Source organism: Adiantum capillus-veneris, chromosome 14 (genome assembly GCF_014529385.1).
Source record: "Adiantum capillus-veneris isolate H3 chromosome 14, ASM1452938v2, whole genome shotgun sequence".
NCBI classification, from domain to species: Eukaryota; Viridiplantae; Streptophyta; class Polypodiopsida; order Polypodiales; family Pteridaceae; genus Adiantum; species Adiantum capillus-veneris.
In genome coordinates this window covers 82,472,847-82,544,935 of record NC_140944.1, presented here as the reverse complement: position 1 = coordinate 82,544,935, position 72,089 = coordinate 82,472,847, and the positions used below count along the sequence as shown (strand labels likewise).

Here is a 72,089-nt window from a genome sequence, read left to right as displayed (position 1 = left end):
CTATGTTTGTTTTTGTCTATGTTCTACTTTCCATTTTGGGAAAGGATCCATAAGAAGCCACTGTATAAAGCAAAGTGCTATGTGAAGTATGGCTTCTCTTATGTGCCAAGGTATTATTTATTGATTTTAGATCAATGATAATGGCATACATCTTTGGCACTATGTGGATATAAGCGCATAGTACGCAATAATGCACTGTGATGTATCCATGCCAGTGTACTCGTGCAAGGCACGTTCATGCAGCTAAAGTTGGTCCAAGCTAGGAAGTGGTCTACGCCAGGCAAGGGCAGCAGTTGAGTGCAGTGCAGAAGGCTAGGGCATGTACCAAGGCCCTAGGCAGCCCAAGGATAGGGGAGGCGTATGTTCAAAGTGGTTTTTTCAGGCCAAAGGTGTGCTGCAAAGAGCCAAGCAGGTTGATGGCCTACTGTGACCGAGATGTGGGTTTTATGTACTAGAATGTAGTGATCAGTGTGCCCTAGAAGCCAGTCCAAACAGCTTGTCAAACGGAGCCCCGATGTTCAAGATATTGCGGTTTAAAGTTGAAGTGTGTAGTAGATCCCCGACGGACAGGGAAGCTGGGGACAAATGGCCCGGGCTGATGTCAGTGTATATGTGTGTAGTGCTCGAGTTGTGGAGCATGCATGTCTTCTCCGATTGCGAATCGGAGCTTTGGATAGTAAGATATGGTCAGTTGAAGATTTTTTGCGGGCCAGGTCTGTGCTCATTTGACTGCACGGGGAAATGTGCCATCTGGCATCTTTTGAGCCTCGCCAAAGTTTTTGGTGGAAGGGTGAGTCAGGTGGAGTTAGCATGAATTGACTGCACGTCAATCGGATATTCGATCGATCAGATACTGGGAGATGAAGTTGGGAGCACTTGGACATTGAACAATTGCAGATGATTTTTTAAGTTTTTCATGGCCTTGGATAGCGGACTCTGGGGAGCCAGAATACAGTGGTGTTGGCACAGCCAGTGATCGGCAAAGTGGGGACTCGGCACCAATTTACAACTCAGTGATTGGATCACCAGGTGCCAATCGGCAGACAAGACAAGGAGGGGAGGAAAGTTGGTATTTTCAGTGCCACTGTGGAGTTTTTTTAGAGCCTTGGAGGCTACCCAAGGGGGGGTCACCCACGGGCTGCCATGTGGCGCCGGGAGAAGTCCCATATGCGCGGAACAGAGTCAGGAGAGCACCATATATGGGCTGGGGCATAAGCCCTCATAAGCATACAAGGAGGCGCAGGGTGAGCTCTTTGAGCGTCGCTATGGCAAATGCGCCGTGGGCGCTGTTGTGGAGTTGGTGGCGCTGCACGAGGCATCGCTTGGGCGGATCCATGGCAATTTTGGCCAGACAGCGGCAGCATAATAGCGCGCCCGCGTGGCGAGTTGGAGGTGATGATGTGGTAGGGGCAATTCCCGCGGCCGTTGGGCCCCGGAGCTTTTGAAGTAGAGAGGGAGGGCAATAGCGACATCGCTATTGCCTCCCCCCCTCAGGTAAGAGGTGAGTCCCGCAGCAGAGAGAGAGGGCGAGAAACTCGGAGGTCATCAAGGGAGCAAGGTAAAGCAAGGGCCAAGTTGGCCGTAGGGTTAGAAGCAAAGAAGGTTCCAAGGCCGGGTAAGGGCAAAGGGCATGGCCATCCGGGCAAATCAAAGGGTGCAAAGCCAAGCCAAGTGCAAGGCCAAAAGAGGACAAAGAGAAGCCGGATAAGGAGTGAAGGTCAAAGTCAAAAATTGAGCAGTATAAGGCTAAACCAAAAGAGGGTAAAAGGTGAAAAATAAAAAATAAAAAATGAAGAGCCTAGGGGGCAATAGCGACATCGCTAATGCCCCCCCTCCCAAGTGCAAAGAGTGAAGAAGAGAGAGATAGAGCAAAGCGGTGCCCTCTTTCCCAAAAGATACCAATTCAAGATGCCAGGTGGACCAATTGAAATGCAAATTCCCAAATTAAAGGCCCCCCCTATAAAAGTCAAAAAAGGATCAAATTAGGGGCTTTTTTCTTAGCCTTTTGAGGTGCTGTTTGAAGCCTGCAAAGTGGAGTTTTCTAGCAAGCTAGTTCCTTTGTAAATTTTGCTTGAAAATGGCCATGGTGATGGCAATGCAAGCCTGTGTATATGTTTTTTGAAGTGCAATCAAGCCACAGTTACCTCCCAAGCTGTTGTTTCCCCTTCCCCTCTTCTCTTTCTCTTGCTTTCATGATTCTCCACGGTGTCGGCTGTGTTGAAGTGTGTGCCCCCCCGGACCGACGGTGTTTTGAGTGAGAGAGTGAGATTGAGTGTCTATGTGCGTGTGTAAGGGTGGATACAGGCAGTGGTAGTAGGTGTAACTTGTGTGGTGGTTTTGTGGAGTGTGTGAGCAGTGACAATTGAGTAGGCGGTGGTCTGCTAGTGTGAGTTGTGTGTTTGAAGGTGTTTTCCGAGAGGATAGGGGTGCTGTGAATACCCTGAGCTATAGAGAGGCCCTTGTGTTTGTGCCGGGTGTGTTCCCCCATTCCCCCTCTCCATATTCTGGTGCCCCCACGGAGGAGCACACTGATGCTCCTGTTTGAAGACAAAGCGATGATTTTGTTGATGCCAAAGGTGCGGCCTTTGAAGAGCAGGTGCTGCTAGAGAAGTGATGGCTTGGGCAAGATTTCCCATTTTCACTGGGGTTGAAGATGCGGAAACTTGGCTCCAAGACTATGGATTGTTCGTGTTGGAAAGCGGTTTATCGAGAGAAGATGGTGCGGTACATGTGTTCCCGCTCCTGGTTCGTGGTAAAGCAAATCTATGGTTTGATAGCCTTGGTGATGAAGAAAAAGCAGATTGTGAAGCCCTGGAGGCGGCTTTTCGAAGGAGATTTATAGCGGATATGTAGCTATGGTTCAGGTGGGAGTTCGAAGCCCTTTGGGGAAAATTGATCAAGGTAACTGCTGCAGAAAATGCCAGTTTTTTGAAGTTGTGTAAATTCATGGATTTCCTGCATGAGGAAGTGCGACATAAGGTGGAGTTAGATGGTCCAATGTCGTATGAGGAGGTGGTAGCTCTAGCGAGAGGGCGAACCAAGAAGATTTTGAAGAAGCGTGAGGCTAGGCAAGGTTTGCCAAATGGAGTAAAGCCAAAGAAGTGGGATGCGGCGGTAGCAGAGCTACAGGTGGTGCAAAGAGGAGTGCAGGTGCGAGAAGAGTCAGGGGTTCTTTGGCTGTAGAGAGACAGAATGGTTCCTATGCCGAAGATGCTGGCTAGAGCAGTTCCAGTTGTGGAGGAAGTGCAGGTGGTTCCAGAATGGGCAAAGGAAGTGCTGCCAAGTTCCAGTGAGGCTATAGAATCTCCATTAAAGTGCGGTAAAGAGCAAGGAGTGCGGTTTGCAGACGAGGTTAAAGCGGTGAAGCTAGAGGAGGTTCCTGAGGTTGAAACCAAAGAGGAGGGTGAATCGAATGACAGTAGCTCTATGGACGCAGATACTAGTTGGGAGACCGAGTCATCATAATCCAGGTATGATGAGTTCGACCTCTTACATTTGAGTGGAGAGGCAGTGAATATGTGCGAGAAGCAGCATGAAGTGCAAGCCGAAGTGCTTAGTGAAGACCAGGTGGAGCATTCTATCCCTAGATGTGGTGAAGAGCAGGTAAAACTAGTGTGCAGTGCCATGCTGATGGCCATGTTGGTGAAGGTAGCAATAGAGTATGCCATGGTGGTGCAGCACGTGCAAAGTTTTGCCAAGAGGGATAGAGCAGTTGTACCTATGGAGAAGGACAAAGAGGATGCCGTAGAGAGCGAGTTTCTCTCTTCCTTGGCAGCTTGAGGATGCAGCGGTAGAAGAGCAGGTAATTGCAGTCGACAAGCAGGTGGTGCTTATTGACCTTGAAGGACCAACTGATGAGGAGGAGCTCGATGATGCTGGAATTGAGTTCCTGGTAGGTGAGAAAGGCAAAGCGGAGTCCAGGTTAAAGGTGCTTCCTATGCAGTTGGTTCCCTCTATGACAGATGATGCGAATTCGAAGGTGGTGTCCAAGCTTTGTAAAGAGGTATGTGAGTGGTGGTTGAAAGGAATTGTGGTAAAAGCAGTTGTGCAGTATGTTGTTGAGCAGGTACAGGATCTGCTAGACGAGGATCTAGCTTTACATGGATGGGAGGGTGGGTCAGATGTATTAGTTCTGTTTGATGTGAGTGATGGTACAAGTAGGTCTTTGGGTGGTGAGCACGAGGGTGCCTTATTTAGTGTTCTTGGAGATGCTTTGTTGCGAGTGGGCAGGTTGCCAAGGAGGGCTTGGAGTGGTAGAAGCATGATGTTGGCAGTTTGGCTATGCAGTTGGATATGTGCCTTGTTGTGGCACTATGCAAAGCTGTTGCAGGTGGATGGAAGAGACCAATGCAAAGTGTTCGACCCAGGAGGGTGATTACAAGTAAAGCAGGGGGTTGGGCAACCCGCATGAGCAAAGACAGCGGGTAGCAGGTGCGAGGTTTGTACATATGTTAGGTGGTTTTGCAGTGTACAGAGAGTTTGTTTTTAGTGTGCAATTTTTTAGTGCAATAAGGCCATGTGTGGTTGAACATAAATGTTCAACGAGGGGGTGGGAAATGATGGTGCAGCTAAAGTTGGTCCAAGCTAAGTGGTGGTCTATGCTAGGCAGAGGCAGCATGTGAGTGCAGTGCAGAATTCTAGGGCAAGTACCAAAGCCCTAGGCAGCCCAAGGATAACGGAGGTGTATGTTCGAAGTAGTTTTCTAGGCCAAAGGCGTACTGCAAAGATCCAAGCAGGTTGGTGGCCTACTATGCCCAAGATGTGGGTTTTATATCCTAGAATGTAGTGATCAGTGTGCTCTAGAAGCCAGTCCAAACAGCTTGTCAAACAGAGCCCCGGTGCTCAAGATATTGCAGTTTAAATGTAAAGTGTGTAGCAGATCCCCGACGGACAAGGCAGCTGGGGACAGATGGCCCAGGTTGATGACAGTGTATATGTGTGTAGTGCTCGAGTTGTGGAGCATGTCTATCTTCTCGGATTTCGAATCAGAGCTTTGGATAGCAAGATATGTTCAGTTAAAGATTTTTCGGGGGCCGGCTCTGAGCTCATTTGACCGCATTGGAGGATGTTCCATTTGACAGTTTTGCGGCCTCGCCAAGGTTCTCGGTAGAAGTGTGCGTTATGTGGAGTCAGCACAAATTGACTGCACGTCAATCGGGTATTCAGTTGGCCAAATACAAGGAGATGAAGTTGGGAGCCGGTGGCAGTAGAAGATGCGCAGATGTTTTTTTCAAAGTTTTTGGTGGCCTTGGATAGCGAACTCCGGGGAGTCGGAATACAGTGGTGTTGGCATGGCCAGGGATCGATAAAGTGGGGACTGGACACCGCTTTGCGTTTCGGTGATTGGATCACCAGGTGGTGTACTGCAGACAAGGAAAGTTGAAGGGGAAAAAATGAGATGGGGGAGATTTTTTTAGGAAAAAAAGCTTGAAGTTTCAAGCCCTTGAGGGCGTTTTGATTATAAGCTGCCACGTGGCGAGCCAGGTAATCCCACATGCTGTGTCGGAGAAGAACTTAACGCGGTTTAAGAGCACGGCCGTGAGGCCCATTTGGTGTGTAGCAAGGGCGTGGAGAGCTCTTGGAGCTCCGGCTATGGCGGATGCCCGTGGGCATTGCTGCGGTGGCGGTGGCAGTAGCGGTGGCGGTGGCGCTACGCGAGGCGCCTCTTGGGCGAATCCGCGGCAGTTTTAGCCCGGCAGCGGCGGTGTAATAGCGCGCCTGTGTGGCAAGTTGGAGGTGATGATGTGGCAGGGGCAGTTCACACGGCCATTGGGGCCCCGATATTTTAAAGGAGAGAGAGGGGGCAATAGCGATATCGCTATTGCCTCCCCCCCTCAGCTAAGAGGCAAGTCCCGCGGAGGTCAAGCATAGAGAGAAGGAGAGAGAATCCGAGAGCAGCCATGAAGGCCAAGTGAACTGGGCAAAGACCAAAGGGCCAGTTGAGGCCCGGCAAACCAAGGCAGAGGGCAAAGGCATGGACCAAAGAGGGGACCAATTGGAAAGAAGGCTGGAGGAGTCAGATAGAGAGGATAAGTCAAAGTCAAGCATGTGGAGCAGTGTAAGGTTGAGGCCATAAGGGTAAAAAATGAAGAAGATAAAAAAATAAAGAATGACTAGGGGGAAATAGCGACGTCGCTAATGCCCCCCCCCCCCCCCCCCCCCCCCCAAGTGCAAAGAGAGAAAGAGAGCAGATGGAATAAGGCGGTGCCCCCCCTCCCAAGAGATACCAAAAAAGGGTGCCATATGGACCAATTAGATAGCAATTTCCCAAATTGAACCCTCACCCTATAAATGTCAAAAATTGATCAAATTAGGGGCTTCTTCTTAGCCTTTGGAGCCCGTTGGAAGCGTGCAAAGTGGAGATTTTGGACATAGGAGTGTGCCTATCAAAGCCCTTTGTATCTCTCTTGTGTTAATGGCCATGGTGATGGTAGTGTGAGTTTGTAAAGGTGTTTTGTGGAGTGCAATCGAGTCGTTGTTGCCTCGCCTTGCTGTGGTTTCCCCTTCCCCCCTTCTCTTTCTCCTGCTTTCATGATTCTCTCCGGTGTCGGTTGTGTGGAAGTGTGTGCCCCCCCGGACCGATGGTGTTGTGTGAGGTAGTGAGATTGAGTCGTTGTGAGTGTGTGTAAGGGTGGAGATAGGCCGTGGCAATAGGTGTATTTGGTGTGGTGCATTTGGTGAGTGTGTGAATAGTGGCAATCGACCAAGCAGTGGTCTGCCAGTGTGAGTTGTGTGTTTGAAGGTTTTTTCCTAGAGGATAGGGGTGTTGTGAATACCCCGAGCTATAGAGAGGCCCTTGTGTTTGTGTCGGGTGTGTTCCCCATTCCCCCTCTCCAACGTATACAAAAGGCTTACATGGTTGAGACTATCATTGAATCCAGGGCTTATTATTCTTTTCTTTTTTTTTGCTTGGTATGCATGGCATACTAGTACAATGGCCGTACAACACCCATCATTACATACGCTTCCACTATAGCACTAGCTACTCTTATCAAGGACGAGCTCAGTTATTGATGTTTTAAAACATTTTGTTTTTATGTTTATTCATAGTAGGCAGAGTGCCATGCATATGCCCCTTGTTGAAATCACAATCACATACACGATAAGTGCGTCAAGATGTGATCTATGGTATCTATCTGTCTCCGAGAGTGTGCTACTAGTTCATTTTTGTACGCTTCTATGATAAGCTAAGCCACAGACATGGTCTGCACTAGACCAAGCGATACAACACATTCAAATAAGGAATTTTTATCAGCCCAACATTCTCTCTCTCTCTCTCTCTCTCTCTCTCTCTCTCTCTCTCTCTCTCTCTCTCTCTCTCTCTCCGGCGCAAGGTGAAACTAGGCATGATTTTTTTTAAATATTTCTATGTTGAGATGGTAACAGGAAGTACTAAGAGCCATTTGTTTTTTAAGGGCTAAGAGCCATCTATTTTGGAATGGCTACGAGCCATCTGTTTGTAATCCATCAGTGATTTCTTTCAAGATCGCACAAATCTATTCAGTTGAGTACCCATTGGCTTTAATGGACAAGCAAGTGTCTTGCCATTAGTAAATTTTTGGGTGTTATTTTAGCACTACACACTTTGAGTGTGAAGATCAAGTTAAGTTTTTAAAAGTCTCAAACACGAAAATGCGTCTCTCTACCAAGGTGTATAGATGAAGCATGCAATTCAGACAGCACGGCTGTTCACAAAACTCCTAGATTATGGAATTTTTTTAGTGTGCAAAAGATCTAGTTTTGAATACAAATCCAACTTCAGTGGCGCTCCTATTAGCACTAAGAGTGCCTATATGAGTACAAATTTGGGGTAAGACCCATTGTATGATTACTAAATCACTTAGTAAGGGTTGATAGTCAATTCTTGGAACCTTCACTCTTGCATTTCAAGGAAAGAAGTCCACAAACTACCAAGGGGTAGTAGAAACATTTCAACTTCAATAGTAATGTCAAGCCACTGGCAAACCCAGGGGGGTCACGGACATAAGCCAAGGGCCGGCTGCTAGTTGAGCAGTTTTCCTACACAATTTAACCAAGGGGTTTGGCAATGTGGATTTTAACCATGGGGTCTCGATTGCAACGGCAACACCCAAGGTTACATGTGAAATACTACTTGCATTTCACTACTATTCAATTAGTGTTCCTAGGCCTTTTCATGTGGGAACTTTGAGCAGGTGCCTTTCACTACGAAAAAGTGAACACAATGTTCAACCTCTAGGTACGCATCTTCTTTGGATGCATAACCTTTTATCCTTTCATCCATTTTTTCTCTTAAGAGAGATGACAAGGTCATATAAGAGTCAAGAAATTTAGGTTGTAGTATCAAAAATAAGTTTCTGCATTATGTAGTTATAGACCCACTTGTAGGGTTTCTTTGGCACATGTTGTCACATGGGATACAACATGGTCTAGGAACTCAAGGAGTTTGGTTTAGCCAATGCGGAGCAAGGCTAATGAGGGTCCCTCTCACTCCCGTCGTAGAGTCTTTGCAGTTACCTCCACGTACAAGTACCTCTTGTACTTAGAGGATGTTCTTTTTTCAGACATATATACATGAGACATATTCCACATGTGGAGAATATGAGTCTCTGGGACAGACACTGGCACCCACTATTTCAAGTATGTGTCACGACAAAGTCCCTAGGTGTTGGTCAAATCCATTTTATTGAGCATTTTCAGCCCGACGTGTCAGGAACAATTTTAGTGGCCAAAAATTGTCGGATACTCAGAATAAATTGTTAAGGTACAAGTGCTGCTAAACTACATTAACGAATGGTTGTTTTTTCATATAGCAAGGCTACGAGTTGTTAATGAAAAAGTTTCATTGTTTGTACCTAGAAGTGTTTAATGTTTCACCTTCTATTATGGTTCAAACATTTTTGGAAGGCTTGCAAATGATTGCAGTAGAAAGTATTTAGAAAACTATTTACAGCCCTCTTTAATGTGTGCTAGGAGCATCATAAGTATTGGCAAGGATGATCATTGATATACAGGTTTGGATCTGTTTTTTTCTCAATGCATGCACACTAGGTGTTATGGGTCCTAGTGTTTAGCAAAGGCTGATTTGGAGTGGCATGCATATTCATCACATTGGTTGCTTATGAAGCATTTTGCACTCTATGTGCAGTATCTCTATACGATTCCTTTTGGGGTCTACCAATCACCAATAGAGGTCATGGCTCGGTTTGGGTGCTTGTGGATCTTTCAAGTTACCAAGATGGTTATTCAAGACATTGTTGATTCCTCAATAATGTTGTATGATATTATGATCCACGTTTACCAGTCATATGGGAAGACTTTTTGTCAGTTATTCAAGGGGACAGGCAGATTACAAAGTGTGATCTTGTGCTAAAGGATATGCAAAGTGCGTACATTAGCACCAAGAAAATCCAATTAGTAAGCATTTATTGCTCTACTTGGATTTTTCTTACCATCAATTAAAGCATGTTTGCGACTAGGTTTAGTCTCTTCATGTATAAGTCAGGTTCTCAACCTTGAACACTAGTTGTGGTGGGCTTGTTTACTGATGAAATTTGACAAGTCAAGGACTTAAACTTGGCTGATGAGTTATGTCAGCAAGTTACTCTCATGGAAAGTGAAAAGAGATACTCTTCCAGGTACATCTTTGTCGTGATAACTCGTTTAGCATGCTCATGTGCATTCTAAATGGAGTCTACACACTATGATTGGATAGGAGCCGGTAACACAAGATGGTTGCAAATAGACAACAATGTGAAAAATTAAGGTGTTATTCTTGATTTTATTGAACCTCCTACTGAATCGTCTTTCAGTAAAACAAATTGCTGGATCCATGAATCATGCCACTGTGGAAACCATTAGTGTTCTTATGCAAATACTATCACTTTTTGTTTTCGAGGACAAAAACGCTTTCCAAGGGGGGAGTAATGTCATGCCAAGGGTAGGATTGGGAGAGCACAGCCCTAGCCAAGGGCCTATGGATACACATGCACTACAGGGGCTATATATAGCTAAGAGCCAGAGGGCCAAGGGCCTATATATAGGCAGGTTGGGTAGTTATGAGCAAGTCGATCTTCCCAGTCTCTTATAGATGCTAAATACAATCATGATACATCAACTTGCCCATAAGTTTTCCTTTTCATTGTGCCAACATAATGGGCTTCTCTGATCAAGCCAACAGTTTGATCCTTCTCTGATTGGAAACATAGACTCATAGAGTCCTCTCTTTGAAGAAGCATTATCTTCTTCAACATCTCCTCTTCCTCCTATAGAAGCATCATAAAAACACACAATAAACTTCAAAAATATATGCATGATTCTCTTTAAAAGAGTTTTACTTACAAAGTTCCATGCATGACAAATAACTTCTCTATTGTCTTCTTTGAGACTGGCAAGCAAAGATGCTACTTCCAAAACTAGTAGACATTATCAAAAAAGTGATACCATAGATGGGTATAGCTCAGAGAGAGCCATTGTGAAGCATAGTATCTACGAAGATCTTTATGGGAGAGAGAGAAGAGTGAGCCTTTTGAGAGGGAGAATCCCTGCTCTGCACACGGTGATTATCCTCTTATGTAGAAATAATTTGCAAATTTTACCCTCTTTCACTTTTCTATTCAAAAGGTGTTGATCTTGTCATTTTTGATTCATATGGTGGGCCATTTTGGTTCATATGGTGAGCCCTTTTAGAGATTTTCTTGATTGTGAGGTATTTTGAAAATAGCCTCATAGGTCTTCTTTTGGCAATTCAGCCACTTTTGGACCTTTTCTTTAGTTCTCTACCCACTACTTTCCTCTTGAGGAGTATTCACCACTCCTCCTTAAGCGATGTGTGTGCATGGATAGTTAAGGGTCCTCAAGAAATGTTCAAGCTAGGCCACATCTCCCTTTTAACTAGGCATTCCCCCATACTTTCCTCTTGAAGACTATTCATGAAACCCATACCAAGAGGGTGTGTGGGTAGAGTTGTTAAGGGCCTAGAGTCCAAGTATGGTGATGACACAAGATGGCTTCACAAATGAGACTACAATCCTATTTATAGTACTCTTAATTCCCTTCTTATCATCCTTTCAACTAAGGGTGTGCTCACACACAAGGTTGGTTCACACTAACCAAACATAGCTCAAGCACCCATCTTGATGTCTAGGGATGTAACATGTATGCCAGATGAACAAGATTCCAATGAAGCCAGAACTAAAACTTCCATCCTTGGATGGAAACAAGGAAAACAAAAAACATCCACTTGTTCTAAGAGGAATGAAATCCCCCTCTATCATCCATAAACCACAACCTAGTACAAAATGTAACTGAATCATTATGCTACCCATCGAGTAGATAGCTTAGTCAACAATTCCAAGAAATATGTGCAATTGTAAAAGGCACATAAAATCTTCCAATCCATCTCCTCATAGAAAACACAACCACAGAAACATACTCCACAAGTATTGAAGAAGATCCAACTCTTGTCCAAACACTTCTACCTGAAGAAGAAGGCTGGAAATAAGTGGTTCCCCCTCTATATCAAAAAGCCATTTGCATGCTCCCCTTGCAAAATGGCACAGCAAGAAATTTCCATCAAGAAAAACTGGAACAATCCACACATCCCATAAACTCCATAGATTTCTCCTCATGGGAAGAGAGCTGGTGTCAAGTGCAACAAAATTGAAAAGGTGAAGATCTAGGTTTTACATTTCCACAAATCATTTTCTTTCTTTCCTTGTTTTAGTGATTCCTTTTAGCTCAAGTGGTGGTTCCTTTTAAAAACTTTTCCCTAAAGAGAGGGAATGAGAGAGTGCCATAGAGATGTGTAGAGGGAGAGAGAAAGAGAGGGAAGAGGAGAATGACACCTGATGAGGTCCCAACCAACCCCCTCAAGGGGCACCCACACCGTTGTTGATGCGGTATTTTCTTTTGATTGCATAAATGAAAGGTACACAAATGCAATACCTCAAGTGGAGACTCTATTGACTCGACTAATGGTTGTCACTGTGGTAACTCCTCAAGAGCAAGACACTTCCGGGGCTGATTTGATGCACCTTTGGATCTGTCTCGATCTAGGATTGTGGACGGTCACAAAGGGGTAGATTTGGGGCTGATTTGTGCGCTCGATGTGAGGGGAATGAAGGACTAAAAATGCAAGTCTCGACGATGCCGATGATAGACAACAATGGATCACACAATGTCGGCAAGGGAGTGGCCAAGGGGAGACTCAATGGGCTACCAAAGGACCATACTGCATTTGTGAAGGCTAGCGCTTGCAGATCTTGTGCACTCCCAATGATGGAAGGGCTGAAAACTAAAAAGTCTAGGGCTGATTAGCACAACTTGATATCGCTAGACCTTATCTTCTGATACAAATCCAAAATGCTAGGACTGAATGCTACTACAAGGAATCGTCAGGTTGCCTTGGACAAAAATGCTAGCAGTTGTGTTGAATCTAGAAAATGGTGAAGAGATTGTTCTCATTTTGCTAGCGCTAGGAACTCTATGATGAAAGGCTAGGTTGAGGGCTTCTTTATAGGGCTCAAACATGACTAGTAATTCCTTTAGGCTTAGTTAGGAAAAACTGTTCACCAGACCCAACAAAATAAATCATAAAAATAGTTCATTAATAAATTGGACCAAGGGGTCAATTTTTGGGTGAAATTATCGCACATTTTTACACCTGAGAATCCGATCAACATGGGGAAGGTGCATTGGATTGTCCAATGATCCAACCTTAAACTATATGCACATCATGCCAGATGCCCTCCATAGTGTAATAACATCTATCAAAACACGTGTACAAACCATTTATGCAAGAGTGTTCCAAAACTAGAAAACCTAATCTAATGGACTCACCAAGACATGGACATCCTAATCTAATGGGCTTGCGAAGACATGGACATTCCTACAAAAAGGCTCACAAATTTCTTTTTACTAATTCTCCTAGGATTCTAGACACTCCTATCTAGGAAGAAGGGGAAGATTGCTTGTGGAATTCGATGAAGCATGTCCACGTGGCACATAGAGCCATGTGCACATGACATCCCTTCCTGCTTAAGGTGAGTATCAATCTACATGGCCTCCTTGTATGAGGCTAGCAAATCTAGATAGTCAGTGAAAAAATCCTAGTCAACCCAAGCCGCTTCATGTGTCCCTCAATCCTTGACTTTGAGAAAATATTTCTTTGCTTCCTTCTTCTTTGCAAACTAAAATCAAAGTGTTTGAAAACGCTTTGACTTGGTGACAATGATCTCCAATGGTTCTTCATTTGGATCAGTGGTTCTTCTTTGGATTGCTCCTTGGAAGTCCACCCTTGTGGCCGAAACTCAATTGGAAACTTTTTGTGCCTCTTATAACGCCTCAAAGGAACAACCATGTGAGGTCTTGGCTTCTAGAATTTGAACATCCTTGTCTTGAGTGCCCTAAAATCCGCACAAAATTGAAATGAGTTTGGTTTTTTACGAACAAAGAGATATAGTAACCAAAAAGACCATACCTTGGGAGTGTGAAGCCTCCTAAACAAGAATTCACCTTGTTTGGGCACTTTCTTGTCCGGTTGAAATCTTTACCTACGTGTTTCGCATCATGAAATTGCTCGAAGACAATGTCCATAGGTCAATGGGGATGGTGTGTAGAGGAATGATGATCCTGGGAAAGAACGCAATTGACCTTGAGAATTCCTTCACTATACCTATCAGGAGTACTTAAGTTCCTTGATGTGGGGTTGACATAAATGACCACCGCTTGGGCTCCTCGACGTAGCTCTCTATTTTTCTCATCATTCAGATTCCCACCAAAGTATAATAAAATCTGTCGAAATGCTTCTAAAATCCAAGGTTGTTTCAAAACATACGTACATATTTGTTTCATACCGTACGATTGTATTGTACGATCCATACGGTCCTGATTGGTCCGCCATGACAGTACGTTTGGAACCACCTTGGTACAATCCATTTATGCAAGAGGTTTCCAAAACCAAAAGACCTAATCTAATGAACTCGTCCAAACATGGAGATCCTACGAACAGGCTCACAAAATTGCCGGTACTAATCCTCCTAGGATTCTAGAAACTCCTATCTAGGGATATGCAAAAAATTGACTTTGGAAGTCAATGAAGCGTGTTCACATGTCACACAGGTCTATGTGCATGTGGCATTCCCTCTTGCTTAAGGTGAGTTACGGTTATCGAGTTGCATGGCCTCCTTATATAGTCAATGAAAAATTTCTCATACACCCAAGCAGCTTCATGTGTCCCTTAATCCTTGAACTTCAAGAAGTATTGCCTTGTTTGCTTCTTTGTTCTGTGATTTAATAGATGCAAAAGGATTTCTTCCGAGTCCATAAATTTGACTTCGTCAATTATCTCCGATTGCTCCACGCCTAGAATGCTTATTGGAGAGTCACCGTGAACAATTTAAGCCAAGAAACATGGAAAACATTATGCATTGTCCAAGAAGGTGGTAAACGTAATCGTACAAAAAATTCATTTACCTCTTTGACGAGAGGAAATAAAACATACATACGAAATGAGATTTTAGGACACACTTCTTACCAACTTGCTTGAGATGTTGCTTCATGATCCTTAAAAACACCCAGTTATATTCCTTAAATGAAACATCCCATCGATGCTTATTAGCATACCTAGAATAAGACTCTTAAGCCTTGCTAAGCCAAAGCTTAACACTCTTGAGTACCTCCTTATAGGTCTGACTAACAAAATTAGTATCATTAAATTTGAAAATAGATTGATCGGTCAAAAACTCTCATATGGAGTACAATCGATTGCACCAGAGAACCAATCATTTCGGATAGCTTGAACTAATGGCAATTATTGTTCTCACTGAGATTGTTATAATAAATATATGCTTTGAGAACATCAAATGCCAACTAGTTGTATATTTTAGTTTGTCCATCAAATTGTGGTTGAAATACAGGAAAAAAATTAATTGAGTGCCAAAATTTTCAAACAAATCACGCCAAAATAAGATGAGAACTTTGAATCACAATCTAACACAATTGATTTGGGTAGATCACAAAATGGATACCAATGCTTATACATAATCGTGCAAAATCTTATATAGTAGCATTGGCCTTGCAAGGGATTCACATGCAAAATTTGCTAAATCTTTCAACAACAGTTAAACATTGTGTATTCTGTGCAGATGAGGAAGGAGATAAATTAGTTACAAAATCTATATTTATGTCCTCAAATAGTCCATCGTGATAGGCAACGGCATGAGTAGTTCTTGTTGCTTACCATGAGAGACTTTAACTTTTTGGAATACAACACACTTAGTAACATAGTTGTACGTCATATCCTTACGCATCTTTTGCCAATAGAAAAATCGTTCAATCTTTTCCAATGTAGCATTTATACCTTTATGACCACCCATTAATGCATCATGTGCATCATGCATAATTGGTGCACTATGAGAAGATAACAAACACAAACAGTTTCTAAAGAAAAACAAAGCACCACAAATGATATAATTGCACGGACTTAGTGTATTAAGTAATTGTAACCAATGCTTTTCAAATTCTAAACACATGTGATTGATTTTCAGATGATCAAAACCAACACCTTAAATAGAGAGAAAAGAATGACTTTCTGACGAAAGAACTTGATCTTTCCCACTCAATGCATTAACAAAAATGTTACTTTCCTAGGTACATATTCAATCATACCACCAAATTGCTCAAAAAATTAAGACCATCGTGCTTGTCTGTAACTCCAATGTGCATTAGGCATAGATTGAATCTTCCTAAGTGTTAAGCGATCTATGTGGATAATAAAGTCACGTCCATAAATGCTTCCAATGCTTAATGCATGAATGACAGAGAGAAGTTCATTATCGTAGACATAATAATTTTTCTCATCACTATTTAGTTTATGAGAGAAATGCCATTGGATGATTATTTTGTTGTAGCACTACACCTATGGCAATGTATCTAGCATCAATCCAAATATCAAAAAGCTCCTCCCAAGATACGAATACACGACATGGTCCCTCTATGACTACTATTTTGAGCCCCTCAAAAGCACTCTTAGTGGCATCGATCATGACTACACGCTAATGGAAAGTCTTGACACCTTTTAACAAATCATACAATGGTGCGGCAATATATGCAAAGTGCCTATTATAAGAATTGTATTGTTCAACACAAACCCAAACATGAGCGAGCGTCATACACTGCTTCAAGCATAGGCCACTCTCTTACCTCTCTTATCTTGGCAGGATCCAATCGAATACCGTCAGGAAAGATGATGTAGCCCAAATAGCACACAATAGTCTGAAAAAATTCCGATTGCTTTGCTGCAATATAAAGACAAATAGCATCCAATCGAGCTAAAACTTCCTCTATATATATAGCATATTGCTCTCAGAAAGTGGAGAAAATGAGAATATCATCGAGAAAATAAATGCGCAATTACCGACCAAAACAATAAATATATATATATATCATCATACGATTAAACGTACCATGCACACCCGTCATACCAATCAACATAACAATAAACATGTAATGTCAGCGCTCGATCCTAAAGGCGGTTGGTTTTCGATTATTACATGGTGGTAGATACTCTTTAAGTTGATCTTTGAAAACACGATAGCCCCCTTGAGACGCTCCAACATATACTCAATGTGAAGCATAGGAAACTTGTTCCTAACCGTCATCTTTTTTAGGGCCCTTTAATCTACACATAACTGAAGGAGTACGAGCGGAAGTGCGACGCGAGAGAGTGCGAGAAGAAGAGCACGACGATATGGTGAACTCTCTCTATGTAATGTGTAGAGCATAGTGAGTTCTTATTAGGTTTTTACAAAAGAATATGTGTACATGCTTGGCGGCCCGCCCACTTAACTGGGCGACCACATTGGGCTTTATACCCCAACAACCTCCCACTTAAAGTCCAATGTGGTACTTTAAGTGTGAGAGAAGCTACTATACAAGCTAATATACAAGAGATGTAGAGAAGTGATGTACTACCCTACACCTAACTGCTTGCGAAAATGCGCAAAGCTCTCTGAGGGAAGTCCTTTTGTAAGTAGATCAGCAGGATTTTCTGTGATGTGAACTTTGACAAGCTGAAGTTGCTTATCCTCGATCATTTCCCTGATGAAATGATACTTCACATCCACATGCTTTGTTTTTGAGTGATAAACTGGATTGCGAGCCAATTGTATAGCACTTTGACTATCACAATATAACACAGGAATCTCTTCTTTGATTCCCAAATCTGTTACTGCTCGATTAAGCCAAATTGATTCTTTGCATGTCTCTGATGCTGCAACATATTCAGCCTCTGTAGTAGACTGAGTAACACAATCTTGTAATCTAGAACGCCATGATACTGCTCCACCAGCCAATGTAAAGACATACCCTGACGTAGACCTTCGGTTGTCTAAGTCACCTGCATAATCTGAGTCTATAAAACCCTTTACACTTAGCTCCTGACTCCCATAGCATATACGCGTACTCTTTGTAGCTTTCAGGTATCTCAATATTCCTTTCACTGCCTCCCAATGTTTCTTGCCTAGGTTTGACATGTATCGACTTACTACTCCCACTGCAAATGCAATGTCTGGGCGAGTAGCAATCATTGCATACACCAAACTACCCACTGCAGACGCATATGGAATCTTATCCATTTCAGCTTGTTCTTCCTCAAACACAGGACAATCTTGTTTGCTAAGTTTCACATATGGTGGCAATGGAACACTCAATGCCTTTCCCTTCTCCATATTGAAACTTTGCAAAACCTTGTCAATATACTCTATTTGAGATAACCAAATCAACTTCTTTGATCTGTCTCTCTCAATGCGCATACCAAGTATATGACTTGCCTCACCCATGTCTTTCATGTCAAACGATTTTGCCATCTTTGACTTCAAAGCTGAAATTTCTTCCAAGTGCTTGCCAGCGATCAACATGTCATCCACATACAAAATAAGGATCAACCAACTACCATCCTTAGCCTTGTTTGTATATAGACAGTGATCGAACTCACTACGTTTGTAGCCTTGAGAAAGCATAAACTTGTGGAATTTATGGTACCATGCCCTCGGTGATTGTTTTGAGCCATAAAGACTCTTTAACAACTGGCATACCCAATCTTCCTTGCCTTTCTCAACAAACCCTTCTGGCTGCTGCATGTAAATTTCCACATCTAAATCACCATGCAAGAACGTTGTCTTGACATCCATTTGGTGCAACACCAAATCTAACATGGCAACCAATGCAAGAAAGCATCTCAATGTAGTCATTTTGACCACCGGAGAGAAGACTTCATCAAAGTCAATGCCTTGTTCTTGCTTAAAGCCCTTGGCAACAAGCCTTGCTTTGTACTTTGGCTGATTATCATGAGCGGTGATCTTATACCTGTAAACCCATTTACAGGGTAGAGCCTTTTTTCCCCATGGTAATTTAACTAGCTTCCATGTCTGGTTTTTATGCACAGCTGTCATCTCTGACTGCATGGCCAATTGCCAATTCCCGGAGTCCTTCATTTGCACTGCTTCCTTGTAACATGAAGGCTCATTGCAATCAACCAACATGACATAGTTCATATATGGAACAAACCTATCAGGAGGTCGCGTGACACGTCCAGATCTACGCACAATAGGTGGCTCAGGCTCAGCCACAACCTATGGTTCCAATCTATCTTGTCCTTGCTCCTCTTGAAACCTGACATTTTGTCTTGCACGTGCAGGTCCATCTTCTTGGAAGACAACTCTTCTAATCTCCTCAACTTTCTCTGGTTTAGAACGATATTTGGCTTCATTAAAGTGAACATCATTGCTGCGGATAACCTTTCTGGATTCGGGATCCCAAAGTCTGTACCCCATCTCACCAGAATTACCATAGCCTAGAAAGATGCACTTTCTACTCTTTGGCTCAATTTTGTTCCTAAATTCCTTTGCAACGTGAGTATATGCCTCATAGCCAAAGACTCTGAGATGCTTGTATGAGGGCACCTTGCCTGACCATACCATCTCTGGCACTGAATCCTTCTGCAAAACCTTGCTAGGAGATCTATTTACAAGATGAACAGATGTTGATACAGCTTCAGCCCAAAACCCATTTGGCAGTTGTGCATTAGACAACATACTTCTGACCTTCTCTTGTATGGTCCTATTCATCCTCTCAGCGACACCATTTTGAGGAGGATTGTAAGGAGCAGTAAGTTCACGTCTTATACCTTTTGACTCACAAAAGTCCTGAAAGGCCTTTGAAACATACTCTTCACCATTGTCAGTGCGTAAGCATTTAAGCTTCTTGCCACTCTGATTCTCCACGTGTCACAAACGTTTTGAAAACACTAAACGCTTCATCCTTGTGCTTGAGAAAGTAAACCCATACTTTCCTCGAGTAATCATCTATAAATGTCATAAAGTAAGAAGCTCCCCCTAGAAATAGGTTAGGCATAGGTCCACACAAGTCACTATGAACAAGTGCCAACTGTGTATCTCTTCTACTGCTTCTATGCTTATGTGGCTGCTGTGTTTGCTTACCATACAGACAATGTTCACAGAATTCAAAATCATTAAATGAAAAGCCAGACAAATAACCAGAACGAGACAAGATTTCCATTCCCTTCTTGGACATATGTCCTAACCGGCTATGCCACAAAGAAACGTTCGGCTGCTCGGTTACATTGATTACATTTTTAGAGACATTTGATACATAAATCATGTAAAGTCCTCCAGACTTTACTCCATGTGCTACTGTCATAGAACCCTTAGATATCTTCCACATGTTTAGTCCAAAAGTGGTGACGTAGCCAGCATCATCAAGTAAACCTGTGCTGATCAAGCTCTTTGTAATTGCGGGAACATGTCTCACATTCTTCAGCGTGAAAGAAGAGCCATTCTGAAACTTCAATTGAACATCTGCAACACCTAAGATCTCACATGTCTGCCCATTGCCTAGCCGAACATGATCTTTAGTGGTCACATAAGAGGTAAACCACTCCTTGTTTGGAGACACATGAAGTGATGCCCTTGAGTCTATAATCCAGTCACTCAGTGCATTTCCATCAGATGCTGTAAGAAGAGCTGAGTCCATTGTATTCTTCAAGAAGTAGATGTCTCCTGACACTAGACTGTCATCCTCTGCAACAGTGTTTGTCACATTTATTTCTTGAATCTTCACTGAGGACTTGTTCTTCTCACCATGGTCTTCAGCTTTCTCTTTGCCTTTTTCTGCTTTCCATTCTCTGCAGACTCTTTTCATGTGACCCTTCTTGCCACAATGGTAGCATTCTATGTCACTCTTGCCTTTAGCACTGCGGGACTTGCTACGAAACTGATTCCTCTTTCCACCTTTGTACTCTTCTTTGGTCCTTCCCCTGACAACTAAGGCTGTTCCTTTGCGTTTGTCCATTGTCTTTCTATTGGTTTCTTCAGTAAGCAGACTTCCTTCTACACCTGCTATGTTCAAACCATCTGGAGGTGCAGAATTACTCAAAGCTGTGCGAAAAGTGTCCCAACTTTCCGGCAATGTGATCAACAGGAACATAGCTCTAACAGGTTCATCAAACTTGACACCTTGAGCTGACAACTGACTATAGATTGTGTTGAATTCATTCAGATGATTGGACATAGGTGTCCCTTCTTTCATCTTCAAGTCAACAAGCTTCTTAAGCCAGTATACCTGTGAAGTTGCACTCTACTTCTCATAAAGATCACTCAGCTTTAACCATGCTTGATAAGCCGACATCTCGTCTGCTACATTGAAGTAAACGCTTTCTGCCAAATTCAGCATAATGGTAGAAAGTGCCAATTCATCCATTTCGCTCCATTCATCTTCGTCCATATCTTCTGGTTTTATCCCTTTGAGCTTTATAGGTTTTATCTGCTTCTTTTGTACCAACACGTGCCAAATCTGCTTCTTCCACAATGGGAAATTGGTTCCATCCAACTTCTTGATATTGTAAAGAGCAGTGTCCTGTGATCCAGCCATAGCTACACTTCACAGTAGTTTACTTTCCTGGGGAAAATTCGACAGAGTTTCCCCTGTAAACTGACCTCTGAACCAATATCAACCTGTCAAATGAACCAAGAAAGCTTCACATTCTGTAGAAATTTTGGCAAAATCTCCTTTGTAAAATGGCTCTGGTGTACTAAAAACAGACCAAAAAACAGCTCAAAAAACCACTCTCTCTCTAACACTGTAAGCTGCGGGTAAACCTGTCCTGCACCTGTACTGTTTCTCACTGTCCTGTCACTGTCCTGTAAGCATAGACTGTGACAATGCCTCAACGGCAGTAAAGCAAAGATGCAATCCCAACTGTCTAACTCACAGTCAATACATCCTAGCTGCCTATCTAAGGGTGCTCGAGGGATCGCTCCAAGACCTGTATCATCGAAAGGATCTCAACATTCGAGAATCCCCCAGCTCAATAAAACCTCACTCGACCCTCAACAAAGGCTGCAGTAAATCTGACAGTACATAGACTTCCCACAAAGTCATACATCCACAAATTTCCCACTATATGTTGTAACCGCTGCGGCGGTTGTTTGCTGCGTGACTCACAGCCAACAAACTCTCAACAAACATACATCATCTCTGACAATACATCCCATGTGGAAGTACCTGCAATGTCAGGATGAAATCTGGAATATCAAGCAGCAAACACAAGCTACCCGATGAACTAGTGGATGTCGCCTACAGTCTGTGTGTAGATGCGCCCGTGTCGTATGTGACACACCTCCAAGAACTGCGAGCCGTCCTTCGATGTGTAGACAGCCACAAATCAACACTCTGGGAGTGTCGATATCCTCATCACCTGCAGTCGTAGGCCGAAAAACCCCAAATTTGTAGAGTCGGATCTACACCCGCCGAGACCACGTAGTCGAAAATGGCATGCGCAGACCTTTGTCGAAGCTGAACAGTGGTTGAGATGACCTCAGAATGAAATTCTGAGAACACCAAGCCCTTCGGACGATCCCAAAGGATTTGGGGCCGTGTCTTCGCCTGTCGAATTTCACTCCAATCTGAGCTGGTGACTCTAGTCTCCTGCAGTGCTACCCCGAGCCTCGATCTGAGCTCTGATACCACTTGAAGGAGTACGAGCGAAAGTGCGACGCGAGAGAGAGTGCGAGAAGAAGAGCACAATGATATGGTGAACTCGCTCTACTGTAATGTGTAGAGCATAGTGAGTTCTTATTAGGTTTTTACAAAAGAATATGTGTGCATACCTGGCGGCCCGCCCACTTACCTGGGCGACCACATTGGGCTTTATACCCCAACAATAACTGTAATGAGCTATCCTTCTACAAACAAAAAGAATTGGAGCATCAAATGGACTTACATTGGAACTTATAAGACTTAAAAAATGTCAAAGTCAACCATGCAAAAATGTAGAGCAATGGGAAGAATGAGGGGAGAGAGAGAGAGAGAGAGAGAGAGAGAGAGAGTTGAACCAACCAGCTGTGCAATGAGTTGATGATTTACAATGGCGGCAAGGTGATGCTTATATAGTCAACTTAGTAAATTTCCTACCCAGACTTTGACAAATAAGTAAAATAAATACATAAAGCCAGAATAGATATTGGGATCACACTGGGCTATTCACTTGAGATGCTATAACTTTAGCACCCTCTCTTCATCTCATAGTGGACATATACAGGAAGACCAATTCAATGAAGAATCTACCATGGATACCCCAACAATTGATCAATCTAATGGATATACCTCGGTTCTTCTACTACCAACTTTTTACATTAGAAAAATGCCATCTTAAGAATTGCTTGCCTTATAGAAAATTGAACTATAGACCACACTATGTTTAATAATCCCCATTTGTGAAATGTGAACACATTCACGTTCAAACATTCCTAGCCAATGAAATTTGAAACACGTCATGTCTATAATCCGGCCAATAACGATGGATTGGTGCGCACATCCATAGTATTTGTATGTGTTGCATTGGTTCCTTGCAAGATGCATATGCCTTAAACTCCAACCCTTGGGTTCATACATTGATAACTTGAACTACAACACATGGGTCCAAATCATTTGTAGGGAGTATCTTTTGTCCCTCTCTGCCGCTCACAAGCCTCTTCCTCGCTAAAGCTAGTTCCGACAACTGCCATTTGACTAGAAATTTGGCATTGTAGCCACTATGGTCATTACCACGTGTGCCATGCCAATCTTCTTTGTCAAATCTTCATCACTGTTATCTCTGTCTAGCTTCCCTTTGCCTTTGCCCTTTTATGAGTTCCGTTTTTTGTTGTTGGCTTCACATTCCCGAGATAAACAAAGCGTCTTCTTGCATTTATAACAATGGATCTCAGACCTTGTGGGTACCGAGGTAACTAAGCGAGCATAGGTATTGTCGTCCTTGTCAGGCTTGCCTTTTCCTGTGTCCTCTAGCAAACTCGTACATTTGCTTTTTGCTTCACAATCCCGAGCCAAACAAATCGACGACTTCCTCGAGAACTTCTATCAAGTATAGGCTGCTAACTGAGTGTTGGCCAATACACTATCCATAGCCTTGGGTTGGTGTTGGTCATTGTTGTCAATGGTGCTCGACAACTTCCTCGAGAACTTCTATCAAGCATAGGCTGCTAACTGCTTGTTAGCCAATACACTATCCATAGCCTTGGGTTGGTGTTGGTCATTGTTGTCGATGGTCCTCGTACAAGGGAGAGACATCTTGCGAGTACAAGGTCTTGAAAAGATGTGTCTTTCTTCTTGCACTCCAAAGGTCCCCAACCCACATCAAGAAACAAGTCCTCCATTGCCCTTCCATGGGAGAAAAAACAAGGGATTTAGAAATCCTCACCTCCCAAGCCTCTGTAGCTATAGTCTTTGAAAACGTTGACTTGGGAGCAAGGGGGGGATGGAGCTAGCAAAAGGGCATTCCAAAAGACATCACAGAGGGCTGTCAAAACATTCTCCTCTTCTGCACAACATCTCAAATAGAAATCCCAAAGTTGGCTATCATCTAGCATCACATGCAGCATCTCAAAACACTTGCTGCGAGGGTAACTTTCGCCTAGCGTTGGAGTTGGCATTTCAAAACGCTCTGTCGGTAGTGCGAAAATGTATAGTGATCCGCACGTCTCAAAGAGCTCTCACTAGCGTTCTGAAACGCTTCTGGTAGCTCGGACCTCGATGAGGTTGTAACAATTTAGAACATTGCTTCACTCTCCTTCTCACGACTTCCTATTCTCTATGCGTGCTAATCCTCCCCATGATCAATGACGGTTAGCTCTGATACCATGCTAAAGTCGACGATGCGAAAGCGTAGAGCAATGGGGAGAATAGACGGACACGAGAGAGAGAGAGAGAGAGAGAGAGAGAGAGAGAGAGAGAGAGAGAGAGGGTTGAACCAACCAACAATGCAATGAATTGATGATTTACAATGAAGGCAAGGTGGTGCTTATCAAACGAAAACACCTACGTTTCTGTGCATACAATGCCTCTTCTTCTTTACTTAATTGAGCACCTATGATTCCTTGAGCAACTTTCTCATCAAGTGTGAGTTGATGTTTATCAAATTTTCAGCCAAGCATATCGCCTCCTGCAATGTCTTTGGATCACCGGCCTCCATATCAAACTTGATCGAGTGGTCCAATCCAAAGAGAAAGGCCTCCAACCTTTACTCATCCAATTTTCTCAATTGTCCACCTAACTAGAACACATGGTTAGTATACGACAACACACATTTACCTTTTTGAGACATCCCAAAAATCCTTCTTCAATCGCCTCAGATATTGTGAAGGCAATAAGCGAGTCTTTAGATTCGGGTTTCAAAACGAAAAAACCTAATCTAATGGGCTCGTCCGAACATGCAAGTCCTATGAACAGACTCACAAAATTGCCGGTACTAATCCTCCTAGGGATTCTAAACACTTCTATCTTAGGGACAGGTACAAAAATTGGCTTTGGAAATCGATGAAGCATGTTCACGTGGCACACAAAGCCATGTGCACGTGACATGCTAGATCGCTTTTTAATAGATGCAAAGTGAGGCCTCTCTTCATTTGCCATCACCTCTTCCGGCATTTTGAAGACATGTGGCATTATGCAAGAGTTGACGTGGGCAAACAATTTCATGGTTAGATTGTTAGTCAAGGGTTGTTGAAAGAAGACTTGCTATGTAAAATTTTGGTCAGCTTCCTATTGGCATGCGGTCTCTTGGATTGCAGTGATTGCAAATACTATTTTTGGTCGGATGTGAAGCAAAAGTTATCCTAATGTAGTCTTGTCAACAGAACTTATAGGAGTGTGCGCCCCAGCAAGGTTTGCCCAAGGAAGCTCAATGAATACAACAAGAAGGAATCTCCCCAGATGCAATCACTTTGTTAATGTGCTCAATGTATGTAGTAGAAACGCTCATAATTCTGTGGGGGATACTAAGCGCCCACAATGCACAATCTCTGCAAAGTTACAAAAACTTGAACTTAAATTGTCCCAACAAGGAAGTTTGTATTGGGTCTCATATAACTTTTTTGCTAATTGCAAAAAGGTTGGTTGTTGGTGCAGTGACCAATACACCAGACGGGCAATCATGGGCATCACGAACAACACGTAAGCACATGGGATTGCCATGTTGCTACCTTGCTAATGGCGAAAATAACAAAGCATAAAATAAAGGGTATCTCCGCAGATGTAATCACTTTTGTTAATGCATGTAGTCAATCAGGACGCAGGTCTGTTGGACGAGGGCCGAATGTATTATTATAACATGAGGGAAAACTATGGCATTGCACCTACAAAGAACAATACACTTCCATGGTTGATCTTTTTTGGATGCTCGACGCTTTTTGACAACATTGTGAGAGGTCATGACAATGCCATTGTCTGAACACCTTCCAGTTTGGTTTCTTCTTCTGGCTGCTTGTCAAAAATGGGAAAATCTGAAGCTTGGAAGGTTTTTCCTTGAAAGTGTTCAGTACAAGTAGATGGATATAATGCTGTGGCGTATCCGTTCCTTGGCGATATTTATGCATCTTTTGGCATGCAGGAGGATGCACAAACATTGACCTCATGAGAATGATAAACACTTCTTGGAAGCAGCTGGGAATGCAGCTGTTGCATTGATGTGAGTGGAAATGTTCATGAATCTGTTAAGGATACCAAGCAGACAAATCTATGCAGAATGACAAGATCTTCAACAAATTGTCTCAACAAGGATATACCCATAAAATTTGTATTGGGTCTCATAAAACCTTTCTGATAATTCCCAAAAGAAGCTGGTCCTTGCTTGTGCAATCATCAATACACCATATGAAAACAATGTAGACATACTGAACGACAAATGAACGACATGCAGATTTATGGGCTAGCTTGCTAATGGGCGGTTTTGTTGACTTGCCCCCAATCACCGATGCTGACATAAACATTGTCACATTTAGCAGACAAGTGACACAAACTATTGCGGCTTAGCACGCTGTCGTGAAAATATTGTTGCTCATGAACGGGGAATAAAGTCCATAGAAAACCAGAGATAATGGCAGAATTGTCATTTTGGAGAAGATGCTCTTTGCCTATGTCCTTTGGTATGGTGTGGAAGTTGGAGTTAGATGGGACTAGACCATTGTTTCGGCCCATCCAAACTCAGTCTAGAAGATTTCCTCCATTTTAAAATTTCTAAAAAATGTGGATGGCACCCTCATCTCTGCACAAAGCAAGCGGCACAACGATGCCATAGTGCATGAACGTGAGGTGCGTCACCTGGAAGAACTGCTTTTTTCTCGTTCTTGCAATTGCCTTCTTGAATTTTCTTGGCTTCATAAGCAGCGTCTGGAAAAATCTCGTCAAGCACTTCAAGCAAGCTAATGGAGCTACGTTTGCATCAGTTGCTTGGACCAAGCTGATGGAACCAAAGGTCCCATACCTAAGAATTGTGGTTTTGAGAAATCTGACCTCATCCCTCTCAAGCAAGGAGAAAAGGTATCCCACGGCCAGTGGCTTTTGCCCATTGTTTTTTGGCTACTTCTGTGCCGACATTGGCTTGGACAGGTGCCTTTATGGCTGGATGTTTTCTAGGCCTATTCTTGAAAGCTTTATATAGATCCAAAGGTGAGTCTAAAACCTTTTTAAGAACCTCTGGGTCCTCTCGCACTTGTGTGATCATTTGTCTTAGGGGCAGGTGAAGCCCCTACGTGCCTCGGAGCAGGTCTTTCCGTGTTGCTCTGAGCTCTTTCCAAGCATTGGCCATCAAGGAATTGATAAGATTGTTGAGGTTCTTGTGAGAGAGGTTGAGCTCCGCTCTCAACTCGTCATCCATCTTCGAAAAGGTTCATGGTAGATTTGACAATGCCATGATGCTCGTCCTTGGTCCAAGTAGCCTTTGAACCGACTTCAGCAGCAATGCAAGTGCTCGAAAAAAACCTGGGTTTAGTGTAATCCCACCTACAAATTTACAGATTTACCTCTAAATTTTAAACTTGAAGGTGAGAAAACCTACAAAATTTAGAGAAATTTAGTGTAATTTGGTGTAAAACCCTTCAAATTTAGTCAATTTACGTCAAAATTTTTTCTTGAAGAGGATTTCGCAATATGTAGGTTTGCCAAGTTTTCGGGGGGAAAAAAAACCGAGCACTATCCAAAAAAAAGAAAAGAAGATATCAAAACTAATGGTAGAGGAATTTTATTAGTTTTGATAGAGGAAATTTAATTCTATTACATCAAGAAAATGATCACCATAATGAAGAACAATAGTCAAACTATTAGCACAATACACATATAGACAATATTATGCGCCAAGTGTCCATCATGGAATCCAGAAATTCTTTCATGCGCTTTGAGAGGTACAATAACACATCAAAATAGGTTTAGCATGATTTTGCGAAGGTAGAGATTTGCAACGTCGTAGCATCAACAACGATGTATCTCTTCCCTTAATGCAAATCAAGGAGTTCTTTTCACGGCTCAAAGAATATCTTCCCACGACAAGGCACGTGCACATACCACACTAAATCACTGTGATGTGTCCACCACAAGTCCAAGAGACATTCTAAGGACATTCACAAAAGGAAAGAGGGCAAAGACAGAGATATATGCACCCTGTATGTCCGTAAGTAGTGTGCAATGCACATCTCTAATCTCCAAGCATATCTTTTGTTGAAATAAGTGGCAACTCTCACAGTGATCAAAACTTCAAAGTAGATGAGTGCACCCTTATTAGCATTCACATATATGACAATGTGCCCACCTCTAACCAAACGTACGGACCTGGATCATTCCATAGTGTGCCTCACCATTGACAATGTCACAAATACACATTTTGAGACACTAAATCTAGCAAACAAGAATTGACACGTGCTACCTCAATGTTTAACATATACACGTGTTGTCATGGGCACCTCAACAGCTCTAGTATAGTGTCTTCATGTATTCACCACAACACATGCAATCACTGTATGCAATGCAAATTTTGTGTGCAAAGTTTGCAAATAGGTTTTACATTTTTAATCTTCTTTATTAATTCCTCAAATTGTTTCTACCTGCAGCATCAACTGAGAAAAATCTCTCTCTCTCTCTCTCTCTCTGGCGGGTCTGTGAGGCAGAGTAAGACCAGTGTGAGGAGCTGTCGGCTGTGCAGGCCTGCACAGGAAAGCCTTGCGAACGGGAGGAGGAAAGGTAGGTGAGCGCGAAAGCTGAGGGAAGAGAAACGCGATGGGGGGGCAGGCCAGATGGTGATGGCGCAAGGGTACAGGGCAGCAGGGCAGCAGGAGCACGATCACGAGCCATCTCTCTCTCTCTCTCTCTCTCTCTCTCTCTCTCTATCGCGCTGTGTCTATCGCGCTGTTTCTCTCTCTCTCTCTATCGCTCTCTCTTTTTTAAGCCTTTAACTTTTTAAGCTCTTAATTTTTGAACGTACTAACTTTTTAACTCTTATCGTTTTTTAATTTTAACTCTATCGTGCTGCCCCTCTCTCTCTCTCTCTCTCTCTCTCTCTCTCTCTCTCTCCGGCGCGCTGTCCTCCCCCCCCCCCCCCCCCCCCCCCCCCCCCTATTTAACTCTGTCGTGCTGCCTCTCTCTCTCTCTCTCTCTCAAGGCCGCGCGAGGGCCGTATGCACACACGCTCTCTCTGCAAGCTCTTCTATGAGTAGAAGGACTTCCTCACCGTAATACCCTACCCCACATTTGTGGCTCGGGTTCGATGGATCCGCCTACCGAAGGGGAAGGGCCATGTGTAGATAGCTACACCACCCCCAAAAAAACAACAGCTACATTTAAATGGAGAAACAGCGATACTGTACTATCACCAGGATCCTTACGAGTGGGGAAAACCTCCAAGATACATGATGAGCTAATGATGGAGAAGGTCCAGGTGATGCTCAAATCAGAGCTAAACTGTATGAGGGATGACATTAGGAAGGAAATGCACGCGAACGCTGAGAGCTACAGGAACTCCATGTACGGAGACATGATGAGAGAACTAAGGAGAGAGATCCGGGGGATACAGAACGAGGAGATTCAGAGCTTGAAAACGGAATTACGAAACCTAATCAAGGCCGAAGTAAATGTAACAGAATGCGTTATGCAAAAGAAAATCGATGAGGCAGTAGCAAGTTTTGAAGCATGGAGAACAAATATGGAAAAGCAAATGGGGGAAAAAGATGCAATAATCGAGGAGCTAAAAGGAGAACTTGCGGCTTGCAAATTTGTAACTAAGGAGAAGGGAGACGACCAACCTTCGGTGTTGAAGGAGCTCGAGGACATGAAGGATCGGATGAAAGCTCTACGGGAAGGAGATGAACAGAAATCGAAAACGGCATCTTCATGGGCGGAACGTCTTTGTAAGACACAAGAAAAGGGTGATGAAGCAGAGAGAAATGGATTGAGGATGCGAAGAAAGGGAAGGCCCAGATGCCCGATACCACACCTACCTCCACTATTATTAATATGACCATTGAGGAAGAGCAGAAAAGGAAGAATCGGGCTCTACATGTGCGGGTCACAAGGGTCAAAGACAAAGAGAATGTAGATGAAGAAGTGAAGGAACTGCTACAACGCATGGGCATCACAGAGCCCACTCACACAAGTGCATGGAGAGTGGGCAAGAAAGGAATCGATGTGAAGGGACACGTAAAGGATAGGGCACTTATTCTCCGCTTCCCGAATATAGAAATAAGGAAAGAATTTCTAAAGAAGAGGCCAACTCTTAAGAAAACCGGTATTTTCCTAGGAGATGACCTTACATTGGCACAAGTGGCACACATGCAAGAGTTGATGCCAGAGATCAGAGCAGCAAGAGAAAAGGGGAAAATCGCCTTTTATAGAGGAGGGAAAGTAGTGGTTCTAGAAAAGCGCTCAGCATGACGGTGCGAGACCTATGGGGCGACGCTCCGGATAGCGGCGTGGAATTGTAATGGATCATATAGGCTAGATGTAGGTGCCTTTGAAGACAGCTTTAGGGACAGAGACATAGTTTTCTACTCAGAGACACACCAGATACCGGGACAGCGTATGCCACATGTGAAGGGTTATTTATGGGAAACAGTTGGTCGACCAAACAAAAGATCTCTACGGGGTAGCCGGGGTTCAGGAGGAGTAGCAGTCTTATTTAAAGAAGAGCTGAAACCACTACTACAGATCATCAGGAAAGATGAACAAGCAAGGTATACGTGGGTGAGAATGAGAGCCGAGACAGGTAGATTTCTATATATCGCTATATGCTACTTCCCTCCAAGTACATCAGTCTACTCCTCACCTAAAGGACAGTCCCCTTTCTCCATATTGAGTAATGACATATGAGAGTTTTCTAGAGATGGAGACATCGTTCTCTTAGGAGACTTTAATGCTAGAACGGCCAACTCTCAAGCAGTATTCTATGATACCTCTGAGGAAATGCTCAGAGAAGTGGATTTATCACAGAGGGGGCTTACTAGAAACTCACAGGATAAAGAACACACTGAATATGGTAGACATCTCATGGAGATGGCAACTACACATGGTTTAGCCATACTTAATGGTCTAGAGAATTTCCCTTTATCTGGGGGATTCACATGCTTCCCGCACAGGCATGGGGCCAGCACAGTGGAGTATGTCATGACTTCACCAAGCTTTCTTTCTAGTATCGAGGACTTTAAGGTGGGACCCAGACCAGTTGGAATTGCAGTAGATCATGCTCTCTTGACCTTATCAATCTCCTTCCAATACAATGCCTCTCAAGTACCAAGGAAGAAGACACACACAAGATATACTTTCACACCAGAGACTGATTCAGTCTATGTGGCAAAGATCTATAATAGGATGTGGGCAGCCGAGCCAGTATATACTGTAGAGGAGATTACTTCTCAGTTAACAGAGATACTACATGGAGCAGCACAAGAGGCATACCCACATACTCAACCTGATCCGAAGAGAGGATTTGGGAACATGCCTCAGAACAGTTGGTATGACGAGGAATGCAGAGAGACGAGAACCCAGGTACAGAAAGAGCTTACACTTGGGATCATCACATATAAGCAGTCTCGGATTGCTCTTCGGCGTATAATACGTCGCAAGAAAAGGGCATTTTTAGCCAAACTGGAGAAGGATTTATATCAGCTTTTCTTGAGTCAGGACTCACATGAGGCCTGGCGCTTATTTCACGAGCACTCACCGCCTCCGACGATTACTTCTCCTGAGATTTGGGGTCAATATGTAACATCATTATATATGGTATCTGGACAGCCTCCACTACCACATCCGCTAGAGCCATGCCCTGCTACTAGTACTTTCTTTTTTTTTTTTCCGAGAAAAAGATACTTCTATTAGTTAATGAAAACTGCCCATAGGGCTACATCCACCTCTGCAAGAGAGGGCTACAACAAGCATGATGGGGAGACTCTCCCAATGAAAAAACAACATATATACAATGGGGCTAAATCAAGAGATGGGAGGAGGGAAGAGCCACACAGGTGGACAGTAGTGCCATCTGAGCACCCCCTGGACCATGGTGTAGAAAGGCCCAGGGCACGAGAGTCGAAGGAAAGCCTCGCGGCGCTCCCGCATGCGGTCGGAGCTGCCCTGTAGTCCATCAAGCTGTCCTCTGAGAGTATGGATCAGCTCTAGCCAAAAGTCACGAACAGTCTCTGCTGGTGGCACAGGGCGAGCCTCAAAGATGCGGAAACAACGGGCCCGCCAGATGAACCAGAGAGCTAGGCCGCTGATGAGCTCCCAACACTCCTCTCTCTCACTGCACCACTCCTGCGGAGTAAGGTCTGTAGCAGGCTGGAGTGTAGGTCGCCCCCCCTGTATCACTATCATCCTGCTGGTGGAAGATAGCTCAAACTGAAGTGCTGGGCCAGTGAGGGTGGACCAAGCCGCTGCCCCCCAAGTGTACTGTCGAGCCGTGGAGAGGGCAGGCATCAACCGAAGAACTCGTAGCCACACCTGCTGGGCTGAGGGACAGTCCCAAAGACAGTGTCGCTGACTCTCCACCAACTGGTCACAGGCTGTACATGCGGCTGAGAGACCACTATGCACAAGCCAGCTCCCTACTGCTGTGGCTCTGTGTGCAACCAACCACTGGAACAAAGTGACGCGCCTCGCCTGTCTGGAGTCCCATAGCCTCTGCCAAAAAGCTCCCAAGAACTCAACTGTGAGGCCCTCCTCCTGCCAATGACGTGCTGCAGTGGGGCGGGCCTCTCTCTGTGCTGCAAGTATATGACGTCCAAGCCGAACAGTGTACTGAAAGAAAGGGACTCCTGGGCGGTCTGTAGAAGAGAAGGGGTCCCTCCATAGCCACTCACCAGGATCCCACTGTACTCGTGCCAGTGGACAACACTCCCAAGCCCATAGCCTCCAGTGTCATGTCTCAAGAGCTGCTGGGTCAGGGTCTATGACGCAAGTCCTCCAACAAATGCCCACAACTCGGATCCTCTGGAAACAGCACTCTGCTACCTGCGGGGCCTCTACTGCAACTCGCTGTAATCGCCCCCCACCCTGAAGCTCGAAGAACAGGGCTGGGATAGTCTCTGAGCAAGCCCTGACTGAAATGAGAACCTCCAGTCGTGTGAAGGCTCCCATCCACCGGGGTGCTACTGGCTCGAGAGGCGTGAGCCACTCAGCTGGAACTGACTCTGAGATGTCCTGACACATGCTCTAAACCCCTCTCAGGCCCTGTAGCTGGACAGCCTGCACCTCCTCTGACAAACCTGTGAACTCTAGCCAATCACCTAGAGAGTGCGCTGGACTTGCTGCCATGGGACCCCAAGAAACATGAGGCCTACTCCCAACCAAGTGGCCTCTCTGAGTGCTAACCATGGGGTTCCAGACGAGGGGCTGCCGTAGGCGCTCCTCCGTGCACGTCGGCTGTCTCTGCTCTAGGCCACGCCGTAATAGCTCCCAAGAACACAGCAAACTCACAGCGAATCGGTCCTCCAGTCTCCTGCTCAAACCAACTCGGCGCAACTCTGTAAAGATCCATCTGGTCGAAGGTTGCCAAGGGCCTCCTGACTGAGGCACCAAGGCACGAAGCCTCTGCAGCAAGAACTCCTTCCAGGGCTCCTCGCTTGGAAGAAGTCCTCTGACGACGAACTTCCCAAGAAGGGCTCTGCTCTGCTGTGCTGGATCAATGATCCCAAGCCCTCCCTGAGAACAAGGAAGTGTGATGACCGACCAAGCCACCTTGGCTCGGGCAATCTGAGTGTCGCGACCTGACCAAAGGAAGTTCCTGATCAGCCTCTCTACCTGGCTGATGCAAGAACTCGAGAAGATCCAGCAAGAAGTGATGTACCACATAGTCGCCAACAACACCTGGTTGGCAACTACTACTCTACCAGCCAGCGAAAGTCGTGCTGAGCTCCAATGTAACAGCTTTCTCCTGATGGACAGGAGAAGAGGAGCAATCTGCTGCTCGGGGGACAAGTCCAAACCAACCTGACAACCCAAGTACCGAACTACAGTCCCTGGAGGAATCTACCTGAAACCCTCTCCTAGCATCCAATCTGGCACAGGAGCACTACCAACCAAGAAAGCCACTGTCTTTCTCCAGTTGATCAGTGCGCCCGATGCACAGCAGAAGGTCTCCAAAGCCTGCCCACATCTGTGTAAATTGGCCTCCTGGCCCTCTAAGTACAAGGCTGAGTCGTCTGCAAACTCAGCGTCCAGAAGCTCATCTCCCCGTATAGGGAGTGCTAAGCCCCTCAAACCAACCTGCTGTGACACCAAAAAATCTGCTCATCGCCTCCGCATAGAACAGAAAGAGAAAGGGGGCAAGAGGACAACCCTGTCTGACCGATCGTGTGAGCATGAAGCGCTCACCTCTACCTCCTGCCAAAAGCACCTGACTGTGAGCCTGTCTGTATAAAGCTGACACCCCTCTGATCCAAGCATCTGAGAAGCCCATCCTCGAAGCGTGCCCTCTAGAAAGTCCCAGTCAACTCTATCGTATGCCTTCTCAAAATCGAGAAGAAGAATCACAAGGTCCTCCCCACGGAGACGTGCCAAGGCAGAAGCCTCCCAGAAAGTGAAGATGTTGTCAAGGATACTGCGTTCCTTGACAAAACCTGTCTGAGTCCCATGTATAAGGCTCTCCAAAAGTGGCTGAATCCTCAAACTCAGAGCCTTGACAAGAATTTTGTAGGCTGAGTTGAGGATGGTGATGGGGCGCCACTGTCAAATCTCATCCAAGGAGCCACCCTCCTTCGGAATGAGGTAAATCAGGCCCTCACTCATGCTATCCGGCATCACTCCTGTGTGCAGAATGTACTGAAAGGCACTACAAAGATCTGGGCCAAGCAGGTCCCAGTACTCCAAGAAGAAGCTGGGAGTCAGCCCATCCTCACCTAGTCAGCTACCACGAGGGAGGTCCCTAAGAGCCGTGTGCAGCTCCTCAATCTGAAGAGGTATCTCTAGCCTCTGGCGCATCTCCTCAGTCACAAGACAAGGCATATGCGCCCAAACCTGCTCCCTACATGCATCCTGTCTCTCTGACTAGGGCTCAGCCGACAATAGCTCACGGTAAAAGTCAGTAGCAACTGCACGCATATCCTCAGGCTCACAAACAACTGACCCATCGGGTCTCCTCAACTGATTGACCTTGGCATGCGAGTGCCGAGGTCCCACTGTCTCAAAAAAAGCACCTGTCGCTCTGTCACCCACCCGAGTCCACTGAGATGCCTGTCGGTGAAAGGCAAACTCATGGCGCCTCTCCTCTGTGCAAGCAAGCTCCTGTCGAGCCTGCTGTAACTGCTCCTCCAACCATGGACTGTCTGGATGTTGCTCCTGCATCCTCTGTAGTGAAGCAATGCCTCGTCTGAGACGTTGCTCCTCCTCTCTCGCTGCAGCCCGCCGAGCCAAAGACTCCTGGAGAAAAAAGTGGCTAAGCTGAGCTAGGCCTAAGGTCACTCTGTCTGCAGGTAGAGCCTGGCTGTCCATGCCCTCTGTCCAGAGAGCCTCTACCCTCTCTCTGAGTGCGGAGTCCAACAAGACCCGCTCTGGGATGCGAAGCATCGTGCTCCCACTCCTCTGCCTGTCTGCCACTGTGAGGATCACTGGTGCATGGTCCGAGAAGGATGTCCCTGCCAGGATGCCCACTGATCCCCCCAAGTCACTGAAGTGGTCACTAGTGTAGAAGCGATCTATCCGCGATAGATTCACTCCTCCCACTCTGCGGTCCGATCTAGAAAAGGCAAGACTCTCTGGAGGCCTCACAAAGCCAGAATGCTGCCATGTATCCGAGACCCTCAAAGTCATACACAACCTCTCCCAAGCTGCTAACTCGACTCCATGTACAGTAGCATGGCTGCCTCCGATCCTGTCAGAGGGGTCCTCCAACATGTTGAAGTCCCCTCCTACACACCAATGGTCAACCTATGGCAAAGACTCAACAATCTGTGACCAAAACTCTGCACGAGCACTCGCCACATTGGGCGCATAGATGTTCAGGAAGCCCACAAGGCCACCCTGAACCTGCAAAGTAATCCACTGAGCCCTGCCTGGCACAATAATCCCTCTGCCCACAATGGCCTGCTGCAATGAGTCCGCAATAGTCATACATACCCCACCCTGGATGCCTCCAGGTCCAAAAGCAGCTAACCAAAAGGTATCATAACGTCCCCGCAAAATCTGACCACATCGTCGAATGCGGCTCTCAGACAAATGGTGCTCCTGAAGCATAAGGAGATCAATCTCTCCTACCACAAGGAAACGCTGAAGCTCCTGACGCAATCAGCCCCGCTGTCGCTGAAACTGGCGCCCACCTAATCCCTACACGTTCCACGAGACGATCCTCATAGGGAGCGAGAGAGAACACATGCTGCCGCAGCAGCAAGACGGGCTATCTTCGAGGCAGGCTTGGATGGGGAGTAATCCGCATCCGAGCGTCCTCTAGATAGGCGAGCCTGTAGTGAGTGCCTGGCCCAAGCCCAAGCAGAGCGAGCCGTGCGCAAAGCAACCTCCTCTGTCCAGGAGTCCTCATGAATGTATACATAGCAAGGCAAACACTGCGTATCAGCAAAAAAGTACACCACAATGTGCCTACATCCTGCTGAGTCTGGGGGTGTCACCGCAAACTTGGCCAGTGGCCACAAAGTCTGCAGCAAATCTGTAACTCCAAGTTCTCCCATGTGGTGAGAGAACTCGACAACCTGTGTATGCAACCATCCCACCACTGAGTCTAGGGACCACTCTATCTCGGTCCGACCACAGAGGGGAAAGGAGAAACCAACTGCTGAGTCCAAGGCCTCTGTCCCCCTAGCGGCGAGAAACAGAGCGTGGACCTTGAAGCAGGCTGCCTCGTGGTCTGCTGCGGAATCGCCGAGAAAGCGAGTGAATCCGTAATCGAAGAAATCCCAGCGGCGTCGGAGGTCAATGCTCGTCAGACCACGAGGGATAGCTGCAAGGGAAGATGTCTGAATCTGCAGAGGGGGCCGCAAGAAGGGCTGACCCTCTCTTGCTAGGCGACTCGTGGCAAAGGCACTGCCAAGAGATCTCCTAGCCGCCGGCGAGGGACCAGTCTCCTGAGTCGATTGTTAGTACTGAAGCAGGAGGAGGGGGACAAGGAGCTGGGGGGGCGGAGGAGAAGAGAAGCGGGGTGGGGCGACAAAGACAGGGGGGCGAGGTGGGGAGTGGGCGGGAGCAGAGGGCGGGGGGGGGGGGGGATGAGGAGAAAGAGGGGAAATCTGAAGGTGGGGTGGCTGGCGAGGGTGAAGCGGAAGTGGAGGCTGGCGTAGGGGGCTCCTCCTGCTCAAGAGGACCAAAGCGGTTCCCCGTGGGAACCCACTGCTACTGAGTAGGCACCTGAGGGCCACTCTGAGTGCCAGGCTGCCGCTGTGGCCCCTGGCGTCGACGGCCACGGGCCTGCTGCCATCCCTCCTCCGCTAGAGCCCCAGGCTCGGAGGGTGGCTCAGAATCTGTGCACTGTGCCGCTGGCTGTGGCTGCGGCCCAGCCTTGGCAGGCTGGGGCTGAGGCTGAGGTGCAGGTCGTCGCCTCCTCCGTGGACAGGCCTTCGCTAGATGGCCCATCTGTCTGCAAATGAAGCAATGGTTCGGGAGACCCGAGTACTCCACACTCTGTCTAAACCAACCCCCACTCACCCGAGGTAGAAGGATGACCTTCGGGAGCGTGTGGGTATCTCTGACCAAAACTCGAACTGAAGGGATGCCAGCGCCTTGGCAGCTACTGATGCTGTCGTACGAGGTGTCTCCAGGACAGTCCCGATGGCGGAGCCAATCCTGGAGAGAAGTGGAAGGTACTCCCTCTGTAAACCCGAAAAGCAGACTGAGATGGGGATGTTTGCCTCCTCTACTAGCACATCCGAAGTCGGGTCAAAACCATGTCGCCACTGTCGAAAGTGGGCACGTGATGCTCGGATGGCCAGTGGACTCATAGCTATGACCTTGGAGGCCATCTCGGAAGTCTCGCACTCGATCTGGTAGTACCTCCGTCCGAGGATCTCGACATCCAAAATCTTGCCCATCTCTGCGAGAAGGCGGGCCTGGAGAAGGTCTCGCAGCTCTCCTCTACTAGAACGGGTGCCAAGAACCTTGCAGATGACAGAAGTCGCCTGCAAGCGCTCTACCTCTGCGGCAAGGCTCGCTTGCTCTGTCGGCGAAAGAGCAAGTCGAATGGTGGGCTCAGCGGGGTCGGGCGAGGGGGCTTCAGGCGAGTCCCTCTGTGGCGGAGCTGGAGCCTCCATCTGTGTCTACTGCTGAGTCGAAGAAGCGGATGGTGAAGAAGAACTGCAACCGAGTACGCCGAACACTAGTCCGAAGAAAAAGCGATGCAGAGCCAGGTGCAGAAAACCTTCCGGGGCAATGCGGACGGGGGGGGAATGGAGGGAAGGATACAGTGGCGAGCAAAGGAACAAAAGGCTGCAGGGGGGGGGGGGGGGGAGAAAACAGCCAGGGAATGGGGGGGCAACGGGCGGGTTAAAGGGCATCTAGGGGCGAGAGCGGCGGGCAGCAGGGGGAAGCGGTGGCGGGCTGGGCTGGGCGAGGGAGACAGTGCGAGGGCGAGAGGGGGGGGCAGGGGAGGCAGCGCAAGGGCGAGGGGGGGCAGCGTGGGGGGGCTGGAGGCAGCGCGAGGGCGAGAGAGAGAGGGGGGGTGAGGGGCAACGACGGCGCAGGGGGGGGGAGCGTGTAGCAGCAACGAGCCAGTCTTATATGTCTCTTGTCGGCAAGGCTCTTTGACACTTTGGTGGCTTCTGCATTGCAATATATCTACTAGTACTTTCTTTACTACGGAAATGGTGGGAAAAGCCATTGATAAGATGAAGACAAGAAGAGCATATGATCATGAGGGTCTAGTAGCAGAACATTTGATTCATGCAAGGGATCTACTTTCAGAAGTCCTTGCTCGTCTGTTTAATCGGGTCATGTGTGAAGGATTACCTGAATCTTGGAAATTATCTACTATCGTACCTATTTTCAAGTCAGGGGATCCTATGATACCCGGGAACTACCATACCATTATGGTGGGTCACACATTGACCCGACTGTACGCATCCATTCTGGAACAAAAACTGAGTAGATGGGCAGAGAATGAGGGCATAAGGGCAACAGGACAAGCTGGATTCAGGAGGGGTTATTCCACTCTAGATCATATTCTTACGCTCAGAGCCATTATTGAGGAAGGAAGAGCAAGCGGGAGAAGGATGTATTGTTGCTTTGTGGATTTTCGGAAAGCGTTTGATACAGTACCAAGGGCCAGATTGATGCGCACGATGCAAGAGTTAGGGGTCCCCAAAGAGATTATCTGGGGGATCATGGCCTTATATGGGTCAGTAACTGGTTATGTACGTACTCCAGAAGGGGATTCCGACATTGTTCATTCCACCGTTGGAGTAAAGCAGGGATGCCCATTGTCCCCTACTTTATTTGGTATGTATATAGATGAGGTATCAGATTACATTGATAGAGAGGGTGACAGAGGTGCTCAACTTGCAGGGTCATGGATCCCTTTGTTGTTGTATGCAGATGATATTGTATTGATAGCAGAATCACCAGATGGAATGCAGAGGCAGTTAGATGCATTACATAAATTCGCGGAGAACAGCGGACTGTCGGTGAATTTGGGTAAAACCAAAGTTATGGTGTTTAACACCACACCGCAGTGGGTTAGGAGATCAGCACCTACATTTGCATATGGCCAGGATACAGTAGAGTACACAGATGCATACACATACCTTGGTGTGGTATTTGCAAGACCGAAGTTTACTCTTAAGAAAGCAGCAGACGCTAGATTGTCCAGAGCCTCTGCGGCCTTGGGAGGGTTGGAGAGGATGTGTTCACAAGTGCAATTTCAGGAACCACGAACAAAACTTTGGCTCTTTGATACTGTGGTGGCTTCGGCTATGCTCTATGGGGTCCAGATTTGGGGACCATCTGTGGATGAGGATAATTGGAAGCCAATGGAGAGACCTTTGGTATCTATGATTTCCCGAATGATTAGAGCTAAGGCCTCCGTACCACACGCGATTATTCGAGCGGAACTAGCTGCCCCTCCGATAGAAATTGAAGCTCTTACCAGATCAGTGTCCTTTATACATGGTTTGTGGGATACAAATAATTGCCGCTATACTAGATTGGCCCTCGAATCCTCTCGACAGTTAGCAATGAAAGGGGATACATCATGTTGGTATGCGCAACTGTCTTCGTGGTTTCAGAGACACGGGTTCAATATGGAAAGATTACCCCCCTACCGATACTCTCTTGAGGCTCCATCACTGGCAATTACACGAACGGAGATTAATAAAATCATCCGTCACGATCTTATACAGTTGGATACTAAGAGGACATGGGTAGACCCTACACAAGAATTGGGCACGAAGATGGCCGACTACAAAGAAAACTTCCTACAGCTATCTGAAGATGGATTTGTGACTCGCCCGAGCTACATGGATACCCACCTGTCTCATGGTTTGAGATGTGCTATTGGTCAGATTCGTACATCCTCACACCAGCTGGAAATTGAATTTGGCAGATTTAGGGGAATCCCACCTGAGAGCAGAATTTGCAAGTTATGCGGAATGGAGCCGGAGACAGAATTACACTACGTATGCCATTGCACCGTATACTATGAGATACGTGGGCGTTTCCATTGCCTATTTAAAGAAGGCTTTGGACCTCTAGATAAAGTCATGCAATACCAAGATCAAAGATGCTTAGGCTTGTACCTACTGGAAATACATCGGCACAGGGATAATCTAATGAGAAGACAAAGAGCACTACAGCCTCAGAGGCAGATCACAGATTTCTTCGGATCGAGAGAAGCAGGAGGGGAAGGAAAAGCAAGAGACCAGCAGCCAGCACAAAGGAGTACCCACATCCATACCAAAGGCACCCTCATTGACAGGGCGATTGAGCTTAGGAAATCGAGACGACCACGACCGAGATGCAGAAGCACACTTCACCGGAGGAGACTACAACAAAGGATTAGAAGCATTTTAGCCAGACACCCAGAATGCTCCTAAGAAGTTTATTCACTACTTTGTATTTAGTTTTTCACATTTATTTTCACACTTTCACACTTTTCACACTTAGTACTTTAGTACTAAGGTACCCACACTTTGTAACAGATTCACCACTTTTGTATCAGTTTGGTCTCATAGGTCATTCTGGCCTTTTTGAAGACGTTAATATAACATTTCATTTCATTTCATTTTCTCTCTCTCTCTCTCTCTCTCTCTCTCTCTCTCTCTCTCTCTCTCTCTCTCTCTCTCTCTCTCTCTCTCTCTCTCTCTCTCTCTCTCTCTCTCTCTCTCCTGATAATGCGTGTTTGAATAGGCGTTTTTGCGTTTTATAAACGGTGCTAGTATTCCATCAATTGATATATGATCGTAAATTTATTCAGTCTTTTTGTATTCAAACCATTAATATTTGATCAGATATACGATCAAAACTGAAGAATAATCAGTTCTGAACTTTTACTGGATTATTCAATTAAAAACCATAATTCAGTCCGGGGAATGCAACTTAGCATTTAAATGCTTATGTAAGCTAAAGACTAAAATGAGAATCTACCTTGTACTATCCTAGAAGAGGAAAAATATAACAAACTACTGAAATGTTGAAAACTTGACAATATGCAACCTTAAAGCCTCACTACTTCGTTGCATTTTTCTAGCCCTAAATCCAACAATATATTACATACTCATAGGATAGTGATTCATTGATTAACCCTAAAAACAACACAGTTACGGTGGTCATCACCACCTCTCAGTGGAGAATAAGATTGATCTTGTAGTTTTCATATGGTCATAACGAGGTGCATTGTTCGTTGGAAGGGACTATTGATATTGAACTAACACGGGCACATGCTAGCTTGATTGGTTGGAGAAAAAAATTACCACCAACACAAAGGAAACATCATTCTGCAAATTGACATCCACTTTAAAAGCTTATGAGAAGGATTTTGATTGTGTTATCGCTTGATTGTGTCCAATCTCTTACTTTCGTTGCGTTTAATATTGGTAGCAAAGCTACATTTTGCAAAAATCCTCTAATTTCCAAGACTTTTCTTATGTTTCAGCATGTACTTTCATCAGATCCCCAAGGAAGGCTCCTCTCATGCTTGGAATGGTACATATGTCATTGCATATAGGACCGTGCACCTTGGGTATAGGTAACTGTCACATGCACATGGCTCTATGTGCCACATGGACATGGGTGGATGCATGGTAGGGTGGACCGAAAAGCACTGTCCCGGACATAGATTTCTAGCACTGAAAAACTACATTTGTTGGGAGAACATTTTCTTTATAAAAAATGGGTTAAAAAAATTTATGAGTGTGTAACTGTCACAAACGGGAGCGCATAGCAATATAAAATATACTCGGATAAATAAAATTTATCACTTAATATTGAAGCCAGAGGATATAGAGAGAAATAGATAGAGAGAGAGAGAGATAAAGTGAGAAGATCGACACAGTACTGGGGACCAGAAGATGGGCTGGTCCCCCCCCCCCGTAATAGTATCTTTATTACTGAGGAGAAGTCTATACAAAGAACTTGAACCGAACGTATTACCACGTTCATTCTAGAATAAGACTTGATGGTTCCTGGAAGCCTTAGCTTCCGATTCCTAGGGCAAAACCCTATTCCAAGGAACTTCCGTTCCTTATTCCAAATCCTTGAGAATCAAGGTTCTCGCCTCTAGATCTCACCTTCCAGACTCAAGGCATGGCATCCCTGCAACTCTTTTCCAACTCTCTTTCCAGAGTCCTCTTTCCGCAGAACAACTCTGCTTTCCCGAACACGAAGTCCTTACTTGGGAATCCCAACTTCCGGATCACAACTTGAGAGACTACCTCTCTCCGATGCGTGGATCTACTTCCCAAACTCGGGTACGAAACCCTTGGGCTGATCTGGCTCTAGTTCCTCAAAGCGCTTTTCTCCTGCAGAGGCTCATACCTTCCTCTGCTCCTACTCCCTCACTAAGAGGAAGTACACCTGCAAGCAAATACTCAGAGTTCATAACATGAAAATCGTTACCTTCAAAGTCTCGACGCTCGAAACGCAACTCCGTTCTCGAAAAGCAATTCCCCGGAAGAGATCTCTCCATAGAAAATCCTCTCTTCCAATCCTACACACAAAAGAGGTGTGTTCTCGGGTTCCTTCTCGTAAATCAGCCCCGTCTACGACGTTTATGGGCTGAAAACAGAGAAAAACAGCAACTTGTCGCGATGGAAACAGGCTTCGTAGGCACTTCTTCGTGAGGGAACTCGCGCACTGGGTCTTGGCGACATCTGGTACACTTGGGGCAGCCATGGGCATCACCGGCAACGTCTTCTTTACGGCTGAAATCTGCAGCAGCATCTCCTCCTTGCAAAGATTGGTCCCCCCTCTGAGTGAGGGCATGTGATGCTTTTATAGCTCCTAGCCACGGGCACGAATAGCTGCTCGCGTAGAGATCGCGGCCGTTTCTTTTTTTTTTTCTTTTTTTTTTTTTCAAAAAAAAATCAAAATTTTTTTTTCGCTGTTCTGCTAGAAAAAGAGAGAGAGAGAGAGAGAAAACGCTGGCTGATCTGTTGCCTTATTTATCAAATGGCTGCCCACTTATTAAGTGGACGGCCGGCATATTTTAAAAATAGTCTGAACTTGCCCAAAAACTCAATAAAACCTTATAAGTTAAAAACAATGCTTTCACAGCACTTCCCTCGCGTCCTGGATGCAATCACATGCACAGTTGCAATGCAGACATAGACTTCCTCGCGAGAAAGCATCTGCTTTCCCGAAAAGGAATCCCGCTTTCTCAAAAAGCATTTGTTTTTCCTCAAAGTTTCCTCTGAACCCATCTTCATTCAAGTGCTTGCTTTTTCCTTGTGCACAATTCTAACACAGTTCGGAATTTCCTCCCGACTATGGATATTCCCTTTCCGATGCACCCGTCACCCACCTTGTGACGCATCAGGAATACCCATCACCTAGTCCTTTCCTACCGAACTTACGGTACAATCTCCTTCACGATACTCTATGTCACCCATCCTATGACGCATCAGAGATGTCCATTCCCGGATGGTCGAATACTTCTTTCCAATGCTCCCTGTCACCCATCTGATGTGACGCATCAAAAGTACCCGTTCCTGGTGGCCTTACACATATTCCCGTTCTCAGTGTTCCCGTCATTACTTTAAATGACGCACTAGGAATACTCTGTACTCGGATGTCTCAAGTGAGAAAAGCCCTCTCACTTAAAATTCCAATAATTCATTTAGAATTATTTTTCCTTGGTGTTCCAAGCGAGAAAACCCTCTCACTTATAAATCCAATAATTCATTTAGAATTATTTTTCTGTAAGATAAAGCCAATTTAGCAACAGTAACGACCTAGGAACGTGGGTAGTGAACCACAAAATGATTGGAGCCTATAGAGCAGCAACTCGTCTCTCTCTCTCTCTCTCTCTCTCTCTCTCTCTCTCTCTCTCTCTCTCTCTCTCTCTCTCTCTCTCTCTCTCTCTCTCTGTGTGTGTGTGTGTGTGTGTGTGTGTGTGTGTGTGTAATGCCTCTCTTGCTTCGTTTCGCTATAGACAGCATTGCAAGATAGTCAAGCTTGAACCAAGCTTGAACGTAGCTCCTCCTCCTTCAGCTTTAGTAAAGCTTCAATTCTCTAGAGGCAGGTGTTGAAGAAGATGTTGCTCTTCATTTGCAAGTGTGCGCGAGTGTGAGCATAGCTTGAGACAGGTGTTGAAGAAGTTGCTACTAACCGTTTGCAAGTATCTGCATAGCTCGAGGCTTGTGCTGAAGAAGCTTTGGCCAACCATCTACAAGTGTCTGCATAGTTGCTAACCATCTGGAAATGTGTGCACAGCTGATACAATGCAATTTGAACAATCTCGTGTAGAGCCATCACAAGAACTGCCATGCAACTCACGCAAAGATCAAACAAGGAACATCATAAGGCAATACGAGGCTGAGCGTAAACGGAAACAACGAGAGAGGACCAAACTAAACGAACCACTTTGTTCTACACAAAACAATGATATCAGTGAGTAAGAAAGACACAAGATCTACAATGAAGTGGCACATTGTTTTGATACGTGCACGAGGGGCCTAAACTCAACAATCAGAAAAGAAGTGTTTGATCAACTCCTCCTACATCCGTCTTTGAAGGATGTTACAAATTCAAGGGAGGTGCAAGCTGTTCGAGCAACGCTTGTCTCAAATATTCGAAACACCGTGACATTTGTGAAGCAACCAAGATCCTCAGATGAGCTTTTCTTGAAATGATTAGCTATGCTAATGCTAGTGAGCAAAAATGGGTCTTCTGAATTGAAGGAGCTAAACATTGCAAGAGCTTCTAGAGTTTTGGGAGTCCACAGGAGGAATTTCTACTCAGTTGAACATCGCATGAGGCTGGAAGAAGAGGATGGCTCATTGCCATTGGCAACATGCCGAAGACAGAAGCGTAGGAGCACCCTTACCCATGAAGTAAAAGACATTGTTTTTTACTTTTGGACTACTGAAACCATAGTTAGCGGGGAACGTCCCCTAGCCCCCGTTCCGGCGTTCCGGGGGGCAGTTCCCTTCCCGAATGTTCCAGAACGTCGCGGAATGTCTGACGTTCCGAGTGGCCAATGCAAACCGGAACGGCCGTTCCGGAACGTTCCGAAACGCCCCCGGACCGTTCCGGAATGCCCCTGGAACGGCCAACGGCTACAAACAAATTTGGCAAAAATTGAAAAAATTGAAGTAAATGTTTGGGCTTCTTTTGAAAGTGTGCAAGGCCTCAAGGACTCATAAAATGCACCCCCCTCCCCTTTTCTCTTCACAAGCTAATCCTCAAGGCTCAAGCTCTCTCCCTCTCACTCTCAAGATCTCCCCCTCTCAAGACTCACTCTCTCAAGGCTCAAGGCTTCAAGCCTTCAAGCTCTCTTCCTCTCCCTCCCACTCTCTCAAATCTCTCCCTCTCCATCTCTCTCTCTCTCTCTCTCTCTCTCTCTCTCTCTCTCTCTCTCTCTCTCTCTCTCATCATCTAGTCATAGCAAGGTTGAATGGTCTTCAAAACGAGTTTTTTGTGAGTATTAGAGTCAAAGCACTCTAATACTCCTTGTATTTAAACACAAGGAGCTAAAAATTGCACTATTTGGGTGTTTTTTATACCTCCCGTTCTACGACGTTCCTGTTCCGGACCCCTAGCCGTTCCCCCGTTCCACGGAGATCTCGTTGCTGTTCCCGTTCCGCGTTCCGGGTAACTATGACTGAAACAAGGGTCTCTCCTTGCAGAAAAGATATTTGCCATAAGCACGTAGGAAGAAATACTTACGTCAAACATCCTACTCATCGTTGGACATACCACAGGTTTAGAAGATTACCCTCTCTCTTTAATACAATTTATTGTTGGGATTAGGGTTGCAACAAAACACATATAGCTTGGAGAAGACGAAGGAAGCTCAAGGCACACAACATAGAGTGTATTACTTAGTGTGCAATGGAAAATAGATAGCCCTAGAATGATGGGCATATATACAATGCATGGGGGAAAAACCTCCTAGTGAGGGAAAAGATGCCCCGAAAGTCCTAAGTGTGTTCACACACATCACGACCACATGTATATGGTAACAAATCCCCCCTGAAGTGATGCGGTGAATGAGAGTTGGCACATAGAGTAAAGGGAAGTCCCATGCCCTGAGGACATGATCAGTCCACAAAGGGGAGTAAGCCCAAAGCTTTGCGAAAAGCTTCGAACTTCTCACAAGAAATGTCGCGTGCACACTTCACTTGCGCCACATGGACACGCTTCTGCCATAGTCTAGCATGAGTCTTAGATTAGGATTGAGCTTGGCACCTTTGTGAGCCTCTAGCAAGACGTGCATGTCCAAGCCGGTCATAGTTGCATACCCTCTCTTGCACAAGAACAATCAGTTCATCATGCAGGCAGTTTACCGCGTGAATCACCTCTTATAAGTCATTTTATTGAAAGTGACTTTTGGAATTCTTTTTGTAAGTTTGTTGGAAAAGTAGGTAGGGAAAATTGCTAAAGATCTATAAAAGAAACCCATTGGGCACTCAGTAGAAGCAGAAGAAGCAAGGACACAAGGAGGCAGGCACCCAGCAGTCAGACAACACCTCAACAGGAGCCCTAGCGTTTTCTCAAGAAGAAGAAGGCCCAGATCAGCCTGGCGTTTTCAGTTTTCAGCAGACAGCCCAACGTTTTCAGTTTTCAGCCTTGACGCCATCATCATCGACACCATCGTCGTCATAGACATTGTCATTGTCATCGCAGTCCCTATTTTGACGACGACACCTTCGTCATCGTCATCGCAGATTCCTATCTTCACGACAACACCTTCGTCGTCGTCGTCGTCGTCGTCGTCGCAATCCCGGACTTGACGACGACACCATCATCGTCATCGTCATCGTCACAGTCATCGTCGTTGTCGTCGTCGTCGACATCATCGTCGTCGACATAGACCAGCAGAACCAGTCGTCGACATCATCGTCTTTGACATAGACCCCGTCGTCGACATCACCGTCTTCTACACAGATCTGTCATCGACTTCACAGTCTTCGACAAGTCACAAACGGGAGCGCATAACAATATAACATATACTCGGATAAATAGAATTTATCACTTAATACTGAAGCCAAAGGACATAGAGAGAAATAAATAGAGAGAGAGAGAGAGAGTGAGAAGATCGACACAGTACTGGGGACCAGAAGATGGGCTGGTCCCCCCCTTAAAGAGAATTCTTTATTAGGGAGAATCTTTTTACAAGCACAAGAACCGGAGAAAACCCCTCCGTTCTAATTCTCTGACTCGATTGTCGTTCCTTCCCATAAGGGAAATCCGAGAGACAAGCTCTCAATCCTTTTTCCGTCTGTACTCGGAGTTGAGACTCCGCAGACAATTTGCCTTCTCGCTTCTCCTTCGCGATGAAGTACCTGCAAACACACACGCAAACACGCGACAACAATTCGTATGGCCAATCCACAATAGATACCTGTCGCTCTTGCGTGGGAAAAGCGACTTCCGTGCTTCGTAGTCTTGCGATCTCTCGCGTCTTCTAGCGGCAGAGTCTTCTCTTGCTGGCGTTGGTAACCCCCTTTCTCTGAGGGCATGTGGTGCTTTTATAGCTCCTTGGCCACGGCATGAATAGCTGCTCGCATAGAGATCGCGGCCAGGTTTTTTTTTTTTTTTTCCTGTTCTACCTGAAATACGGAGAGAGAATTCGCTGGCTGGTTTTTCTAAGTGGCTGCCCACTTATTAAGTGGACGGCCGGCATATTTAAAATTGGTCTAAACCTGCCCAAAAACTCAATAAAACCTTATAAGTTTAAAACAATGCTTTTCACAACACTTCCTAGGCGTCCCTGGATGCAACCACATGCACGAATGCAATGCAAACATAGATTCCTCGCGAGAAAGCGTCTGCTCTTCCCGGAAAACTCGTTAAAATATTCCGCTTTTTAAGAAAGCTTCTCAGAACTCATCTTTATTCTTGTGCTTGCGTCTTTACGCGTATTCCTCTTTTCTAGTTCGGATTTCCTCTCGACTATGGATATCCCCTTTCCGATGCACCCATCACCCACCTTGTGACGCATCAAGAATACCCATCACCTAGTCCTTTCCTACCGAACTTACGATACAATCCCCTTCACGATTGTCTATGTCACCCATCCTATGACGCATCAGAGATGACCGTTCCCGGATGGTCGGATACTTGTTCCCGATGCTCCCTGTCACCCATCCGATGTGACGCATCAGAAGTACCCGTTCTTGGTGGCCTTACAGATATTCCCGTTCACAGTGCTCCCGTCATTACTTTGAATGACGCACCAGGAATACTCTGTACTCGGATGTCTCCAGTGAGAAAAACCCTCACTTAAAATTCCAATAATTCATTTAGAATTATTTTTCCTGTTGTTCCAAGGGAGAAAACCCTCTCACTTATAAATCCAATAATTCATTTAGAATTATTTTTCTGTTAGATAAAGCCAATTTAACACCACGACACAGAACCGTCGTCGACTTCACCGTCTTCGACACAGTACCGTTGTCGACTTCATCGCCATCGACAAAGACCCTTAGTACTGTTAGGAAATAAGACGTAGCTAAATAGATAATTGAGTAAATTACTTAATGGAGAGAGATAGATTTATATACACGAGATTATAGAGTAGAGAGAGAGAGAGAGAGTACACACGATATACGTGGTGCACCCAATGTGGGCTACGTCCACGGAAAAGCAGCCACTCAATGGCTTTAGTACTTCAAAACAAAAAGTAGTTTACAAAGGGATTATACCCTTAATGGAGCTCCCGCCTTGCTTCACTCTCACCACCTCACACTCACCTTGTTGCATCAACTTCACACTATGAAATATGTGTAGAAATGGCCTCCTTTTATAGGCCAAAAGGGCTGCCCTCTCTTATGAGAGACAGCCATGTGTAGCCGCCCTTGTGCGAATAAGTCCAAATCGGACCCTCCAATCCGCCCATGTGTGGCCGCCCTTGAGAAGACAAGTCCGCTTTTGAATTCGGCCACCGGCCATTGAATTCGGCCATAATATTCCGGCGAAAAAGAATATTCCAGCGAAAAAAAAGTCTCGGGGGCCTCCGCCCCCGAGGCCTTTAAAGTTGCCCCTGATTCTTGTCCGTGAAAATTTTGGTTTCCGGTGAGTGATTTTCCTTCACGCACGATGGCTTCTCCTCATAATGGGGGCCTTACAAATGTGCGCTTTTACCACAGAAAATTACAAGGGTAAATCAGGCTCCATACTTAACAAGTACCTCGTCGTCGACTTCATCATTTTCGACATAGACCTCGTCATCAACCTCCCCGTCTTCGACATAGAACCCGCAGTACCCGTCATCGACATCATCGTCTTCGACATAGAACCTCAGTACCTTAGTACCTAGTACCCAGCATCAGTAGTGTTAGTACCCATTAGCATCAGCATCTCACATTTAGTCATTGTAGCAGCATTGTGCAAGTATAAAGAAAGTACTTGCTCTGGCAACAGAGCAAGGGGGCCCTTGAGGGTTGGGACCCGACATCCCTGTGTCGTCTCTTTTCTCTCCCTCGTCGTCTCTCTTTCTTTCAGCTCAGTCCAGTGCTTTCAAGTGAAGTAACGTGTCCCTTGTGTTTGTGTGCGGAGTACTAGATCCGAGCAAAATCCTTATTCTCTTCCGCTGCACCTGACATTGGTATCACAGCTCTGTACGTGCTTCGGCTTCGCGAACTCAAGGGAAGAACCATCAAGAACCTCAAGAACCCAAGTTGAACCAAAGAACCCAAGAAACCTCTCTCAGTTTTTTTTCTGAAGAATCTTTGAGTCCCGACCATGGACTTACCAAATTCCATCTTCATTGCCATGTCTTTGAAGAAAGATCGACATTGGATCCACGAGAACCCAGATCTTGAGTACCAAGATCTCCTAGCTTTGTATGTGGATATAAGAGTTGGAGACCGGATCCCTAACCTCTTCTGCATTCTCATTCGCATGTAGCGTGCATCCATTTCCCTCGTCATTGAACCTTTGAAAAGGACTCTGGAACCAAACCTCAATCCATCAGCATCGGTAATGTTTTCACCACAATCAGTGTTCCGGAAACAGCTCTTGCTACAGCAGGCAGAGTCAGCACTATCTGGTATAGAGCCCAGGCTGATATTCGGCAATAGTAGTAAGGCTGCACAGTGACCCTTACACGGTGTTTGCATCACCAATAGTACCCATAGCACTTGCAATACCATCAATCCTTGGTTTCGGAGGAATTTTCATTGGTGATGCATCCACAACATCAGAAGTACAGATAGAAGTTCGACAGTTGTGCCTCACTTTTAACAGGGGGGGATGTCGTGTGCGCACTTCACTGGCGCCACGTGGACACGCTTCTGCCATAGTCTAGCATGAGTCTTAGCTTAGGACTGAGCTTGGCACCTTTGTGAGCCTCTAGCAAGACGTGCATGTCCAGGCCGATCATAGTTGCATACCCTCTCTTGCACAAGAAGGTCATCATGCAGGCATTTTACCGCATGAACCACCTCTTATAAGTCATTTTATTGAAAGTGACTTTTGGAATTCTTTTTGTAAGTTTGTTGGAAAAGTAGGTAGGGAAAATTGCTAAAGATCTATAAAAGAAACCCATTGGGCACTCAATAGAAGCAGAAGAAGCAAGGACACAAGGAGGCAGGCACCCAGCAGTCAGGCAGCACCTCAACAGGAGCCCTAGCGTTTTCTCGAGAAGAAGAAGGCCCAGATCAGCCTAGCATTTTCAGTTTTCAACAGACAGCCCAACGTTTTCAGTTTTCATCCTTGACGCCGTCATCGTCGTCATCGACATCGTCATTGTCATCGCAGTCCCTATCTTGACGACGACACCTTCGTCATCGTCATCCCAGATTCCTATCTTGACGGTGACACCTTCGTCATTGTCATCGCAATCCTGAACTTGACGACGACACCACCATCGTCATCGTCACCTCAGTACCCCTTCAGTACCTTAGTACCTAGTACCCAACATCAGTAGTATCAGTACCCATTAGCATTAGCATCTCAACATTTAGTCATTGTAGCAACATTGTGCAAGAATAAAGAAAGTACTTGCTCTGGCAACAGAGCAAGGGGGCCCTTGAGGGTTGGGACCCAACATCCTTGTGTCGTCTCTTTTCTCTCCCTCGTCGTCTCTCTTTCTTTCAGCTCAGTTCAGTGCTTTCAAGTGAAGTAAAGTATCCCTTGTGTTTGTGTCCGGAGTACTAAATCCGAGCAAAATCCTTATTCTCTTCCGCTGCACCTGACAAGACAATGCCTTTGTGAAAAGATCTACAAGGTTGTCCTGTGTTGGCACATAAGCCAAGTTGATCTCTCCTACTGAGAGCCTCTCCCTGACATAGTGGTAATGCACCTCAATGTGCTTTGTGCGAACATGAAAAATTGGGTTCCTCGCAACTGCCAATGCGCTTTGACTGTCAGTGTAGATAGTGTTGGCAGTGTCCTAACTAGCACCCAAATCAACCATAAGGCGTCTCAGCCATACACACTCAACCGTAGCTGTGAAGACAACCCTGTACTCAGCCTCACAATTGGAAGAGGCCACAGTAGGTTGTTTTTTGCTCAACCATGATATGCATGATCTGCCAAGCATGAAACAGAAACCACTTGTGGACACTCGTGTGTCAAAACAACCAGCCCACTCTGAGTCTGAAAAAGCGTGTAAATCTGGCGGCAATGATCCCCCCCCTCGAATAAAACAATCCAAAATGTAAAGTGCCACTCAAGTGACAAAAAATCCTCTTGACAGCTTGCGAATACTTAGACCCTGAGCTATGCATGAATCTGTTGACCTGTGAGACTGCAAACTGAATATCCAACCTCGTGTTGCATACATAAATGAGGCAATCAACATCAGTTTGGTAAAGAGTGACATCGGCAGGATCACCAGCATCATGAAGACTCAATTTCAAACCTGTTTCCATGGGAGTGGCAATAGGTTTGCATTCCTCAAGTCCAAACTTACATAGCAATGTCTCTATGTAACTTTTCTGACACAAGGCAATACCACCATCACACTGCTTAAACTGTATACCCAAATAATGATGCAACAGCCCCAAATCTTTCATCTTGGAAGTAGCATTCAAATTAGCCTCAATATGTCTCTCATTTGGTCCAGTAATCAGCAAATCATATACATAGAGAACCACAATGAGAAATAAAATCACCCTCACGCTATACATACAATGTGCTTTCTGTTGGACTGTTACGAAATCCTCGTTTGACCAAATGAGTATCGGCCTTCTCATACCAAGCACGAGGAGATTGCTTCAACCCATACAAAGCTTTCTTACATCTGCACACTTTATCCTCTTGTCCTTTCTTGACAAAACCGCGAGGTTGCGTTACATAAACTTCCTCAAAATATGTCACCATTCGAAAAAGCTGTAACAATGTCTGATTGATGTACATCCCAACCAAAATGAGCTGCCAATGCACATAGAAAACGCACAATAGTCATACAACAAGTGGGAGCAAAAGTCTCTTCATAATCTATGCCTTTTTATTGTACATAACCCTTTGCAACATGTTAGGTGCAGCAGAATGATTGTTTGCGCTTTGCTCAAGATGAGTGCTCCGAACTGTGCTCAAGGTTCCTTTTGTTCTTATGGAAGGGAGAGCCTTCCGTTCTTAATGGAAAGTGCTATGATCACAACAAAGTGAATGGACACTGTGCGTGCAACTGTATGAGACTGAGAGATAGAGAGAGAAGAGAGATACGACACCACAGACGTAAAACCCTCCTCCGAAGGCCCCACTCTCGTCGGCGAGAGTGGTCTACTTTTTGATTGCACAAAGTGGTACAATGTGTATGCAATGGACTGATGCACTTGGGACTATGCCGATGTCGACGACGGTGGTGACGGCGACGACTTTAGGGCTGAAATCTGTGGTCTTCTATCTGCTGAATTTCGGGGCTGTTTCGGTGGCTGAAAATGACTGTTTTGGCTACGTTTTCGAGGGCTGAAAATGGGGGTCTTCTGCAATGGATCTAGGCTGAATCTGCTACTGTGTCAAATGCTGAAAAACGCTGCTGTTCTGCTCATTTGTGGCTGAAAATGAAAACGCTGATCTGATGGCTGAGCGTTAGTAAAAACGCTGATCTGTGCCTGATGAAAACGCTGGTACATCTGCAGCATGTGAGGCTGAAAGGGATATGCTGATCTGCTCCTGGAAACGCTAGCAAAACGCTAGGCCAATGGGGGATTGCTGGCGATGACTGCAATGGGAAAACGCCAAGTCTGAGTGTAGGCGAGGCTGGGAAAACCAAAAACGCCAAGGGAGATGATGGTTCTTGATGGGTTTTGCTGAGAAGACGCCTTTTGAGCGGGGAGCTCCTGCTGCCTCTTCTGCCATTTAGTGCTAACTTGGGTTTGCTTATATATTAACTTAGCAAAATTGCCCTACCTACTTTTGTTGGAAAGTCGCTTAAAAATAATAAGTGAAAATTACCAAAAATAGGGAAAATAGGCTAAATGCACTGGAAAATTCCCCTAACTGATTCCAATGGATTCTTATGATCATGTTGTGTGCAACCAGAGGATATGCATCTATGCTAAGTGACTGGGCATGCACGGTCTACGAATAGACTCACAAAAGTGCCAAATCATTGCTAATCTATACTGACTGGATTGACTGAACCCTGTTATGCTGTAGCTTGTCCACGGACACATAGGGTTGGGATGTGTCACGTGACACAACAAGTCGAGCCTTATAGCGATCAATTTCACCATCTGGCTTGCATTTCAACTTGTAAAACCACTTCGTACCAATGGCCTTTTTGCCAGGAGGCAATTCACATTAAGACCATGTGTCATTTTCTATAAGTGCATCATATTTTGATTGCATGGCAGCCATCCAATTTTTTGAATTATGTGCTTCATCAAAAGATAGAGGTTCCTCAACATCATGTAAGCTAGACACAGCCAAAGCATAACAATCTGATGCATAAGATGCATGGCAAGAACCTGAACGAGTACGACTAGACAAAGGTGCATCCAATTTACTATCACGCAAAGTATGCACCAACCATTTAGGCATACCTCTAGCCTGCTCATTCTCAGCTCTTTCCTCATCAAGTACATCATGTACATTGCATCAGTAATAGGCTGATCTGTAACATTTTCAGAAACCCCCATAGGTTGTACATTTGCCTCATTGGAATTTACATTCGAACTTCCACCACTAAAAAGAGGCAATAGAGTGTCGTAAATGTCCTGTGAGCTTACAATACTGTCTCTAGTACAAGACAGCAAGGGTTGATCAGAATCTTCCACAAACACAACATCCCGTGAGACCGCTTTGTTTGTGGATGATACAACCTGTAACCTTTGCTTTCAGCACTATAACCAACAAAAATGAATTTGACAACCATATCATCCAATTTTCTGCGCTGCGTTTGTGGCACCAAAGCATATGCCAAACAGTCAAAAATACGCATGTGATCAATAGAAGGCTTTCTATCATGCCATGCTTCATATAGAGTCATAGGCTGCAAAGCTTCGTAGGACACCTGTTTAGTACATAAGTGGCATACATGATGGCCTCGAGCCAAAATGAATGCGGCAAAGCTTGACTCATGACCATACATCGTGACATTTCCGTAAGTGACTTGTTTTTCCTCTCATCAACACCAATTTGCTAAGGCGTACAAGGCACTGTACATTTATCCCACGACTAGCCTTAAATTCATGAGACATATACTCCCTCCCTCGATTGGAACAAAGGGTGACCATAGTAAATTTTGAGACATTTTCAGCCATAGCCAGAAATTGATTGAAGCACAAAAACACTTCGGACTTAGCTTTAAGCGGATATACCCATGCATGCCTGGAGTAATCATCAATGAAAGTCACGAAGTACAGGTAATTGCCCAAGGACGGAGTTTGCATAGGCCGCAACCTGCATGTGGCCCTAACTGAACCACCCTTTGGAAACTTTGAACGCTACATCTTACCCAATGATTTACCAATGCGTCATAGAATCCAAGCAATCGCCTCAGAGAATCCGCGAGCAGCATGTCACCTGGCAGACCCACATCACTCCCACACGAGATCTAGTGGCCAATCTACCACCGTGAGACCTCTCCCTATCCCATCTTGGTTCATACTTGCAAACCCTAAAAACGCAGCAGAAAATCAATCCTAATTTGACCACTTTTTGGCAGGGCGAACATGCGGAATTTCCTATCTGTTCTGTGAAGAGGAACCCTCTTCCCTGGTGTCATCTGTCATGTCAACCATAGTGTGGTTCCAAGTTCCTGTGCTCTGTGTCTTTACCCAAAACAACCGAGGCTCACTCTTTGAGGAAAAAGTGATTGATATCCCGACAACGAACCTTGAAATTGGCCCATGGGGTGGTAGGCTTTGGCTTTCACCTGAAATTCTTTACTTTAACTTTACGACACAAAGGAACTTCATGAATAAGCCTGTGACTAGAATTCAACACTTCAAGACAAATCACGGCCTGGCAGCTAGAACGCTACCAAGCAGATAACGACACCTTGTTGGCCCCAAAGACTGGCGCCCCTTTCGGTATTTCTTTATTCTTATTATACTTGAGAAAAACCTGTAAACTTCCACAAGATGTCCCACTTTTATCGGGCTGAAATTCCTCTACTCCAACCCGATTTCAGCAACATAACCATAGTAGAAGTCTCCACAGACAAAATCCCAAGCAAACATAGACTTTCCACGCACTTTAGAGCTCTTTGCAAAACCTGGCAAGAAATTGCAGCTCGCTGAATTCTCTGTTTTACGCTCTGATCCGTGTGCAGATCACTTTTCTACGTAGCCCTCGAGCTCTCGCACCTGTAGGGTCACTTGCCCCTTGAATTAGATGACATCCTCGCGAGAAATCTCTTCAAAATGGACAAGCACCCAATGCTTTCCCGAGGCTCCCCTAACAAATAAACAATTTGAACCCTTGCAACTAGCCCTCAACAAGCTGTCCAAACCTGTCCATGGCTGTAATTGCAGGTTTTTGACCCAATTTCGCCAACATAACGGTGCAAATATCCCTATAGGTCAAAAGTACAAGTCAAGGACACTTTCCCTTGCGGTATGGAAGCTTTCCAATGAGCTGCAGGTCGATTTCAGTGTGCTGTAATTTTCTGTTTTGCCACTTTTAGGTGCCTACTGCCCTGTACATGCATCCCAAGGCCTTTCCGAGGTTCCCTTGGCGATTCCCTGCAGTTTAGGTGCAAAACCCTAAACCTGCAGAAAAAACACAGCAGGCTGTAATTCTCTGTTTTGGACCGTTTCGAGCGGAGCGAGCACGCCTACACGTGTCTCAAGTGCTCCCGCACACAATGGGACAGTTCCCTTTCAAATCGGACGAGTTTTCACGCAAGAAAACTCTCCGTTTTCGCATTTCTTAGGGATGGAACTGTGCGTACCTGAAGGGGATTAGCAATTAGCTAATCCGGTTCCTGTACAAAAGGCTCTTGCCTTGGCAAACGCGCATTAAACCCCCATACTGTAAATGGTCATCTAAGAAGCCCAACTAGTGGGGCATTACCATATGTGCAAAGGGGAGAAAGAAAGAGATGCACGAGAGAAAATCATTGCGCTACATAGAGCAAGGGAGAAGGCAAGCTTTCCATTAATGCTGTGAGCACCTGCACCCACTACTCACACACACTGTAGGACTTAATGGGCTGAAATCAGCCCTCTTGAAATGGGCGCCCCCTCTTGTTGATGCTTCTGGCAATTGCATCAAGAGCCGCCATGTGTGCAGTTTGCCTCTTTTGAGTTAATTCTCTAGTACCCACCAACTTATAAATGTCGCGAGGGACCTAAATGACTTTGAATTGAGCCTAGACACCCTTGTACCATAGTAACAGGGAATGGCCGTTTTCAGGTATCCGTTCCCCGTTCCCATTCCAAGTTCCCGTTCTGAATCCCCGTTTCGTGTTTCAAACGTGAGTACCCATAACAGGGAATGGCATTTTGTTCCGCATTCTCGTTCCCCTTTCCCGTTCCGGTTTCCCGTTCCTGGTAACTATGCCTTGTACTACTCGGATTCCAATGCCGATTAGCCCGACCAACTCGTGGTGACCTCCCCTTCCCGACTACGAGTGAAACTCTCAGCCGTCGGCCGTTTCACACTGGCCACGCAATGTCCGATCATTTTGCAACTTCAAAAGGAGGGTCCCAAAAATTAAACAAAAATCATCGGAAAGAAACCAACAACTCAAGTTAGCAATTGCCACGTCCTCGTGACACGCGCACTCACATGGGAGATCTCCATGGTGGAGTGCCGTCACGAGCAGTGTAGCAAACTGATGTACTACGCCGAACAAGGTGAAGATACTGCGTGACGGACCCGAAGTAAATGTGTGAACAACTCCTTGTCGTAAAAGAAGTGCCAATAGGCCTACAAGTGTCCTGCCCAATAGGATCGGTGGTGTCTGTAGTCAAGCCGTCTAGAGAAAATGGGGAAGTCCAAGAACCGTCATCAGTATGCACGGAAGCCTTTCAATGCATGAAGCTGTAACCGAGTGCGGCGAGGTGGCTAAGCTGTGTAAAACTCAAGGAAAGTCAGATATAGTAATCTGCGCTGTAAATGTCCTCTGAAACAAGGAAAGCCAGACTAGACAGTCTACACTATAGAAGCTACTGTAAGCTGCAGCAGTCACCGAGAGACCGCACGAACCACCACCGGATGGCGTCCTGTCAATAGGTAGAGTAATCCAAGATGAGGGGAAAGCCAGACTCAACAGTCTGTGTTATGAACGGCCTCTTAGAAGAGGTGTGGTCAGACCAAGCTGTCTGCACCATGATCATCCTATAGAAGTAGGAAAGCCAGACTGAGCGATCTGTGCTGTTAATAATCTCTGATAAGAGGAAAGGCCAGACCAATCTGTCTGCACTGTCTTGCCTGTATGATGTCTCCCCTGCCTCCAATCCTCCGATGTCAACCAAAATAGAATCGGCGTCAACGCCACCAAGCCGCATCTTGGTGTAGCTCTCAATGTGAATGAGCTAGGAGTGGCCTACTGCCCAGGTCGGGGATAAGTCTGTTGTAAGGTTACCGAGGGTGAGTGTAAGCAACTCTGAAGGTAGCAATCTAAATGATCAAGAGTGTAGAAGAGCAACTGCACTACCATCGAAGCCAAGCTCCGGGTGACTCCGAATGTAGTCGCAGGATACCTGATCTCCCGCATCTCGCAGGTAAACTCTCCAAGAGAGTCCAAAGCATTGAAGTCCCACTCCAGTCTGTAGATCCAAGCAATGAACCTGTCCAAGAAGAGATCCAAGATCCCCTCCCTAAGCCCATGTAGATGCTCCTGTGTAAGCAAGCGATCTGACATGTCGAGGTCAAGTGGTAAGTGTCTGTCCACCCAAGATGGTGGTGCCTTCTCTGAGAATGTCGAAATCCCATATGCCATGAGCATGGCCATATCTCGTGTGAACTCCTCTAATGGGTGCATGGGTGTGTCCATAGTAAACCACAAGCCACCACCCCCTCTAGAGTGCACAACCGCCGAATGATGGCTGGAATGAATGGATCTCCAAGGATCGTAAGCCAATGTCGAAGATATCGTGTACTGAAGCAGTCGCTGAGAGATTGCATGGACCACCATCGGATGGTACCCTAGCAGGAGGTAACTTCATCCTCTGTGAAAAACACAAGCCATGTGGCTACTGTCCACCCAAAAATGCAACTGCGAGGTGATGAAAATGCATGCTCGTGTGCTCCCAGCATGGTCCAGAGCAGTGCAGAGGGTGTGGGGAGGGTTTATCTTTGTGTGCACAGCCGTCGGAGGGCTGAAAACAGAGAAAAAATAGCAGGTATGAATCGCTGAAATCTGTAGCAAATGAAGAGGATTCTCGTCGGCAGTGCACCAGATGCAAAAACGGGTAGGAGGGCAAGATCTGTAGAGGGCCAAGGCTAGTGCTGCCCCCCTCTGCTGAAAACACTGCTGAATCAGCCCTGAAAATGCTGAGTTGCCCAAAAACGCAAATCTGGCTGAAAAATGCAGGTGGAGAGAGGGTTTTTCCGGCGAGGAAAGAGCCCAAAAAGGTAGCGCTGGCAGCCAGAACTGATGAGTGCCATGTGTGGAGACGAAAACGCAAGTGGAGATGGGGCCTTCCCCGACAGAAAACTCCATATTCCATCGTGTGGGTGGTTTTTGCAAAACCTTGGCAGATCTGAAGAAAACGCTGGCTGATCCAGCCCTTGGGAGAAAAACCTGATGCGGATGATGCGCCTTGGACTCAACTGGCGATCGATACCATGTGAGAGTGCGCGTGTGCAAAAGCGTTGGAGAGGAGAGAGAGAGAGAGAGAGAGAGAGAGAGAGAGAGAGAGAGAGAGAGAGAGAGTGTCACAAGGCGGGCACCACGTGCCAATAGAAAAGAACAGACTGAACAACTTTAAGCACTTCAAATAACAACTGAACTGAGAGAGAGAGAGAGAGACAACACGCGACACGGAGTGGCGGAATTCCACCCCCTTTCGGTATTTCTTTATATTGCATCAACACAGTACAAGCCGGTACTCCAAACTCTACACCTTCTCCAGGAAGCATGCCAGAGAATGAGCCCTAACCTCATATTTAAAGGCCCTTCGCCTAAAAAGCAATTACAGCGAAAAGCCATCAAAACTCAAAAGCTCCTCGTCCAAAAAGCAATGCCAAAAGCTGCCAGCTTTTCGTAAATCGCGTTGGTGTCCGTACAGCAAGCCACGTGTCAGTCAACCACGTCAGCATATCAAGGTTAGGGTTAGGGTTAGGATTTCTGAGTTTAGGGTTAAGGTTTCGGGCAGAATTAGGGTTTTTGATTTTAGGGTTAGGGTTTCAACAAAATTAGGGTTTTGGGCAGAATTAGGGTTTCTCATTTATGGTTAGGGTTTCTATAGATTTAGGGTTTTGGGCAAAATTAGGGTTTCTAATTTTAGGGTTAGGGTTTCAACAGAAATAGGGTTTTGGGCAGAATTAGGGTTTTTGATTTGAGGGTTAGGGTTTCAGCAAAATTAGGGTTTCGCCACGTCGGCAGTTTGTTAAATCTCCCCTTCTTGAAAGAAAGTAATCGTCCGCGATTAGAGCATATCTGCAAAACAACTCAAGTTAGCTCAAAAATTTCCGAGGGTCATTCCGAGTGACATTTGAGGGACAATCAGTTTGCTCTTTTTATTAAGGAGTTAGCTTCTCCTTTCTGCTCTTTTGATCAAGGAGTTAGCTTCTCCTTTCGGCTCTTTTGATCAAGGAGTTAGCTTCTCCTTACGTCGAGATCGGAACTCTTGATATTCCGGCGTAGTAAAATTAGCCATCACGCCCAGACTGTACTGATCTTCCACGGGTGTCTTGATGAAACCGACCCGCGGTGGGGCGGTAGGCGTTGGCTTTCACCCGAAATTCTTTACTTTAGACACACACACAGAGCACTTTGCAAAGGAAGCCTACGACGGGAATTCACACACACACACGGCTCGGAAGCTAGAATGCTCCGAGCAGATGCCGACAACCTGTAGGCTCCAAAATTGGCGCCCCTTTCGGTATTTCTTTATTCTTTAACAGAGGGAATAAAACCTGTGATCTCCTACAAGCTGCCCCGCACAATCTAGGCTAAGAAACACCTGTTCTAGGCCGATTTCGGCAACATAACTATACTAGGACGCTTCACAGTCAGTATCCCCACGCAATAGGTGACTTTCCCGACGCATATGGACACTTTGCAAAACCTGGCAAGAATCTGCAGCACGCTGAATTCTCTGTTTTCTGCCCCGAAAATGCGCCAGTTCACCTGTACAGCGGTCCCCTCGCGTCCCCGAACCTCCTGGGGGTATTAGGGTCCGTTTAGGGCTGAAACCCTAAACCTGCAAAAATACACAGTAGGCTGTAATTCCCTGTTTTGGGCTCCGTTTCGCGTGCCGGTCACATCTGTAGCAAGACCTCGAGCTCCCGCACCTATAGGGCTACTTGCCCTTTGAATCGGACGAGATTTCTGATGTAAAACTCTCCGAATTCACTTGTACCTGCGGGGGATTAGCCGCTAGCTAATCCAGTACCTGTGCAAGAGGCTCTTGCCTCGGCAATCGTGCATGAACCCACATAACTGTACATTGGTCAAATGAAAAGCCCACTAGTGGGGCATAACATATTGCTCGTAGGGGAGAGAGAGAGAGAGCAGTGCATAGCGTGCAAGGCATCACTCCTGGCACCGCACTGTACATAAGAGGGAAAGGAAGCACTTCATACCTCTTAACCTGTGACAGGTTCTCAATGAAGCATCCCCCCAGCATAAATCGAGCGCCCCCTCTGCTGCCCTTGACCTGTAATGCGTCTGTGAACAAATAGATGCAAAAAGGGGAAGATTTCCATGGCTGCCAAAACCTGCGTATCGCTAGCAAAACAGCCCTGTAAACACGCATCTGATGCCTTCCAATGCTGAAAATGAGCTTCTGGGTCCAAGGTAAAGTCATGGGAAGCTCAAAAAATGCAAAGAAATGGCTGAAAATCATAGTTAACAGCCTCCAAAACTGCTCCAAAAAGTCAGTTACGAGTTCTGTTCTCCCAGACTTGGTAAATTGACCAAAAAGTGCCATTTGGCACTCATACATGCAATTTCCCCGCATTGGGCTTCCTGTTTAAAAATCTCTCAACAGGTGCATCAATTGACTTTGCAGCAGAGTACTAGAATGTTTCCCTTGTCATACCGGAGGTAATGACGCGAACACATTTCACGGCCCAAAATAGCAGTTCCCTAAATTTTAGGAGATGCTTCCGTTGGGCTCCCACTGGTCATCTGACCATCTATCCTCATTGGGACCGCATTCAAAAGTGCAAAGTGGCCCAACTGTCGGATACTTTCTGTTGGTGATCCCACCTTGACTTTATGCCTTTATTGAGTTCACTTCCTAGTATCCACCAACTTGCTAAGTGCGACGGGGGGACCTGTATGATCTTGCTCTGAGCATAGACATCCTCTTACTGTACGAATTCCAGTGCCGACCCACTTCCCGTCTGCGGGTGAAACTACCGTTCACATTGGCCATACAAAGTCTGACCATTTGCAACTTCAAAAGGAGGGTCTCAAAAATAAAACAAAAATCATTGTAAAGAAACCAACAACTAAGGTTAGCATTTGCCACGTCCTCGTGACACTTGATGCACTAGAATTACATACCCAAGCAATCTCAATCAATTAGGAATTTTCAGTAGTTGGCACACCACAATGCAACACAAATGCTTACATATGCATGTTACAAGACATAAAAACATAAGCCGCCGATGAACACTCTCCCCGCAAATAACCATCCAGGTCCGGGCCATGAGTTGTTCAACGACTCCCTCATTACTCCTCCCGCAAATAACCTAAAAAGGTCCAAGCCATGAGGTATAGAGGCCTTTTACAACCAAACGCCTCCCAGACCGCAGCCTGCGTCGTTTGGAGGTACTGAGAGTAACCACTGCTCGGACTTCTTAATACTCCTCCCGTATAACCATCCAGGTCCGGGCCATGAGTAACAACAACAATACTCCCCTCGTAAATAACCACAAGGGTTCGGGCCATGAGTAAAAAAACAGCACTTTTCAATCATTCAATACTGCCCCCGCTAATAACCACAAGGGTCCGAGGTCCGGGCCATGAGTAAAAACAACACTTTTCAATCATTCAATACTCCCCCAGCAAATAAACACAAGGGTCCGGTCATGAGTATGAACAAGCATTCTCAAACATAATTTCTCACTACTCCACCCGGGAGTAAAATCACCAATCAATGAAACCCATATCAAACCAGAGTCAAACAATTCAAATCAGCACCAAGACAGGTTTAAAACAGATAGCATCCACTTCAAAGAAATTCCAAACAGGATCACCAAACAAGTTCTCAAACAGATTTGAAACTTAAAAAGCGATCTCGACATCAGTTGAGCTCGAAAAGTCGACTGACTTTCCATCCTGAAACCTGCATCAAAAATTAGGGTTAGGTTCCTTCCATAAGGTCGTAGACAACCACAGCATGGTCCATCAGCTCTTGGACAGATAGTGTTCGTCTGGCGGCGATGGTAGTCTCAAGACATAACAATCACACCGGACCTCCAAGGTCATCTGCTCGTGAAGAGACATCTACTGGGAGATGTCGAGAAACTTCAAGTTATAATCTGCTAGGGTTTTCATGGCAAGCATTTCAGGATACCCCAGTCTGCCATAAGTTGCACTCCAAAGAAAGATGTCAGAAACCATATAACTTCGGGCAAAAAAAAAAAATCTTGAAAGCTTGCCAAGTACTTGGAGTATGCTGCTTGGTAGCTGTAGACATCAACATCTGCATGGCACTGCTTCTGAGAAAAACGGTGACTTGAAACAAATCTGGATCCTTCTCTTGCAAGCCATCTTAATTGGCTTATGCCCTGTAAGACATGAGCGGTGAAGACGGGAGCGCGCCCAATGCGCGATGAAGTAAGGGTGGGAGTGGCTAATAAGTTCGGGTTGGGGGACGAAGATACCTCGAACAAATTCCAATAGCTCTGTCTGCTCTTTTGTAGGACCAGTATGCTTTCAGAAAAGCACACGCCCTAATGCTCTGGTACCACTGTCACAAGGCGGGCACCACGTGCCAATAGAAAAGAACCAACAGACTGAACAACTTTAAGCACTTCAAAATAACAACTGAACTGAGAGAGAGAGAGACAACACGCGACACGGAGTGGCCGAATTCCACCCCAGAGAGCATTGGCCCCAAACCTTGGCGCCCCTTTCGGTATTTCTTTATATTTCATCCACACAGTACAAGCCGGTACTCCAGACTCTGCACCTTCTCCAGGAAGCATACCAGAGAATGAGCCCTAACCTCATATTTAAAGGCCCTTGGCCTAAAAAGCAATTACAGTGAAAAGCCTTCAAAACTCAAAAGCTCCTGGTCCAAAAAGCAATGCCAAAAGCTATCAGCTTTTCATAAATCGCGCTGGTGTCCGTAGAGCAGGCCACGTGTCAGCCCGCCACGTCAATAAATCAAGGTTAGGGTTAGGGTTAGGGTTTTTGATTTTAGGGTTAAGGTTTCGGGCAAAATTAGGTTTTTTTATTTTCGGGTTAGGGTTTAAGCAGAATTAGGTTTTTTTATTTTAGGATTAGGGTTTCAGCAAAATTAGGGTTTTGGGCAGAATCAGGGTTTCTGATTTTAGGGTTAGGGTTTCAGCAGAATTAGGGTTTCGACGCATCAGCAGTTTGTTAGAGAGAGAGAGAGAGAGAGACACAAAAACGTTGGTGTGTGGAAGAGGGGGCGATCACCCTCCCTAACTACCACAGCATGGAGACCCATACAATGATCAGATGTAATGAAATGTGCTCTCCCCTGGCCCCATAAATATGAGTGCCCAAGGTGGGCGCCCAACTCAAGAGGACGGCCGGCCCCAAACTCGGGCGGCCGGACAAGGTACAACCTATGCTATGGGTGGCCAACCCGGAGACACTAGCCGTACAAGGAAGTGCCCTAGACCTATGTGAAGTAGACCTGTGTGAAGCAGCAGAGTGGTGTAAATCTAATAGCGGTCATCTATGATCTATGTCAACCCCACATCAAGAAACTTGGGTATTGCTAACAGTTATGGTGTGTTGTTTGAAAAGTTTGAGCACTTGTTTCTCCACAATGATCTTCCCCCGACACTCCCTCCCGAGCGACCTGAGAATCATGTCATCGACCTAGTGAACGGAGCCCAACCTGTAAGTACGTTTCCATACCGTTTGAACAAGGGTAATGAAGAGGAGCTAGAGCGCCAACTAGGTGAGTTGTTGGATAGGGGTTTTATACATCCCAATGTAATTCTTTGTGTTCGTAAGAAAGATGGCTCATCACGGTTATGTGTGGATTACAGGGCCCTCAATGAGATGACAGTCAAGAACAAATTTCCTATGTCTCGCGTCAAGTACATTTTGGAGCGTCTCAATGGGGCTATCGTGTTTTCGAAAGTTGATTTGAAGAGTAGTTGCGACCACGTAAGAATCGCAAAGCGAGACATCTACAAGACCGCCTTTAGGACCGAGCGCGGCCATTACATGTTCATTGTTATGCCATTTGGTCTTATGGGTGGGTACGTTTATGCGTATGATGATGCGTATCTTTACTCAAAGAAAAAGGGATTGATTAATCACCCTTGCTTCAAGGGTAAGATGTTGTGTGTGTGTGTGTGTGTGTGTGTGTGTGTGTGTGTGTGTGTGTGTGTGTGTGTGTGTGTGTGTGTGAGAGAGAGAGAGAGAGAGCACTGTATTGATACTTCATTAGTGAATCCAATTTTTGTATCCCAAATAAGAGAACTTAGAAGGCACCACTGCAATTGCATACTCTCATAAAATTCCTTTGAAATTACATTTCCTTTTTTTCAAACAAGAGTTTCCTGGCAACTACAGCCAAAAGAACAACACTGGCTTAATAAGAGTTGGGCAAGGCAGCATTATACATTTATTGCCATGGTACACCCATGTGACGCAATAATCAACTCAGGCCTTGCCAACAAAGAATGGGGTTCCTCAAGCAATAGTTACTGGCTACATATGATAGGGATGAGAAATCTGAAAGTGAAATGAATGCATGACAAGAGAGCTAAAGCAGCAGCCATGGATAGTCTAAAGACCAAGAAGTTGACAAAGTGGAAGAAGGGGCCCAAAGCAGAAGCAACTGTTAAGGAGGCAAGAACAAAAAAACTGTTGCGACGAGCCATCCAAGGGATGGTAGGCCACTTGGGGGCCCCAAGTGTCACAACTCTGTTGCTCCACTCCATGCTGAAGCCACGCTCTGGGGATCTGAGCAACGAGTTCAGATAGACCTGCTCTTCTGGCAGTAAAAGCTCCTGGCCTTCCCTGTTGGGCACAGCTCTCAATAGGCTGTCAATCTCTCTGACTGAGAACTGTGAGCTGTAGATAATCCGAAATGCATACGCAGCTATTGCCAATGTCCCCTTCTCGATGTGCTTATTTTGATCCGATCCCCTTTCCCAAATTTTTCTCAGCGCCTGCCTCAAACTGACCAACTTTTCAGGATTGCAGCAGGCAGATTCTGCGTTGTTGCTGATTCTCTCCATGACCAAAGGCATCAAAGGTATCAATGCCCTGATATATACTTTTGACTCCTTTTCTTCCTCCCGTTCGAATACATTAATGCACACCAAGTCTATAAGAATGTGTGCAAGCTTCTCTCCTGATTTCACACTTTTCACACCAAGCGTCCTCGATGCATCCCTCTTCCCTAATTTCTCAAAGCACAATGCCGCTTCATGCCCTGTCCCTTGTATGTTATCCTGCAAAACTTGTGCAAGGGCAGACAAAAGATTCTTTTGATGCCTTATTATCTCTTGAGAAGTATCCATATCTAACCACGAGCAAAGCATTTTCACAGCTGCCTCCCTGGCATAGGCATCATTTGACACCAGAGCTACTCTAGCAGCTTCAAAACCTTGCCCTTGAGGAAAAGAGTAAGCATACACTGCTAGATCCTCATAAAGCTTCAGAATGACTAATTCTTTGTTATTCTGCCTGTACAGTTGAGCCAGGGAGCGAAACACGAATGCCAAAATGTCATAGTCGCTAGCAATGAGCATTCCATTCCCCATTCCTGTCCAGAACAAGTTCATATATCTACACACCATCTCATCATAATAGTCCCTTAAGCCGTATGACTGGACATAGAGGAGGATAAGTATTTTACAATGCACTACGGCAAGGAAGGCAATTAGGCCATCTAGCGAAGCAATCCCATAAAATATGAGCAAGCTGGAATCAATCACATCAAATTCTTGATGTGAATGCTTTTGGCGCATTAGCACCGCGTGGAAGCGCTGGCCAGCAAATATGGCATCAAAAACTGTAATAGCCACCTGGATTGCCTGATCAAGCATTCTAAAGATGGCAAAAAGAATGTCAGTGTGCTTCTTAGCAGAAAAAGGAACATTGTGATGTTGATAGACAGTAAAAGTTGGGTCATGGAAGCCTCGCACGAGCTTGCGAGCAATAAAATGCCCAAAACAAATACCAATAAACAGGCGCAACGCAATTAACAACAATAGGAATGTGACAGAGTAAAAATCGTCACGGCTCAGGTCAGCTAGCAATGCCCCTAAAATAACTGCCGAAGCCCATGTGAGGGCACAGAAACCCAGAAAACGATTGGCACTGAAAAAACAAGCAGTGAGGAGGGCGCTCCATTTCACCTGCTTAAGCTTGCACTCAAAATCCTTGAACATTTTCTGCTTATGTGCCTGGCTCGATGTAATGGTGGAGCCACTAACTCCTCCGCCGGTATTTCGGTCGGGAGTAGCACTGTGGATCTCCTCGTAGGCGTTTATCTCAGAATTGTTACTCTCAATCTCCATTCTCTCTCTCTCTCTCTCTCTCTCTCTCTCTCTCTCTCTCTCTCTAAGCATTCTGGCCAATCAACTTCAAATTAGCCGCATTCTCCAACTCTGTGTGTGTGTGTGTGTGTGTGTGTGTGTGTGTGTGTGTGTGTGTGAGAGAGAGAGAGAGAGAGAGACCTGAAAGAGGAGTCTGCTGCTCAGACCGCGGTCTTCTCCTAGTTGAAGGTTCCATGCAGATTCTCTAGTCAGTGACGACGACCTTGGAAGAAAACTTCAACAAGCCTTGTGAAGAAGTGAGTAGTGGTTTATGAGAAAAGTGCAAAAAAAGAGTAGGGGCCCAATCACTTTTACTCTTTTATCACTGAGAATCAGTAAAGATGCCGCCAATTGCATGAGCATTGACCTGTCAATCGCTGAAAACGTTAGGGCTGCCAATTACAAGAGCCGCTAGCTGCCAGAGAATAGGTAAAGAGGCGGTCACAGAGGAGCTTTGGCGCCCCTTGGCGGATGGATCTCAAGGTGTTCAAACCTTGCATCCTTTTTTAGGGGGTGAATGTCCAGGAGGATGAGTTCCAAAGATAAGATTTGAAAGAATCTTGCAACAAATGAATAAAGGAGAAGACGAGCCAGTAGTAGTAGTAGAAGCCAGACAAAACACATTAAATCTAAAATTACGAGGAATCAAAGCAGATACGATTAGAATCTCATGAGATGCGAGGTGCAGCTCGCTCGCAAGCAGGTGGCGACTTGCGATGGGGGAGGCAAGGCGACGCAGTTGGGCACACCCTCTCAACTATGGTTTCAATGGTCCTTGTCTTTGAAATGGTGAACTTTTTTTATCTTCAAGCTCTTGATTTGAGTACTTGTGTAACAAGTGAAAGGGTCACGACGGCTTTCAAAAACAATAAGAAAGCAATAAAATTGTTAGGTTGAATTAAACTGGTATCAATGTTTGGGAAAGGATTGCCTCAGCTTAGTCTTGAGCTTATTGGAAATCGAGACTAGCTAGCTGCAAACCATGGTAAATGAAAGAAAAACCGATGAAATATGTGAGAAAGTCATCCAAAAATTTTGCAAATCTCAAAAAAATTGTTAGTATTCTCGGTTTTTTTCTTTGTGAGGAGGAAACTCGATCAGCAGTCGCTTAATAAAAGGGACTTTCTCGAACATTAACACTGACTTGAATCAACCTATAAAATGCAAGAAATATACAGTCATGTGAAGTTGTGAAACGAAAGGTGAAATAAAAAGAACTAATTAATGTGTGTGTGTGTGTGTGTGTGTGTAGAATTTATTAGAATTATGCAAGGTAAAGTTTCACTTTAGCATTCTAAAACAATAGAATGCAAAAAAAAACATATGTGTGTGTGTGTGTGTAAAATTCACTAAAATTATGCAAGGTGAAGCTTCACTTTAGCATTCTAAAACAATAGAATGCAAGAAAAGTGAAGATGGTGAAATGAAAGGTAAGTCTCCATCATGAGCTAAAACAATGAAAGTCTCCCTAACCCAACACAACACTAACGGTTTCTTTTAGAAAGCCAAAAGACTGTTCGGTACTATGAATGGGTATTCTACCACCTTTTCACCTTTTCATTGACATAGTGTCCTTTGTAGTTTGAAAGGATTCTTTAGTGTAGGCATGGTTGTTGACATTTGTGTAACTCTCTCTTTAAAGAGGGGCATTGAGTATTGTATCAAACATTAATTTTTATGCTTTTGAAATAAATTGCAATACTTTTTTTTTCAAAAAAATATAATATTTTATTGTGATACCTTATGTTTTCAAATACTAATGTCACTTTCTATTTTTCTCTCTCACAAAGAAATCACTTATGATGAAATTCTTCTCAATAGCCTTATGTAGGCCATAGTGAATTTTCACCTTGTTTTGTAAGACAAGTGTCCCTAAAGAGCTCAAAAGCCTTGTGAATAGAAAGCTATTCTCTAAAGCTATGTTTAAAGAGCTCAAAAGCCTTGTGAATAGAAAGCTATTCTCCAAAGCAGTGTTAGAAAAAAACCGGGGTCTAGTGTATTTTAACCGGCTAAAATTATAAAATCCCGGTTAGTTTTTGAGCTTGCCTTTAAGAAAACCGGCAAATTTACACAAGTTTTAGTGTAATTACCGGCAAAAGCTTCAAATTTTGACCTAAAAACCGGGAGAATTTCAAGTTTCCCCTTATTTTGTTCGTTCAGGAAAAATGTATTTTTCTAGCCCTGCTCCAAAGCTATATTTACTCTTTTTGGCATGCTTGAAAAAGAGTCTAGAGAACAAAAAGATTAAACAATACATTCATAGGAGTTTGATCCCGTGATGTGAGGTCAGTGTTCGACAAAGATGTACCTGAAGTTAGTCTTGAGCCGGTTGAAAATCAAGATTAGCCAGTTACATAGGATGGTAAAGGGAAAAAGACCCGATAAAATATACTAGAAAATAGTTTAAACGTCTTTTTTCTACTAGTATTTTCAGTTTGCATTTGTATAAGAAGAAAACTCATCGCTTATGCAAAAAAACTTTTTCGAACACTAGGTATAAGATATTGATAAAGGGCCCTTCATTTAAGGATTTCAAAGAAAATCATTTCACTAAATTGTTTTATTATTTTCTATTTTTATTAAATCTATATTTTCTTATAATACGAAAGCATTAAAATATTCTTTTGTTTTAATTTCTAATGTATCTTTTTATTTTACTTCCTTTTATTTTATTTTGTTTCAAAATGTTGATGTGCAATATGCACCTTTTTTACCTTATTATTTAAGTGGGGTCCTTCGTAATATATAAACCATTTGTGAGTAGGGGTACCGGGCTCCGACTGGCAGAAAATAAAAAAATGGTCAATTAGTGGAGATAATGAGAAGATGCCTGAGGAGATTTAGAGGTAGAGGAGTAAGAAGGGGGAGGTAGGCTACGTGGAGGCCATGCCACCCAATTAGGGATCTCTCTCTCTCTCTCTCTCTCTCTCTCTCTCTCTCTCTCTCTCTCTCTCTCTCTCTCTCTTCTTTGTCTCTCTCTTCACAAAGCAAAGGTAGGGACGCTTCATAAGGCATAGGCGAGTAGAATCCTCTCTCTCTCTCTCTCTCTCTCTCTCTCTCTCTCTCTCTCTCGCAGAGGTAGGGACGATTCATAAGGCATACGTGAATAGAATCTCTCCTTCTTCTTCTTCTTCTTCTTCTTCTCCTCTCTCTCTCTCTCTCTCTCTCTCTCTCTCTCTCTCTCTAGTTCTCTGGCGTCCTTCCTCAACATAGGTATAGTGGAGATGACATGGGGGGACTGCTCCGTAGGTGCAAGTCCATGAATGATGGAGAAAGCTTAGGTGCAAGCTCGCAAGAAAGGCAGATTTGTAGGCTTGCAGGGATGTGTTGAGAGGTAGGAAAGGGCAACACATAGGCGGGAGAAGTTTTTGGTGACAAAAGCAAGAGGTGAGGGTTGGGCAATGTGGGCAAAGGGAATCTTGAAGGCATCTTTCAATTAATGTATTTTATTTTAAAGGAGCCAATAGGAGCCACTTTTTGAAAGTAGATAATAAAATTTACTATTAAAACACAACAAAAATTATATATTCTTGTAGGCACTTATTTAAACTTACTCTTCCACGTCCCCCCTTAGACTAGCAGGCCTTCGTGCCTCTTCACCTTGTTTGCTTTGGACAAACCTCCTCATTGGAAACTCGTCGCTTAGGAAAAAAGACTTTTCCGAACACTGTGTAAGATATTAATTAAGGGCCCTTTCATTTAAGGATTTCAAAAAAAATCATTTCACTAGATTGTTTTATTATTTTCTATGCTTGTTAAATCTATATTTTTCTAGAATACAAAAGCATTAAAATATTTTTTGTTTTGATTTTCAATGTGTCTTTTTATTTTGTTTTTGTTTCAAAATGTTGATGTGAAATATGCACCTTTTACCTTATTATTTAAGTGGGGCCCTTTGTAACATATAAACCATTTATGAGTAAGGTATCGGCCCCCAATTGGAAGAAAATAAAAATGTCACATTAATGGAGATAACGAGAAGATGCCCAAGGAGATTTAGAGGTAGAGGAGTGAGAAGGGGGAGGCAAGCCACGTGGAGGCCATGCCACCCAATTAGGGCTCTCTCTCTCTCTCTCTCTCTCTCTCTCTCTCTCTCTCTCTCTCTCTCTCTCTCTCTCTATCTATCTATCTATCTATGGCGTCCTTCCTCGACATAGGCATAGTGGAGATGACGTGGGGGGACTGATTCGTAGGTGCAACTCCATGAATGGTGGGGAAAGCTTAGGTGCAAGCTCGCAAGGAAGGCAGATTTGTAGGCTCGCAAGGATGCGTGAGAGGTAGGGAATGGCAACACGTAGGCAGGAGAAGTTCTTGGTGACAGAAGAGGTGAGGGTTAGGCAATGAGGGCGGAAAGAATCTTGAAGACATCTTTCAATTAATGTTTTTTATTTTAAACGAGCCAATAGGAGCCA

General features: G+C 45.2%; 1 protein-coding gene across 2 annotated transcripts; it reads right to left on the bottom strand.

Moving 5' to 3' along the window:
• Window positions 1–26,141: 26,141 nt before the first annotated feature.
• LOC147442671 (uncharacterized) lies at window positions 26,142–67,939 on the bottom strand. 2 transcript variants are annotated; one of them, XR_015190295.1, is made up of 2 exons: window positions 67,819–67,919; window positions 26,142–27,333 (listed from the first exon to the last, which is right to left on the bottom strand). XR_015190295.1 is itself a non-coding variant. In XM_086529695.1 (2 exons), exons 1-2 carry the CDS (start codon window positions 67,871–67,873, stop codon window positions 65,833–65,835), a joined length of 1,125 nt encoding a protein of 374 aa, XP_086385821.1. In that variant the 5' UTR covers window positions 67,874–67,939; the 3' UTR covers window positions 65,612–65,832. The 2 variants fall into 2 exon arrangements, 1 of the variants encoding a protein (XP_086385821.1); XM_086529695.1 differs by lacking the exon at window positions 26,142–27,333 and adding an exon at window positions 65,612–66,902 and having other exon boundaries at window positions 67,819–67,939.
• Between the last annotated feature and the right edge of the window lie 4,150 nt (window positions 67,940–72,089).

Bases quoted from the DNA above. Each gene is read 5' to 3' on its own strand.
- LOC147442671 (XM_086529695.1), bottom strand. From the start codon at position 67,873: ATGGAACCTTCAACTAGGAGAAGACCGCGGTCTGAGCAGCAGACTCCT. The intron at 66,903-67,818 runs GTCTCTCTCTCT...TGTTCTGGACAG, and splicing joins GCAGCAGACTCCTCTTTCAG to GAATGGGGAATGGAATGCTC.